Source organism: Natrix helvetica, assembly GCF_964273705.1.
Source record: "Natrix helvetica genome assembly, chromosome: 2".
NCBI classification, from domain to species: Eukaryota; Metazoa; Chordata; class Lepidosauria; order Squamata; family Natricidae; genus Natrix; species Natrix helvetica.
The window spans coordinates 167523335-167595423 of NC_138552.1; the positions used below are offsets into that span (position 1 = coordinate 167523335).

The window sequence follows — 72089 nt, forward strand, 5'->3', positions numbered from 1 at the left end:
ACAGGGAGTTGGAAGAGTGGGTGGCTACCTGCACTCCGTGCCAGGAATCCAGACCAGCTCCCCCAGAGGTGCCGGCTAAGGAGTGGGAGCGCCCTCAGGCACCCTGGTCTAGGGTACACATTGACTTTGCAGGCACCGTTCATGGCCAAACGTTCCTCATAGTTGTGGACGCATATTCGAAATGGTTAGAGGTAGCCCTGATGACCTCTACCACGGCAGAGGCGGTCATCAAGGTGCTATGGAGACTTTTCTCCACGCACGGCCTGCCCGATGTCTTGGTCTCAGACAATGGGCCCCAATTCACGGCCATGCAATTCGAGACCTACTTAGCTAGCCAGGGAATTCGGCATGCCCTGGTCGCGCCATTCCACCCGGCTTCCAATGGTCAGGCGGAGAGAATGGTGTAATCGGCTAAAGAGGCCCTCACCAGAATGGGCCCGGGTGATTGGCAAACACGGGTTGATCACTATTTACTAATCCAACATATCATGCCAAGCGCCACCACCGGGAGAAGCCCCTTTGAGCTTCTCATGGGTCGCCGACTAAGGTCCAACTTAGACCGGCTACACTCAAACTACTCTGCCACAGCGCCCCCAGACTCCACAAGCAAGATTCGGAACTTTAGCGTAGGGAATTCAGTATACGCCCACAACTATGTTGGGGGAACTCTGTGGATTCCTGCTATGGTGATAGGCATCACTGGGCCTCGCTCTTATCTATTAGAGCTAGAGGATGGTAGAAATTGGAGGAGGCATATTGACCAGCTCCATGGTCGCCTCTCCCACTCCAATCTTAGAGCACCAGACGAAATTCCGAAACAAAGCAGCCAAGGCCCTACCCAAAAGGAGCAATCATTCACTCCTTCGTTTGCTGCGTATGCCTCTTCGTAACTTTTCGTCTATCTCTACATCCTATATGTGGGTTTAAAGCCCCATAAATATGATTTTTTTCTTTTGGTTACATATAGACGACATGGTCTAAAATTTGGGTTTATATTTATGATTGTTACCATTGCTATATGTAGGTTGCATAATATTTCTGATTGTCTTTTTTCCTTATTGCATTGTGTTTAATGCAATTTATGGAAGTTAGGAGATATGCTGCTAAGAACCATTCATGACTGGAGCACCTTGTAAACTCAATCCTAGATAGATGATAGATAGATAGATAGATAGATAGATAGATAGATAGATAGATAGATGATAGATAGATAGATAGATAGATAGATAGATAGATAGATAGATAGATAGATAGATAAATTCATATGGACACATACCCCAAACATTCCAATTTCTGTTTAGAAACACTCCATCTCTGTGATACTCATATTTAAAAATGAACCTTTTTTCCTTTGTACTAGATCATCCTTTTCTTTTCCCGATTCCTCTTCCTTTCTATAAAGTATGAGCATCTTTGGAAGTCCTCCTGAAAATCCTATGCAATCAGAACCACAGGATTGCAATAATATCGCTATGTGAAACTGTTAAACATGTTTAGTGCACCATTTTTAAAAATAATGTTCCAATAGGCTCAGAAAAAATATAAATCATTGGCAAATCCATTTATCGAAACTTTATGTAAACATTATCTCTACTATTTGTTTCCATTATTATTTAGTATTTGACATTTTTATTTTCTGCATATTGAAGCTTACAAAACTAAAATATTTAATAAACATTGCATAGATTTTTGGATTATTAATTGGCAGTTAGATCAAACGTTAATTGTTTATTACAATTAATACAGAGAATCAATTAAATAATGAATTTACTTATGTCTGAAAGGTATAAATTAAAAAACAGGAACATGAAGATATCCTCCAAACTAAATTTACATAATTACACAAATATTTCACCATCACAGGAGGTGAATTAATTTGTCGCTATATGAGAAATATTTTATTTATTTATAAAAAATTGTATTTATCCCTGCACTCCTCATCTTATAAAAATGACTCTGGACAGTGCAGAACAGTACACAATATATACGTACATACATAGTTACATACATACCCACATATATTCAGTATTAAAAATTATAAAAACCACAAGAACAAGAGAAGATAATGCTAACCCAGTGACATAGTCAACATTCCATAATTAACAGCAATAGAGTTCAGTTCACTTTTGGAAGGAGAAAATTCCATAAGGCAGGCACCGCAAAATAGAAGTCCCACTCCCTGGAACCCATCAAGTATGTAGCAGACAGGATCCACAGAATGCTGTTTCTGCCATATTTGTTGGAAGAGGCAAATATAATTAAATAGACATAGTCCCTCTAATAACTCAGATAACAATAAATTTAATTTATTGTTGAAAAGGAATAATGTAAGAATTCAGCAAAGGTGAATAAAAAATTAACTATGAGTTCCACTGGACTACATTTAGTATTCTTTTGAGCAAATAAATAAATAAATAAAATTTTAATTAAAATGATGCAACAGTAGTTGTCTCTAATGAGACAACACTAGTTGTCTCTAATATAGAAGTTTTACAGAAATTTCCAAGCAATAAAAATTAGGATATAAACCATGGAAGCTCCAAAACAGGTTTTATAGCTGTTGAAAATAGATATACGCTATATTACAAAAGTACATATAAGATTTATTATAAATGACAATTCATTTGAATATCAAATTATTTCAAGTATATGAATAGATGTTCATAAACTCACAGGACAGTGTTTATATAAGCAAAACAAGTGTTTTTTTTTTAATTTTTAAAACATATATGTTTAAACAGATACATTTTTCAGGATAAATTTTACTACTTTTTTACATTTACAGGTAGTCCTTGTGTTATGACTATTCATTCAGCAACTGTTCAAAGTTGCAATGGCGCTAACAAATGGTACTTATGATAGGTCCTCATGGTTCTGGCTGACAGTCATGTGATCACAATTTGTGACATTCCCTCTAGGGTACCCACAAACAATGTTAATGGGGAAGCCGACGGTAAAACAGAAGTCACATCAAGCACTTGCTTAGTGACTCGTGTTGTCACCACTTTAATGATGGCAACAAGGAATGTTGAAATTGCTGTTGCTAAGTGATGCGATATGGTCAGGTGATTTCATGCTTTTTGACCCTGTTATTTAGTTGTGACAATTCTGGTCATAATAACTCTTGTAAGCCAAGAACTGCCTATATAGAGATAGCTACATCAAACACATATATTAAATCATATAGGAGCTGCAGTTTATGACTTTCAATTCAGTATGCATATCTGCTACCACAAAATGAGGAAGAGCCAGCACTGTCTGCAGAATCCAGCACTTTAATAAAAATAGGGAAATCTTTATATTGTTGCAATACACATTCTGTCCGTTTAGTACCTGCAAACAATGAATGTACAAAAGAGGTACATACCATAAACCTCTGCAACACTATTTTCTTCATTTGCCTCTTCCCCTTGCAGATATGGATTCATATGTCATGACTTTTAGAAGCTAAGACTAGACAACCAATGATCTCCTGGGTCATCCTTTCAGAGATATTTTCTAACCTAAACAGAAAAAGAATGATCAAAGGTGGGCAAAAAAGCAAAGGGAGCAGAAGTTACTTCCTTCTAGTTTCCTTGTGGGAAGCTGGCAGAGATTTTCAGAAACCTTCCTTCCTTTTGTCCCTCCTTTCTCCTGACTTTCTTTCCTCCATGTCATTCTGTCATTACTTCCCTTTCCTTCTTAGTAGGCAGGTAATGGGCAGCTGCTGGGTAGGGGGAAGAAACAAGGGATTGTGCAAGTGGCTGGGAAACTGTCACGGAGTGTTCAAAATAAGCATCACATGACCACCACAGTGGCAACCTGGCAGCAGTGAAGCTGCCACAACTTGGCTAAATATGTGTCAATGAAATGCATAAAATAAAATAAAAACAAAGAAAAAGCCAATGTTTCAAAGTTCCTCTGATTAAGGGGAGGGAAAGAGAAATGGCTAATATTAAACTATTGCATTAAATAGAAAATAGAGAGAAGAGTATAAGATGCCATCAAAGGCAGAGGGCAGAGACTAAGAAAATGGGTGTACCTCAAAGAGCACATTTCAGACAATTTGAACAGGGATGTTTTTGTTAGATAGAATTAAGTAAGCAAACCAGACTTCCCTGCTTCTAGCTACAAAGGCGAAAAACAATACTGTACTTTCAATGCACAGCTAGAAAACTCAGGAGGAGGTCACCTTCCCAGCAAATTACAGGTGGATTGAGGACAATGGAATTCATTCCTCACAAATTCCTCATCCATTCAGTTCTTGTAAAATAGTAGGTGGCTCATTCTCATGCTGGGTCACGTATGGAACTGTGTCCTAAGTTACGACAGAGAAAGATAATGTCTGCATTAGGTGTTTTCCCTGGAAGACTAAAAAAAATATTTAAACATCAGGAGAAATATTAATTTTTATTAGTACTACAAAGTTTACTTAGATCTTTAATTGCTTTATTACTTAATAGAAAGGCAAATAAGGTTACAGCCCTAACTTGGGGGAAGTCAACAGAGATATATTAGTAGGATATTTATACAGTGTGAAATTCTATGTAGTCTTGCAAGAAACATTTTTATATTGGATTGGTATTTTGTTCACACTGATGATATTAAAGCATTATCATGGTGACATGGATATGCATGATTACTTGTAATACCCTTCTATACATTGAGCACACTTATCAACGAAGGTAACGAAATGAGAACAGATAGCAAAGAAAAATAGAGCTAGTTAACTATTTTTTACAGTCTTTTTCAACAAAAAAAGTAAATGTTCCACCACAAAGTTGTGAAGAACAGGATAAAAAGATACGTTTGAAACTTGAAATTGGTAAGAGAAAAACAAAGCCAGATAATGCAATCTTTACTTTAAAGAAATTCAAAAATACAGAACTAGAATGAATTACATTCTAAAGTACTGAAAGAATTAATTGGTGGTCTGACCAAACCATTTTGTCTGAGAAATCCTGGAGAATTGGTAAAGGGACAGAGAGAGGAAGGGAAAAAATGCTGTCCTTATCTTTAAAGAAGATATGTGGAGGAAGAACATCCGGGGAGGAACACCCAGCAAATTACACACCAGTCAGCTTAATACTGAAATCTAGGAAGATTCCAGAGCACTTAATAATTGATTTGTAAGCACTTTGAAAACAATACAGAAAGGAACAGAAGTCAGCATGGCTTTGTCAATGTATCATAAAGCCTTGCTGGGATGTCTTACAGAAGACCTGCTGTCTCTTGCTTTAGAAGGCAGGGCATAGAATAACAGATTTAATTTACAGCAGTACAGATTCCAAAGGAATGTCAGAAAATACTTTCTAACAGCAAGAAGAGTTTGTTAGTGAAATGTCACTCAGAGACACGGTGAGCTCCTATTCATTGAATGCATGGAAGTAGAGACTGGACAACCATTTTTATGAAATGCTTTGACATGGATTCCTGTATTCCTGTATAAGCGACCAGTTGTATTTGATGGTCAAAATGGCCTCTTCAACTCTTATATTTGCTTAGAAATAAACTCCATTGACATCTTGAATATCAATTTCACATAAAATGTGTAATATTGCAGATGTGCCATATGAAAAGTGACTATGAAAAGACAAATAGATTCTGTTTTGGAAGATTAATGATGAAAGGGTAATTAAATAGGTATTATTTATCACAATGTTTATCACATATGCTTTTTTTAAAAAATGAGCTGAGCTAGATCCAGAATTTGTCACCGCAAAATTAAAGTGGTTTTTCCATCCATGAAGGAATAAGCCGATGAAATAGTTCATGCTGCATTTTTTGGTGTTTCCATATCTGTTTTGAAAGATAAGAGGATCTTCCAACCACTGAAGCAGATTATATTGGTAACCCAAAAAAGGAGAAAATCATCTATCACCTTTTAGTCAGCAGGAATATTCTAGGTGTAACACTGCTTTGATATCATTCCTTCTAGTGGAACAAGAGAAAAAAATCAGAATCTGACATTTAACAATGAGAATCAACAGGTATTCTGAAATGAGCTTTAAAAAAAATGAAACAAGCATTAATTATGTACACTTAATTTGAAACAAGTGATTTGTTTCATATTAGTTTGCAAAAAATGCTGTATAATAATCCAGGATTAATTTATCGTAATTAAGAAATTTTATTATGTTTCTTATTTCTAATGTTAAAGTTATCTTATATGCCACTTTTACATTTATTGTAACCAAAATTTGTTTTATTTTTATTATCTCACCTTTCCAGCTTTTAGATACAAAGCTTCAAAGCAGGAGTTCCACAATGACAAATATAACTAGTCCTTGACTTATAAGAGTTTGTTTAGTGACCGTTTGAAGTTACAATGGCACTGAAAAAAGTGTCTTATGAGCATTTTTCACACTTTTGACCGTTGTAGCACCCCCATGGGTGATTTATATTTATATGAAACATGGGTATCACAGGGTAGATAAAAACTCAGTGTTCCAGTTTCTAGTTTGGTTCAATCCAAGTTACTGCTTTTGCTTTGATTTTCTATATATCACAAACAAACAGAAAGTATATGTCAATGGTGACCAAAGAGATAACTGGTAAACCATTGAAAAAATAATGTATGATGGGTTTTCCCACATGATAAGCCATACATTAGGCATGAACCACAAGCTGAGTACACACCACAACACACCAAGCCTGAAATTATAAAATACATTGACTGAGTTCACACAGCACATTGATATTTAACGTGCACAAGTATTTTTAATAGAATCTAACACCAGATGACTGATTATTTTGTATGGAGACAAAAACTCTCATTGAGGCCAATGCCAGTTTTTGAACTAAACCAAAAGCAGAGTGTTGTTCAAACTCATTTTTTCCTATGAATTTTTTCGTAGCCCACATGATTTCCATTTTTAAAAAAATCTATGCATATATTTGGTCCGAACTGGTGGGTAGCTAATTATAACATATAACAAAGACCTTGGAACCAGAAAAAAAATCATTTTTACAATATTTACATCAGAATTGGAAAACATCTATTTATTTATTTATTGGTTTATCAAACAAAGATAGCAGGTATAAGTATGAACATGGACATGAACAAAGGAAATGAATACAAATAAATGGGGACAATAGGACAGGGATGGTAGGCATGCTGGAGCGCTTATGCACACTCCCTTTATGGACCTCTTAGGAATGTGGTGAGGTCCACGGTAGACAGTTTAAGGTTGAAGCTGTGAGGGCTTGAGGATGTAACAACGGAGTCAGGTAGAGCATTCCAGTTTTTAACCAGCCAAGTCATAAAAAAAATGAAGAACTGAATTATAGGAATTGAGGGAATCTACAATGTGTTGTTTAAACTGAAGTGCAAATTCCCTGAAACACCTTGATTGGTTTTTCCAGAGTGTTTTGGGATTGGTTTTCTAACCTGTCACTACTATAAAATCTATCACACTTTGAACACACTTTGAAGAGCAATAAGTACATCCTCCTAAACTTATTCCATCTCAATTATTCACTTTAGGTTATGTCACTCCAAAGGAATCAATTCACAATTGGAACAAATTTACACTGCTCATCACAAATCTTTTTCAATAAAGGCTCCAGTTTCTATGATGACCTTCCATTTACATAATTTCCAACTCAACGGGATGCTTATCATTTTCACTCCATTGCTTTTTCCTAGATGTTATTTTAGCTACTTAGGAGGAATGCTAAAGCAAGTCACTATTTCTCCACTTATTTGTAATATGAAGAACTTACACGGTTTCGGAAATAATGTACTTGATTCGCCACAAACAGGCTAAACGATCACATAACACACCCATATTATTAACATAACTAGAATTACTGTGTGGGTACTCTTTTATAATGATGTGCAACACAACTACTGTCCTATATTTTTTTTTTAAAAAAAATCCTGTATGCAAGCCATCTGAACAGCTCAAAATATACATATATGCCAGAACTTGTTTTGGAAGCTGAAGTTTAATCGTTCTCATTAAAAAAATATGAGGTAACACTCTTTATATGCCACAGGGCTCCCCCACCCCCCAGTACTATATCTTGATGAGATAAAGCGCTGGTTATTTGAGGGCCACGTTCCTCAAGGTTTTTTTTTTTAATTCAAGATAATAAGCCTTTGAAGAAAGAGCTGGACTCTTGTTCCTGAGATTAGCTGACTTTCTAGTGATACCCGTCCTGCCTCTTTTGAAATGCACCTTTTGAGAATTCACCACCCGGTTGTCGCACGCCTGCGATTCCAAGGAGAAGTTGGGGATTCGCTTTAAGGCTGGATCGCTCTACCCGTTTAATTTACGTCCCTTTTCGGGGACTTTTCACGTCCCTGAGCCTCCCTTCACTGGAAAGACTCGGCGAGGCAAATATTTCCATATAAAACTGGGAGCGTAAAACCGACCTAGAGAGGTGAGGCGCCTGACTGCTTCTTGAAGCCGCGGCAGCAACGGGCTTCCCTCTCCAGCCCTTCCCAGGAATTCACCGGGAGGAGAAACTCTTTCGGGCCAGGCAGCATCGCACGTAAGTCAACGCCCCCCCCTCCCCGGTTCGTCCTTCAGCACCCCCAGAGCGGCGGTAGCGGTGGAAGGAAGACGTGCCCTACAGGGTCCCTCAGAAAGCGTCCCTCGCTGCCCCCCCCCTCCGTTTTGCTGGCCGGCCAGAGGGAGCAGCAGCAGCCCGTCGGCTGCTTCCAGCGGTCCCACGCTCGGCCCAGCAGGGGGCGCTCCAGCCGAGAAGCGAGAGGTGCGGAGAGGGGGGGGGGGGAGAAGGCCGCCGTGACGAGCTCTCCTATTCCAGCTCGAGCTCCGGGAAAGCGGGAGCGGCGGCGAGGGCAGTCGCGAGCCCGGCACCCAGGGAGACTCTCTCTCCCCCCTCCCCCGGCACTCTCTCCGGGATGCCGCACTGGCCGCGGAGCGTCGCCCGCGGGGCATAACTCCCTGCCAGCCCTCACGGCGCACGCCGCCTCTGGTCGTTGGTGGCGGCGGCTCATACTCGCTTTCCCAACACACGGGCCGCTCGGCCGGGAAAGCGGGAGTGGAGGGGGGAGAGAGAGAGAGCCGGCGTCGGATGTTCGCGTTACGCCACACCGGTGCTGTGTTTGAGGCCTGGACTCGTCTTCGAGGGGGAAGCCAGCGAGCAGATCCGGAAGAGGTGAGGTGGAGACGGGCAAGGTGGGTGCCGGTCCCGGCGAGCGGGCAAGCCGGTTTTTCTGCCGCTCTCTCTCTTTCGGGTGGGTTGGCGGGGCCCGGGTGGGAAACCCGAAGCGAAAGGCTTGTTATTGCTGAGGGAAGAGGGCCGCCCCTTTACTTTTGCGCGAAGGCAGAAGCAGCCTGAGGAAACACATCGGGGGGCTTCACCAAGGGGGTCCCCAAAACGTTAGAAAAAACGAATAAAAAAACAATGATCTTGGCTTTCGAGTGGAAAGTCAGAAGTCAAGCCTGGTGGTTCAGTCTAGCCGGGTCGATTCGTGGCGTTTTTCTCAAACTAAGGAAGGAAAGCTGACGTTTCTCTCTCTGTGTATGTGTTTCGTTTCGTTTCTGGCTGTATTTTATTTGTAAATCTCAAGAAAAAGATCCTAAGGAAAACCCTCCCGTATTTCCCCTTCACCCTCCCTTCACCCTGTGCGTACGAACTCGAGAGTCCCGAAAGGTCCTTTTGGCTTCTTGCCCTCTTTGAAATAGTTTCCTCTCGTTTCTGTGTAGTTCAAGCTGAGGCAGCCGAGGTTGCCCGTGAATTTCCAGCTTTTCCACCGCCTTAGAAAACCTGATTATTTCTAACCAAAAAGCTCTTTCCCTTTGATTTCGCGGGGTTTCGGGGTTGTTTCTGTTCTGCGGTTATTGGTGCGTTTGGTTCTCTGCTTATTTTGAAAGCTGGAATAGAAGGAAAAGACCTCTCCTGCCTAATTTCATTATGCTATGTAACCAGATGTAACTTTGGTAATTTGCTTTCTAGGGATATCTGCTTTTTTTTTTCCCCGGACTATAGAAATATAGATTCTTCACATTCCTAGGATAATAGTGTGACCTGGTTTAACTCTGCTAAAGCCACCTAATACCTTATAAAAACAGTTCTTTTACTGGCTTTTAGGTACTGTATCTTAAATATAAGAGTGTGTCCTAACATATAAGACTGTGTTATTTTATATCTACTTGATTGAGTTATTTATTATTATCATCATTTGTTTGATCTACCAAAGCATATAATTTATTTATTTAGAAGATTTATATGGCTTCCCAACTCGTGGTGGATCCTGGCGGCTTACAGATAACTTCCTACGGTATGACCTTAAAGTGCCATTCTCATGATACATAAATAATTAAATTAATTTAAACCTTTTACCATTTTTCTTCAATGTATTGGTTACATTAATTGACAATGACCTCAAAAGGATCCTTAGAAATGACCTCCCTACAATTGTGGTATTTGCTACCTGTTTTCTTACATACATACATACATACATACATACATACATACATACATACATACATACATTAATGAACTATAACTGGTTTTATAGTGGTTTTGAATGAAGTTTCCTTACCTCAAATTAAAATGTATTTACTCAATTAAAAGTTCTAAGCAAAGATTCGTTGTGGATGTAACTGTTGTAAAGTAATGAAGTGGATCTCTCTCTCACACACACACACACCACACACACAGAGAATGTTTTCAGAGAGATGGCTGTGTTGCATCAGTTTTATTCTAGCATAAGTTTTTGTTGAACATTTTTTCTTCCTAACATATTCCTGCAAATACAAGATCCTTATTCATTTCAAGGTTTCACAGTGGTACACAATTGTTGCACATACTTTTTTGACAATATAATCTACTTAATTTTGATATAAGTCATTATTATATCTACTTCACTATATAGTGTAAGTTGTAAGTTTATGAATGACCATCAAATCAGAATTGTAAACAGGGCTAGGAACTGATTTCCATCCACTGCTTAGACTTGTGGCTTTGTTCATCCAAACGAATAGGCTATTAATGATGCCTATTATTGGTGACATACTGAAAGATCTTAGACAGCACTTAGAAAAATCTGCACATTGACAAAGTTTCCATCTGTCAATTGCAAAAGGCCACCTTGCTTGGATCCCCACATATATTATGCTGATCTGTTACGACATCCTAGGTTCTTGGGAAAAACATGATGTGTATGAACACCAACACCAGTTAAAGAAGTGGCATCTGTGACTTCACGTTGTCTTGAACAGTAATTTATTTTCTTAGCGTATGGCATGTGTTAGCCAGGAATCACCGAGGCAGCTGACTGCCTCTGTGAAAGGATTTTTTTCAGGCAGTGTTATCTTTACCCACTGGACGCCTGAATGCCGGTAGGCAATCGGGAGGCTCCTTTCTTGTCCCTTCCACGGCTTATTCGCTCACGGGAATTAAACCACCGAGCTACCAACCTCAGCGGTGCACAGGTCCAGCGTTTTACCACATGAACCATATAATATAATAGTAATATATTAAATTTATATGCCATACTTATTGCTTTCAGGTCACTGCTTAGAATAAAGAAAAAGCAAACCATGATCTGATATTATAAGCCAACCATAATACCTTATAAGAAATGACTTCCAACTTCATCACAACAAGCAAAAATAATTTTAGTAAAAAAGAAATATAGTAAAAAAAATATTTTAAAATACAGTAAATTATCTCACATCTTTAAACAAATCCTTAAAGCCTCTTTGTTCAGTCATAATAAGGAAAATTCCATTAAGGATTATCAGAAATAACAACATAGCTGTTTTAACTTTGATCAAATAAATGTTATATTTCTTTAACTTATAACAATCTTGATTTTTAATATGGCCAGTGTAGCACATTTTCCCATATCATTCTTGTAGCTTGTCATTTTTAAAACCACTTTCAATTCAGTCTCAGTCTTATTCTTCTTCCATAATCTTTTAAACTATCTACTATGGAAAACATCCTTAAAATTTACTTCAAGATCTATTTTTCAGAAATCTCTGTCAATATATCCAATGTTAAGGACAATTTTAGTCCATTCTTTATGACTAAATCAAATTTGATTGTTCTTTAATTGTAATCTTTAATTCCTTGTAGTTCCCTCTAGTGTTCAGCCTTTAAAGTCTCTTTTTAAAATTTTAACTACAGCATTTCCCCAGAGGAAAAATTCTTGTAACTAATTTCAAATCCTGTTTCAAATTTACTTTTTTTCCTTTTTATGAACTTAAATCATAACTTTGTTTTTAGTTGCATCAAATGATCCAGCCAAAATTTAAGACCAGAAAAATAAATTTCCATGTAGGGAAGTATTTAGTTGAACATAGAGAGTTGAAGAAACTGCTGAGAATTTTTTACATTAACTAAATTCTCCAACATAAAACATTAAAATAATAAAGGTTAAGATTATTAATATTTCATTAATTTCATTAATCATTAAAATTGACTTAAAATGAACAAACATGGCAAGAGAGGGAGCAATATACACACAGGATGGAGGCGGTATCTTATCTCAGTCCATTAATTACCTTCAGTATGATATGTTCCTATCAAAAGTCCCAGGCCATTTGGCCAAGCCAGATTTCCAGGCTCTTGGAAGTTCAACAACACGCTACGTGAGGAGGCACAATGTTCCAGAGGGCAGGAACAATGGCAGAAAAAAACGCTTCTCTGCCAGCCAAATTTTCTTGACTGCCGGGGTCCTTCAGTATGCTATTCCACCTGTCCAATGTAGGTGGGGTGGGCCAGTTCATTGGGAAAGACAGTTATTTAGGTTATCTGGATCCACGCCATAAAGGGCTTTAAAGGTAATAACCACACCTTGAATTGAAGCTGGAAGGAAACTGGCAACTAGTGCAGCTTGTGCAACAGCAATGCAACATCACCCTAGTAGTCCTAAGAACTGTCCTTGCAGCTGCATTCTGTACTAGTTATAGCTTTCCAAATCTTCAAAAGTACCCTCATGTAGAGAGTGCTGCATAGTCCATAATATATAAAAACATCAGAAATTCTATTAACCCTTCTCTTGTAAAACATCCATTTCTTTTTGGACTACCATCAGGATGTATAGATCTCAGAGGGACCTCATTCCAGAGAGCAGGTCCTACCACAGAGAAGGATACTTTCTCCCTTCTGAAAGATGTCACTGTTTAATCAAGGGGACCAGAGCACACCCACTGTGCCAGATCATATTGGCCAGACAAACTTTGAGGAAAATTCCTGGGCCTAGTTAGTTCCAAAAACCACAACCACTCAGTTTTGGTAGGATTGAGGTGTTTTTCCTGACCTTCCTTAGGAAAAGCACAGTAATTTTTCTGGGGTTTGCGGCCTATGGTGAATAGCCGTAAAGATGGCTCTTCCCCTTGAGTAAAGCTGACCAAGCACCGTCAAATGCTTGTCCCAGGTACTATTTCTCATTGCTAGAAGTGACCTCACAAACTAGAGATTGTATGGACTGCCTGTTTGGGTCCTGTAGCATGCCTCTAAATCGAGGTCCCCAACCTCCGGTCTATGGACCAGTGCCAGCAACTGGACTGCGCAAATAATCAAAGTCTCATCTATGGGATGCAGGAAGTATGCAAAACCATACCCCCTCAGTTTCTTCATAGAACTGATTTCTGGGGCCTAAAATGTTGGGGCCCATGGCTCTAAATGTCAGGGGATCTTTGAGTGACAGTGCTAATGTCATAGTCCAAAAAATAGGTACAGCTAGAAGCATAAAAAGAAAATTGGAAATGCATATTAAACTTTTCTTAATTAAATAGTTGATGTGATTATTGTTGATTTATTAAACAATTTACTGCTCAATAATTTAACAATTATTACATTAAGAATTACAGGAACTTGGTAACTTATAAAAGGCCTTTGGGAATTATATAAAAGATTTTCAGGAATTGCATGTAGCCATAGGCCTCAGTTTTGTGTGTGTGTGTGTGTATTCATAGATTTTCACGGGTGTAGATATGCTGGTCTTGTATTCGGGTCTTTTCCATGTAAGATTGAGATTATCTTGGCAACATTTCGGCGAGGTCTCACTCGCCATCTTCAGGCTGGGTTTTGGGCTTAAAGCGTGGTTGGAGCTGCCTTCTTTCTATAAATCTTGGTGGGTGGGTGTGGAGTGCTGGCTTTGTTTCAGTAAGTGGAATGATTGGTTGTGTGGTTGTATCAAGATTGGTAGATTGGTGCTGATTGATGCTGGCTGTGTGTCCGTTGTTTCGTGTTGTAACGGCCTGGTGGGGCTCGTTTGTTGATTAGGGCTGGTTTCCATATGTCTGGTAGGTGGGAGGTATCGTCATGTTTATTCATGTTGGGGTGTTTCTCTATTTCGATAGCTTCCATAATTATTCTCTTGATGAAGTGTTCAGTTTTGGAGATTAACCTGGTTCCTTCAAAATTAATTTCATGTCCTGTAGCTTTAAGGTGCTGGAAAAGAGAGGAACTTTTGTCTGACTGCGTTCTTGTGTTCTGCGATGTGTGCATTTATTCTCCTGTTCGTTTGTCCTATGTATGTTGCAGGGCAGATTTTGCATGGGGATTCACATAGTTGGCCAAGGCTATCAAATTCTATATCAGACTGTAAACTATCAAAATATGGAGTCTGGATAACCTAATATAGTTCTTTTCAGATTTAATAAGTAAATAGCTGGTTATATTTTAAATCAACCATGTGAAGATTCTAATGCTTTTTGTTCATTTATTCCTGATTCACATATCATAATATTTGGTTTGGGATTTTTTTGTTTACTAATAGCCATTATCTCTCTAATTGAATGAGATGTTCCTGTTTGGAAACATAATTATTTTTCAGTTCTGAACATTTACAACACAAATATTTGCACAATGACCCTATACCCCTTGATCCTTATGTGAGAATTTATAGCAGTAGCTATTGTATTTTGGTATCAGATCAGAATTGTACAAGGAGTGGTATTCTCTGTGAGTCTCTATGGAAGCAAAAGCTGGTCTTTGAAGAAGCAGAATACAAAGGGACTTGAGGCTTTTGAATTTTGTTGTTGGGGAAGATCCTAAGGATACCATAGGATCCACAAAAGCAAACAAATGTAGTAGGAAGAATGAGATTTTATAGCATAGCTAGTTTAATGCTTGTGTGTATGATTTGACTGTCCTATTATATGGAACTGAGACTGCCTTCCACACAGCTATATTTCAAAGAAGGTATAATGCTACTAGGCTCATTCTGAAGTAAATTTTAGACGGAGTTTGATATCACTTTGGGGGCAGGATTGTACATATATTTTAGCTCTTTACGTGATATAAATCTGTCAGAATGGTGCAAGCCTCTTGCAGGAGCCTAAGTATTTCTTTGTATCCTGCTTTGCTACGATACCCGTTAAGCTGTTTAGCTTTCAGAAGCAATGACAGTACAGGTAATCTGAAACTTACCACCTTTTCTTTAGCAACTGTTCATAGTTACAACAGTGCTGAGAAAAAGTGATCATCTCAGTGTCCCAGCAGCCACATGATTGTGATTCAGGTGCTTGGCAATTCTCATGCATTTGAAGCAGTTGTAACATTCTAGGGTCACTTGATTGCCTTTTGCAAAGGCTTCCAACAAGCAAAGTCAATGGGGAGGTCAGCAGGGAAAATCGCAGGCAATCAAATGAAATTTCACTTAATGACCATGGTGATTTAGTTAACAGCTACGGGAAAATGATCGTAAAATTGGGTGCAGTCAAGCTCATTTAATGACCATACCATTTAACAACAAAATTTTCAGCGCCTATTGTGGTTGCAAATCAAGGATTACACTTGTATTCAAATAAAAAGACTGAGTACATAGATCCTAGGAATGGCTTGTTTCAACTCACAGAGAAGGAGATTCTTTCATTATATACACTACCACATAAAACCTGGGGAAATTGCATTCTATTTATAATAAAGAACATTAAATGTAGACATCTCATTCAATTAATATGTATTCTGGAATAAAACAAATTAATGATTTTGCCTCTATAACTGTAAAAATATAAGCATGATACGTCATACACTGTGCACCACACTTCAAATATAGTTTAGCACATTTGAAAAATTAAATATTTTCTAACAGAAATACCTCTTTCTACTTATTTTCATATGTAGTAAATATTTGGATAAGGACAAATCTATATGGTTATGTTTTACTATTTTAAATGTATTTTATATTCCTGCTGCTCAATTAATGCTATATTATTTCAAACACCACTTTTTAGTCTTTATTCTTTACATTCCTTGATTGTCTTTATTTTTTTAATAGTAGAGTCTTTATATTTACAGTTCTAATTTTATTTTTTTGTTCAGATTTTTTTTATTTTATCTACCTAGTCCGAACATTTAAATGCATGCAGCATTTATTTTAGATACTTGACACACAGTGGTGGAAAGGTTTCCTGCATATAGGGTTCCTGTCAGTTAGGGTCTAACAATCTAGAAAGGAACTAAATTAAAATATTTTTTACATAATAATACATTAGCACAATTACACTGTGATTAATTTTACCGGTTCATAGATGTGAATGAGAATTATGTAGTTATATGGCAAGTAATAAAAACAACTTTTAGGATAACTTCTTTGAGACCAGTCATATTTTTCATCATCAAAATTTATTGAATGGGAAAAAGGACCAACCTGTTTTCTATCTATGATCCTATGTGTTGTCACTGGGAAGAAGAGAGATCGTTTTTTATTCTTTTATATTGGGTTTTTATAGTTTGTAAGCCTCCCAGAATCCTCAAGAGTGAATGGGCAACCATATAAATCTTCTAAATAAATAAATTAAACCAAATGACAGATGACTTCACCTTAACACTAACTGCAGCAATTTATTTTGCAGTGCAGAAGCAAATTTGGTGTGTGTATTGAAATAAAGAGGGTTATTTAGAAAGCACTAGACATCCTGTTTGTCACAACTATAAGTTAGATCTTTGCTTGTTAGCTTTTTGTTGTTGTTAGCACTCTTGGAATGGTACAGTAAAGCAATATTTGTATCACTGCTCTCCAGTGGAGACTGCAGAATGCTGTATAAATCATAAAATTAGTTGTATCAAATATTTATATACCACCTTTCAGTTTTCAGAAAAGCAGTTTATACCATTAATATTTACAACTTAAAAATCACTTTCTATGCCTTCTTTTTTCCATACTCACAAATACCCCAACATAGCTTCTTCTTATTAAATATATGGAATATTATTTAATAAATTCCAAGAATTCTATCTGAAAGCACTATAGAATTATTCTCTAAAGCCATACAATTATTTTGTTTTCAATAGGGACATGATTAGCGTATGATGTGACCCAGTCATTCATTTCTTAAAAACCCTGAAACTGCTGCATTAGTATGCTGATATTGGAGAAGTTGAAGGAGAAAAATGTTTGCCTTAAAGTTGGTCATTTTGCTCTTTACCTCCCCCTTAAAGACTAAAGAATTCCCACTCTACTCCGTGACCTCTTGCCACCAGCAGCCCCAGGTGGAGCACAAAGATTATATTATCCCTATGCTAGAAAAAAGGTTATTTATCCGTGTCTTGCTCTCTGCTTATCTTAATTAGTGAGGCAATCCTTGCAAATGCTAGTTGCTTTTCTCTCCTAATGAACTCAAAATGTACCTTAAATATCTTATTGTGCATTTACTAATTGAAAAACAGAATATGGATGTTCTAAATAAATTTAAATAGTGCAACAATTAAAATGCTCAGATTATATTCCAAAATGACTCTCTTGTAAGTTTGTTAACAGTTACAATACTGTTTCTCTTACAGATGAAAATATTTTTTTTCCTTGAGAAAGTACAATATGAAAAGAATCAGTTGCATGGAATTCATAGAATACATACAGTAGTGGTGGTTTCCTAATTTTTTTACTACCGGTTCGGGCGCATGCGCAGAAACATCCGGTGGGTGGGCGGAGCCTCCTGCTGCCACTACCGGTTCACCTGATCCAGGCCGAACCAGGAGCATAAGTATATAACAGAGATGCATTTTCTTTGTGACAAGGGAACAGAAACTAGCCTAAACCAATTTAGTAGTTGCACGTTGCTCTAAATCATAGGATGTTGAACAGTCAACATATAAATGAACTTAAGATTTAGATAAATAAAAGGCTATAATAAAGATACATCATTAAAACATATTTTAATATAATAGATTTTTAATTTTCTCTAAAATTAAGTATCACTATTTCCATAGATTATTTTTTCTTCCAGCATTTAATCACAATACAATTATGTAGTTTTTACAAAATATTCCAGACTTGTTGGTTTCATTTCAAATGTTATTTTTTAGGCATTCACTTTCAAAGTAAAGATGACACTTTCCCTCTGCCAGCGTTGTCGGAAGACTTTTCCATGGTCATGAGGCCAGCATGATTATACACCGAGGCACATGGAATACTGTTAATATTTTGTTTTATTCTGATGAAAAACTCAAATAGATTGGATTTAAATGGGACTTAGATATTCCATAATTTGCTTTCTTTTCCATGCAGAGTAAGCAGAATGGTTTTGATTGCAAAAATGAGGAACTTGAAGACTGCTTGTTGCCTTCATTAAAATGGATTATTTATTATTAGAGGTAAAGATGAAGCTTATTCATTTAGAAATACTGTAAATGCATACTTGTAAGATTTCTTGTGTTAAATCTCATTCTTACCATATTGTAAAAAAAAGTTAGAAAATCTATACCCTGTTTCCCTGAAAATAAGACCTCCTCAGATAATAAGCCCAATCGGGCTTTTGAGCGCATGTGTTAAAATAAGCCCTCCCTGAAAATATTGCAACACAGAAACAGCCATGAAGTGACCACGCTTGCCGCCTCCTGCACCTCAAAAATAATAAGACCTTCCTGAAAATAAGGCCAAGCGCTTATTTCGGGGGTCAAATGAAAATAAGACCCTGTCTTATTTTTTGAGAGACATGGTATTAACTACCAAGGTGATGAATTTATGAAGGAGACAATGTTCTGTCTTCTTGTTGGATCTTTAACACTTTATACTAGTTGAACGGAATTAAACAAAATATTAAGTATTGTAAGGAGGAGTAAATATTGTGTTATTGAGCAAAGGGAATTGCAGATATACATTTGATTAGACTGATTACTAACAAAGGCTTAAAGCTTGACACTACCACTCTGATACTGTACTTCTGAACATGACCAAATATGCTTGGTCTTTACTGGATTATGCTTTGAGAAGTATTTCTTTATAACTTTATTTTTTATTCTATGCATTTTTGGATACAACAGTGTCTGACTGACCCTACTTTGGCTGTAATGCGATTGACATTGCATTGTTTGAATTATTGGAAAGGATTATATCAAATGCTCATTAGTAAGCAAAAAAAAGTGTGCTTTGGGTTGCTATGTTAATTGACAGCACTCTTGATTCAGTTTATTTTAAAGCATAATAAGCAAAAGGCCAGTGTCCACTTTGGACATTATGTTAAATTATGTTGTAAGATCATATACAATATGAGTAATAGAGAGCCTTGAACTTACACACTTTCCCCTGGCTCAGTCAAAAAGAACTTAAGATAGTTTTGGTTTATTAACAAGCCAGAATTATAACTCATTGGCTAATGGTTTGTTCGAACAAAACATAGTTTAAGTAAAAGATCCTTCTTAGTTTGGATGTGATGAAAAATTCTGGAAATACTTCCATTTTCAAATTGATCAATCTTTTCATCATAACTACACTAAAATAAGAGAGGAGATGAAGATCCAAAAGGTAGATGATATCCTGATTGCTAAATTGGGTTTTACTGCTACATCCAAAATAGGTTAAAATAAGCAATCCTCATTATCTGCATTCAGAAAATCAGAGCACTCATCAAGTGATGTACAAGTTAAACATTTTTTGCTAACATTGCTAAATTACTTTTCTGCAGATATTTGCTTATTCAGCATAATTGTATTTAGAAGCTCTGCCTCACATGAAAGCTAAAACCTACAGGTGTTGTATGCATGACAGTTTTCTTCTGCAGACATTCACAGAAATGTCAACAGAAGAAAGATGTTTTTTGGTGGGGTGTCTAGTGTTTCTGTGGCACTAGTTTTCAAACCACCCTAATAGGGTCCTTGCTGTGAAATTGCAACTTCCTTTTAAAGTTTGTATATCTGTCACTAAAAAGAAATAGAATGCATTTTCTTTGCTACAGAATCTAATACAGCAGACTTTGCTATTTTAAGAATAATTAAAAATTGAACACAAATTTTTGTAACCAAATTCATTAAATTTGCCACTTAAAATAAAGAGATATTTTATTTCACCTGCTTCCTTCTCACCTCTGTAACATTAAAAAGTCATTCTAAAATGGATGTTAAGCTTAAGAATTTAGGTTTTTTATTGCAAAAAACAGCTATTGAATTAGTACAAAATCATGTTTATGAGTGATATATATGAGTATGAAAGTCACTTATGAGTCATATCAATTGTCTTCTTTTCTTTCTTTTTAGTAATTTAAGTTCCTTGCAACTGTACTATAGCTCCTCCATCTACATAAAAATGAGTGAAGTACAGGCAATGGTAGAATTCTCTGTGGAGCTCCACAAATTTTATAATGTGGATTTGTTTCAAAGAGGGTGAGTTATTTTTCCTACCATACAATAAATGCTATAAATTCAGATATGACTGCAAAAGTCTTTGTATAGAGATATTTATTGCGTGTTTAATATATACTGTATCTTGAGATTAAAAAGTACTTGAGGTATGGAACTTACCCTGATAAATATTGCTTATCTTATATAAGAAAAGCTAAGTAGTTTGAATCATCTTTTTGAATTGATAGATAAGAGAGCAATAAAAAGTATATTAACATGTGACATTTGTAACTTTAAATCTATGAGGATTTTAAATTACAATGATAAGGAACATAAACACACCTTATTATTTAGGTTTCTGTGACATTTATAAATATAAATCTAATAAAGTTGTGGCTTAGAGTTTTCTCAAAAGCCTTTAAAGGTTTTTGTTTATGGTTTCTATTGTTTATGGTACAGCAGTTTTGTGATCAGTATCTTCATTCCTGATCTCATTTGTGTGCATGTTGCTATACTTTTTCATGTCCCAAAGAAAGGAATTTCTTTATGGCTGTTGTTTTCTTGCAAAATGAAGTAAATATTCATTACATCACACTAAAGCATTGAAAGTTAACATATTTACATGTCCTTTCCTTGTGTTTGAATGCAGAAATTTCCATGTTAAAATTTATTAGATTCTAAAGATGACTTAGACTCAGTTTAGTGTCATGGTTAAAAGTACTAGACTAGGAATAGGGAAATTTAAATTCTAATCCTTTCTCAACAATAAAGGAAGGTGAATGACTTTGAACCAGTTAATCTCTTTAAGCAAAGGAAGAATGTATTAGCAGACCAGTTCTGAAAATGTTACCAATAGCACTTGGATGCCCAGAAGCAAGGGTTGATATTAAGGACAAAACTACAACATAGAAGAATTGCTATATATAGTAAATATATATATATTCCTATTTTCGCTTTGCTTTCAAAATTACAACCTACCTAAAGGAGGGAACTTATGACCTGGACCTGAAATTCTGTGAACTTGTGACTGCACTTTGTGTGCTTGGCAACATAGTTGCATTTGCAGCATCCCATAGTCACATGACTGAGTTTTATGACACTTTTACTTTTGGTTTTTGGCAAAATTGTGCCATAATGAACAGTGGTTCACTTAACGCGCATGGCATTTTCAGCAGCAATCTCTATATTCTCCATGTGTAAATTGTTGACTTTTGTAATTTTTGCTTTTATTTTTATACTTTCTATAAATCTTATTGAAAACCATATTAGTATAAAGTTGTGGTAAAGTGTTTAAAAAGTGAACATCATAAGCAGAATAATTCTAGAAATATCCTTTCTTTCTTGTAGATTCTATCAAATTCGTGCATCTATGAAAATTCCTCCAAGAATACCGCACAAAATTGAAGCAAGCTTATTACGTGCAACTAGTAAATATAAATATTTTATTAGTATTTAAGCCTTAGTATTACTGTTTAATAGTACTTTTATTAAAAAGTTATCAGCTTATTATTGTTACATTATATATTAAATATTTTTAGTGAGTTGATCTTAATATTTATGAAAAATCTGAGCATATATACATTTTAAGGCTTCTGAAGAAATGGGGGAAAATAGAGAAAAACAGTCAAAATTGTATTTCATTTATTTTTTTTGTAGTTGTCTATTGTGAAATTGTTTAGAAGATTGATTAGATTTTATTAAAAATTTATAAACCTCAAAGGAGTTTTACAATTATATGAAAGAACTTTGAATTCAAAATGTTTATATATGTTTTAGACTTTACAAAATTGTTTCATCCACAGTATTCCATTCTGGTAATATTTTAAACTTACTGATTAGTAAGTTTGAACAACCTTTTTTGATGTCAAAACAGTAAACCATTTTAAATTTGGAACATTTTGAATTGAAAATACTTTGTGTGTTTCTAGGATTTCTCTTCAGACCAAATCAAAAATACTAATATATTGCTGAATTTAACAATGGTTTAAGAAATTTCTAAAAATATTGTGGCTACTTGCCATGCTAGTGGCATACATTCACACATTAACTTAAACAATGGTTGCATTGATTTTAAAGGTATATTCTCGTTCTGCTACACTTTCCTTTTATTAATGTTACTGGTTACTGACATCATTGACTTTATGTATTCTTTGGACTTTTATTCTGGGAAATGGAATTAATTTACAAATATTAAATAAATATGAGGTTAACTAAGCATTCTGTTCCTTAATGCATCAATGCGTTTTATGTTTTTTAATAGCTGTATATTAACTATATTATATGATAATTGTGGTGATTTTCCCGGCTACCCATGAAAGAGACTGGACACAAGGATTGTCCTTGGGATGAGTAGCCCCGGGCAAAGCCCGGCACACCCTATTTATTCAAATACACAAGAAAGTCTAAAGCACCAAAAGATAATTAGTTACACGTAAAAGTACACATAAGGAGTTAATTATCACCATTCAAAGAATCAAGGTTCCTTACAGACAATCCACATATCCTGTCAGACATGAGTACGTGACCAAGAGCACAGCCAATTCAATCCCACAGATAATGATAAAGAATTTATTACAATATATCTAGTTGTTTGGAAAAAAAGTCTTTAAAAATGTCAGTTATCAGAATAGCTATAAATTTTGAGCCATGATAAATACTTGCCAATTTTCTTGTTTCAGGTGCTGATCTTGCCTTCCCAGCTTCTGTGCATGACAATGTAATCTGCAGTAAAACATTTCAGATTCTCTACAAAAATGAAGAGGTCTGTGTGAATGATGCAATGATCTTCAAAATTAAAATGCTGTTGGATGAAAGAAAGGTAACACTGGCATCTGCTTAACTAATAGTGGGTGGGTGGGTGGGTAGGTAGGTAGGTAAGTAGGTAGATGATATAGTTCTGTATGGGTGACTGCCATATAATGTAAGAAAAATCCTGGTAAATGAAGACTAATCTATTCCAAAATTCTGTGTACGTCAGTAGACAACCAAACCATTCAAGAAGCTCAGAGTCATTAGAAGAGTGGGAAGAAGGCAAATATTTCAAATCGATAAATAAGCAGTTCAGTGCTGTTTTTGTGCAAAGACGCAAACCTAGATACTACAGAAATTGGGATGCCCTGATAATATCATCCTACCCAACATGGTGTGTGTGTGTGTGTAAGCATAGTTTGGGGAATAGACAATAGTTTATAGTTCACCAGAATATCAAAATCTTGCTGGATCTTTTCAGTTATTTATCAAATTTAATGAAAAATAATAAGATTAGGATAAGAAATGTGAATTGTTTTTCCACTTTAGAATTTAATTTATTTTCAAGGTTCCTAAGGCAAAGACATTTTAGTCTCTTATTCATAGGTACTATGTGAACTAGTAAGGAACGTGGTGGCTCAATGGCTAAGACACTGAGCTTGTCGATCAGAAAAGTTGACAGTTCAGCAGTTTGAATCCCTAGTGCCGCGTAATGGAGTGAGCTCCCGTTACTTGTCCCAGCTTCTGCCAACCTAGCAGTTCGAAAGCATGTAAAAATGCAAGTAGAAAAATAGGGACCACCTTGGTGGGAAGATAACAGTGCTCTGTGCGTCTTTGGTGTTTAGTCGTGCCAGCCACATGACCACGGACCATGTCTTTGGACTATGCTGGCTCTTTGGCTTTGAAACGGAGATGAGCACTGCCCCCTAGAGTTGGGAATGACTAGCACATATGTGTGAGGGGAACCTTTACCTTATGTGAACTAGTGTAGAGACTATTTTCCTAAATGATAACAGAGGAATGTCCAAATGGTTAAATTTGACCTTCTCTCTGATTCTAAGCATACATGTAGCCCTTCATTTATAACCACAATTGGTATCAGAGTTTTGAAAACAAAGCAATGCAATCAAAGTGAGGTGTCAAATGACTGCACCATTTAGCGAGCACAATGTGGACAATCCCCGTTGCCATTGTTAAGTGATTTTTACTGCTTGCTAGATGAGTACCTATCTCAATCCAAACCATAACAAGCTTGATCCCTCTCAGCTCCAAGCATTAGAAAAGGCAGGGATTACCTCCAACCCCCCACCCACCTACTTCCTCCCCATTTATACCCTTTTGACCCCCTGTAAACACTGCTTTTCGGAAAAAAGTCCTACCTCGTGGTAATAACTGGAAAATTATAAATGGCCCTAAATGCAGACAAGTTGCCAAGTGCCTGAAATACAGTGCTTTGGGGGTGGGGGCTATCCATTGGAAATTCAGACCACATCATAGGTATCTTTGGGGAGGGGGGGATTCAACATAACTTTGGTCACTAAGCAACAAGACCTGTCAAGGTCTACCTATATAGTTAATAAAAAACTTCATTGATATAAATAGCATAGGTAATCGTGTTCTCTTTTTATGGTTAAGTAGGAATGTTTGGCTGTGACACAGACACATTTGTGGGGAATATGCATCTATTATTTTTTAACTTTGGAAACCTGAAAAGGCAAGATCCAAAAGTGCAAATTGGCCTGTAGAGCATGGCTTCCCAGCTATTTGCTGTATCCATTCCTTTCATTATCTCTGGAGAATATTTTACCTTTGTAATCACAGCTCTGTGAGAAGAATTGGGATATTTGGTACATGTCATTTCAGATCCAGTTATCAAGATAATTGTTCGTCTGCCCTTCATTTTTTCTTTTGTATTCTCGATTGTTTATCCAATGGGCTGAATTACCTGCCAGTATTGTCGATTTGATACTATCAGCATGGAATGAGAATGACTGGTCCCATGCCATGCATCTTGGTTGTAAATGATTTATGTTCCCTGGCAAATCAGCAAAAAAGAAAAAAAGTCCTGGATTACTGAAGCAGAGCAGCATATTACATATATATATATGTATATATATAACTTTAAAATACATAGGTCTATTTTGTACAAATAATAGTGAATTTACTGTCCAGTATTTTATTCACTCAATATTTTAAATTGCACCAGTAATTAAAAAGCATTGTTGTTTCGCTTTCTATCTGCTGCATTGTTGTGCATAGTAACATCTTGTAATAAAGTATTTTAATTTATTGTAAACAATTTTGTAACTATATTTGAGCAAATGAAAATAAATATATAAATATTGTGTCTTTTAACACGAGTATGCATGGCAAATCATAGTTTGTGTTACTTATTTAATTTTCCTAGATTGAAGAGTCTCTTAATGAAATGAATTTCCTACTGTCTTTAGATCTGCACTTCACAGATACAGATTATTCGTAAGTTCACAGCTCAGTTACATATTTGTCTTGCCTCACGAAATATGGCCTTGGGCGTATTATAGGGGGAGGGCTTATTGTTTTGGGGTTGCCGGGCAGCTGCTCCCTTGCGAGCGGGCTCCCGAAGAGCCGAGCAAAGCCTCAGGGGCGAAGCAGCCATGAGGTGACCACGCTCATGAGCAACCACTCAGCAAACCCCCTCTCCAGCCTGGCAGAGTGCCATTCACTGACCTAGGAGGTATTCCTAAGACACCAAGGCATGTGGCGCTCTGCCTGTCCCCAGCTCCTGCGGCTTGGCACATTAGGGATACCCCCTAGGTCAGTGCATGGAGTTCTGCCCAGCTGGAGAAGGGGGTTGCGCAAGTGCCTCTTCTGCACCCAGCAAGCATACTTCCCAGCGTCAACATGCCCTGGCCAAGGTCTCCCTGCAGGGCCAGGGTGCCGCCGCCGCTTTTGCCGCCGCCGCACTCTGAGCTTAACTTCTCCGGCTTCCAAACTCCAAAACTCGGCTGCCGAGTCTTCCAGCAGTGGCCGCTCTAGGAGTGCGCTCTATGGTTGAGGGCTGGCTGCTGGACAGAGATTCTTCCGGACAGAGAGTCTTCCAGTAGCCAGCCCACAACCATAGAGCGCACTCCTAGAGCAGCCCCTGCTGGAAGACTCAGCAGCCGAGTTTTGGAGTTTGGAAGCCGGAGAAGAAGTTATGCTTGGAGCGCAGTGGCGGCGGCGGCGCCCTGGCCCTGCAGGGAGAGCTAGGCAGGGCATAGTGAGGGGTGGAACAGGCGCTCGCACAATCCCCCTCTCCAGCCGGGCAGAGCTCCATGAACTGACCTAGGGGGTATCCCTAATGTGCTAAGCCGCGGGAGCTGGGGGCGGGCAGAGCGCCACGTGCCTTGGCACCTTTAGGGATGCCCTATAGGTCAGTGAATGGCGCTCTGCCCGGCTGGAGAGGGGGTTTGCCAGGCGGCTGCTCCTGAGCGTGATCACCTCATGGCTGCTTTGCCCCTGAGGCTGTGCCCGACTCTTCGGGAGCCCGCTTGCAAGGGAGCAGCCACCCAGCAACACCCCCCTCCGGCCAGGTAGAACACCACTCCCCAACCTAGCGGTATCCCAAAGGTGCCAAGCAACGTGAGCGCCTTTCCTCCCCTCCCTGCGTCTTTGCGTCTTTGGGATACCGCTAGTTTATTGAGCGGTGCTCTGCCTGGCCGGAAGGGGGGGCTTATTTTCAGGGGGGGGCTTTTTTTTGCCCACGCGAAAAATGTGGCAAGGCATTAGTTTCAGGACAGGTCGTATTTTCGGGGAAACACGGTATGAAGTCATATTGCTTTTATTGAAGGTAAACTAATGTTATATTTTCTTTACTCTTCCTTCCAATCATTTCATCATTATTGTAAGATCCTCATATTAAACAAATTATCAAATGAGAATGAATACCAAAACTATAGACTTCAGTCTTTTTATTCTTGGATTCTTAATCCTAGTATTAAATTATTTTAAAAATAATTCATGTTGTATACTTGTTCTTTTAAGCTAATAACATACTTTCCCCCCTATTTTTATGCTCTTTTTCATTTAGACCAGAGGACCTGAACACTTTGCAGCTAATTAGCAGCCGAACACTAAAGTTGCATTTTACTTTACACCGAGGCCTTCATCACTACGTTAATGTTATGTTTGATTACTTTCACCTTTCTGTCATCTCTGTTATAGTGCATGCCTCTTTAGTTGCTCTTCATCAGCCATTGATAAGGTAATGACTATAAATGTTTAGTTTTTCAATACTTTAATGTGATGAAATACATTCCTATTTTGTTGGTTTCATTGATAAAACTTCTTGGGCAGGTAATTAGATAGAGTAACTGCCCTACTAAAATTATCAGATTGTTAGATTTTTGTAGAGCCAGAATATTGAAATTATTCAACCTAAACACTAAAAATAATAATTCTAATTATGCTAACTATTATGGGGGGAAAGCATTATAAAAAACAGGATGGCATAATTGTTTCCGTTGTCTGAAATGATGTGTAAATTGATTTCTTTGATGCTTTAGCTAAAAATGGAAAGTTAAAACTTAAACTTTCATTTAATAAGCTTGGTTGATTTATATATAGACATGATTTATGTCTTATTCAGAAATTAGAACTAAATGATCCTCTAAATAAAATCGTCACATCATTTTTTAAAAAATTCTCCCTTCTCTGTCAGTCCCATACACTACAGGTTATTCTGTTTAATAAGGTCTCTTGATTTCCAGGGTGCCATTTTTAAGAACTGGGGAACTGCCCTATGAAAGACTATTTTGACTAACTCTATTATGTTTCTATAACTCTCTTGACAATTTGAAAACTGGGCAAATACTTCTCAAAAGACTGTTTTTCATTTGAATTTCCAAATACTATGTACATATTTTGGACAGAGTACATTACTGGTGCCTGTCAAACATCAGTTCTTAATAGCTTTAGCTAGCACAGTCATTTGCAGAGTATCATGGTTAATATGAAAGACCCTACTTGCTAGTGTAAATATTTCTCTGGGACAAAAGATACTACCTAAATTGATCATTGTTTGAATATATGATATATTTCTCTTGCATTGAGTGTGTTGCTGCAAACTATTTTTTATCTAATATGAAACTGCTTCTAGTAGAAATATAGACATAAGCTACCTGAAGAAAGTATAGTTCTTTGCAAACAACTGAATGTGAAATTATTCCTAAATTAGCTAGAAAAATTACACAGGCTATGTATGGAGTTATAGCTTGAAACATCTTATTATACTTTTTGTTCAGCTTATTAATTTGTGTTTATCCTACCAACAATACATACTTATGAGCTATGTTTCTGATTGTGTGGCATCCTAAAAGTCCATAGGTACCCTTTGTATTGCTATCCTAGCAGTTTTATTCATTGAAAAGGTTAAATTTGCAGTAAGGCTATGCAAAGCATTTGAAGTAAGTGCTTTGCAAAGTGCATTTGCATGAACAGCACACTTCTGTTTAAAGAATTAAAGAAGTTGCATCATTTGCAAGGTTCATTTAGCTGCTTCAGAGATGTCATCTGCTGCTGGAACAAGAGAGTGCTTGCACAGATAGTGCTTCCACTAGATCATAATGCTGTAGTATTCATTATTCATGAAATGCACTTCCTGTTGTTACATTTCTTAAGTTTGTACAAATTCTTGCTTTTTACTTAACTAAGCACATTTGAAAGAGACCTAATTTTGGACCTACAAGCAAAGGAAAGAAAGCAGAACAAACTTATTTGTTCTCTTAATGAAAAATATGATCAACTTCCTTGGTTTTTTTTTTTTTTAGTCTTGGAATATTTTAATCCTCTAATTTGTTTTTTCTTATACCATTTCAAAATAATAAACATTACAATTGAATTAACTTGTGTATCCTCTCATGTGCAAAAATGCATACTTTTTATTTTGGCAAAAATGGTTTTCTCTACATTGTGATATTCAGATGTTATTTTTTAGATATGCTAGTTGTAACTTTATAATGTCATCATTAGTTTTTCAAAAGTAATTAGCAAAAATAGTTTACATTTAAGCAACTCTTTAGCAATTCATTCATCTATAAACATCTAAAATATTACAGATAGTCCTGAACTTACAACAGTTCATGTAGTGACCATTCAAAATTACAACAGCACTGAAAAAGTGACATGATTGTTTTTCACACTTATGCCCTTTGCAGCATCTGCATGGTCATATGATCAAAATTCAGATGTTTAGCAACCAAATCATATTTATGATTGTTTCAGTGTCTTGGAGTCACCTTTTGGGACCTTCTGACAAACAAAGTCAATAAGGAAGCCAGATTGACTTAACAACTGTGTTACTAACTTAACAGCTGCATTGATTCACTTAACAATTGTTACAAGAAAAGTCATAAAATGGTGCAGCATTCATTAACAATTGTCTTGGTTAGCAACAAAAATTCAGGGCACAATTGTGGTTGTAAGTTGTAAGGACACCTGTATTTACAATAATTTAAATAATGTTTAATTTTATACATTATCATATTCTGTGCAGTATAATGGCCTTATACAATAGTTGCAACAAATACTAAACTATTTTTAATTCTCTACTATTGATTTTTCCTGCACGCTTTGCACTTTCGTATTTGTTTTGATGTTTAATTCTGCCTTCATTTGTTTTTAGCTTTCCTCGCCCTATAAAGAATACTTGGTTAAACCGAAATGCACCAGCGCAGAGCAGGGATTCTGTGATTCCTTCTCTTGAAAGTGTTGTCTTTGGCAACAATTACACCAAGCAATTATCAGCTGATGTAAGATTGGAGTTATTTTGTCTTCTTCATAGATTGAAAAGTACAAACTACAGAATAATTTTCTAAGAAGCAAAACATTACATGGAATAGATATTGACAAATATCTGTTGTATTAAAATATTGCTTACTAGAAATACTGGTCATGATGCTATGAAACAGATATTTTTTTGTTGATTTATTTGAGAAATATATCTTAAAAAGTAATTTTTTTAACAAAAAAATTCAGTGAACTGTAATACTGTATAAGATTTCCAGAATTAGGACATGTTCATAGGAAGCCTTCCTTCGTCCCTCCCTCCCTCTATTCTGGAATGCCTTTAACTTTGGTTGTTCGTGTGTGTATATGTTTGTGGATAGGTGAGGGTGAAAAGCTTATATAAAAAGAATGCCTTGGGTAATATCTTAAGCATTGTCTTTAAACTTGAAATAAAATGTTGATGTTTCCTTATGACTTATGAATTATAAATCCATTTTTAGGGTTGCAGTTTTGTAATAGCAGAACCTTTCTTGAATCATGCTTACAGTCTTCACCATACACTTTGTGCCAGTTTGCTGTTCGCTTTCAAAGGATTACACAGTTATTTTACCAATTTATCAAATGAACTGCCTTCCTGTCACAAATTAGATGCAGGTATGTCAAAATATTTTTCCTTTGATGGCAAAGCCTATAGGCCACTGTACTGCTAAGATATGCCTTAGGATATAGGTAATACAATTAAAAATGCTGCCCATAGAGTTAATTATATAGTTTATTTTTTTATTAAATATTTTGACATTTCTTCAAAATGTGAAATTTACCCTCTTTTCTCATAGAGCACCAACATATTTATACTAAGTAGACTTATATTAATATTGTAATTATACTATATATATATATGTGTGTGTGTGTGTGTATGTGTATGTATGTATGTGTATATGTATATATATATATGTATGTGTATGTATGTATATGTATGTGTATATGTGTGTGTGTGTGTGTATATACACACACACACACACATACATATATAAAATCCTGTACTCCTTAAAATAAACTACAATTATTGCAAAACATTTTATTTCAAATGTATTTGCATTAATAACAAGAATTAAAAGCTGAAACGTCCTACATAATATAATAGGATATACACTTATAAAACAGTTTTCTTTCAAATGAAGGACGTATCCTTCCTTCTGTCATATGATATGGTGATTCAGAATCCTTTAACACTGTATATTGTATACAGTGTGATATAATATTGCATAACTTTAATACTAATACAGGATAAGCCTAGGATTTAGAGACATTGAGATAAATACATAGTCATTATTAAGACTTGTACAGGTAGTTCTAGACTTGCAACCATTTGTTTAATGACCATTCAAAGCTATGGTGATTAAAAAAAAAAGATTTATGACCAGTTCTTATTGCTTATGTCGGTCACAGCATCTCTGCAGTCACAGGATCAAATTTCAGGCCCTTGGTAACTGGCATGTATTTACAATGGTTGTAGCAACCTAGGTCATGTGATCAGCATTTGCTACCTTCACAGGTTTCAGATAAGCAAAGTCAGTGGAGGAAGCTAGATTCGTTTAATAATCATGTGATTTGCTTAGCAACACAGCAAAAGTGCTAAAATTGGGCACAACTGACATCACAACCACATTGCTTAATGACTGAGGTCCTGGTCCCAGTTACAAGACAAGGACTGCCTGTACATTTCTTGTTCATCCCATCTCTCATACAATTCAAGAGTCTGAGTTTGATTGGAAACCGAAAAGTAAAATAGATTCACTTTAACCAGCTATTTAAAAAACAAGGCAGAAGGAGTATCTGATTTTTAACATGATAATCATTGTGTGCTCTCCTTAGCAGTAGCAGCAATAGCAAGTTAGTCATTGTTGATATAATAGTTAAAATGACAAAGACACACCCAGTTGTATTTGCAGTGGTATATGCATCTACAGTATAAGTATATGCATCTACAGTATAAAGCTACTAGTGCTTTTTGCAACATCAGTTATTAAAGATTTAATGCAGTTAACAGAATTAGAAAGTTAGCAGCTGTGTTGAGATTCAATATTATGTACATTTCTGGACAATCTAGTTTACCATGAATGAGCTGCATGCTGGTTAATGCTTGTCTCTGTTTGCTGACATAGCAGCTGGGGTCACACTGTCTTTCCTACTGGCTAAGGGCTACAAATTTATCAATTACTATCTTGAAAAAAAATCAACTTTAAAATAGAGAGTTCTTAATACATTATGCTTTTATTGCTGATATTTCTCTATTTAATATTTTATTTAGATTTTTAGATTTATTTATAAAGTAGATTGAAGCCATATCCCCAGTAAGTCCTAACCATGCTTCTAAATTTCAGTGGTGTGATTTTAAGGAATTTCAGAAATGAGGAAATGCTAGCGTGGCTCCGTATAGTAATTAAACATGTTTATGATGTTTTAGCTAAGAAAATCTACTTTTGCCATTTTGATGTGGAAAATGATACCGAAATCCAAGGACCCAGATATGGACAAAATAATATGGCTTCTATTCTTGGTTAATTTATCTGATCATGCTCCTGGAAGGGTTAGCATGTACAGAGTATTATATTTACAACAGGTGTATACATAGATGTAAAGGCTGATCACAACAAACTAGTAATCTCCATAAAACTAGTTTCATATGCAATAGCATATAAACATATAGCTAAAATCTGTTATTGTACATTAAGACTCCAGCAATTATCCACAGACAGTTGAATCTGACATGGAAAAATATTTCAGAGAGAACATGGAAACATACTATATTTATCAGTACCTTCTTCAAAAAGCCACACGTTTTCCTGGATTTACACTGCAGCCACCTCATCCTACAAAAATGTTTATTTTAGTTGAGGAATCAAGATTTAATCAAATCCTTATATTCTGTGGTCATCTACATAACAAAGGCATGGCTTTAAGCTGTCAACAAATGCAGTAGCATGCACCTATTTTCTCTGAAGCACTTTTTCCACTGAAGATGCAAATCCCTTCACCTTCCTAGACTATAAGTTGTTGTCCTCATCTAACATTTCATTAGAATAGCAAAATATACCCCTGAATTGATACATAAATTGGGATATAGCATTTGGTTGTGTTAATAAAATCCTTGTATTCTGTAATGAATTGTCTCTGTGCATTATACACAGTAATACTGTGTAAGGTGATATATTTTGATCATATAGTTGTAAATACATTTATCTAATTTTATGAATTATTTAAGGAAAATATCTAAATATTTTTCTTAAGATTAAAAGTTATGTTTCAATAATAGTTACCCCACAGAAAATTATTTAAATGAACCCACTCTAATCTTTGCAGGAATTAAATGGAACCCATGAGTCAGCCAATTATTGTTTTTTTTAAAGGTTTGGAATTGAAAAGAGGATTTTTCAATACATTATGTTTTATTGCTGGCATTTTCTGTAGATAATATTACATTTTGATTTTTAGGTTCATTTATTCAATATTTTAATTTGGCCTATGCATATGAAAAAAACTTATGTCATGTCTAGGACATTTACTGGGTTGGTGCTGTGTACTAATATTACTAACATGAACTTATAAAACTTATTGCTAAACATACTGAGTTCAAATCAAAGTTGCATGTATGTAAGTTTGGATGAGATACTGGCTTACTTACCTGCAATGTGCATTCAGATTACAAACAGAAAATGAGGTATTTTGAATTATTATCATAAAATAATGGGGTATTTGTTTATACTATCTAGAATTTTGATTCAAATGGGATTCTAACAAAAAGAATCTGAAAACATTGTTTTTAAAATTGCCTTGCATTGTATACTTTTCTTTTTGCCTTCTGTTTTCTTATTTTCTGATGTACATTTTATTTTCATAATTGGCTTTTGGGGGGGGGGGTTCTTCCAAAAAGAGAGAAGTTTTGAACAAATCATGTTCCACCATAATATATTTAAATAAAAATTGTGAGCATTTGAACAATTTTGCATTAACAGATTAAACTTCATACAAATTATAAGCCCAAAGCAGCCATAATGTACATCATCAACTCCAGATCTAGAAATCTACTAAATTCTATTCTTTAATTTTCTTATCTAATTTCACTAATTAGTAGGCAAATTATAAGCTTTCTTATTAACTTTAAAGCTAATAATAATAGTAATAATAATAAGCACAAATGGAAGAGTGTAGTAACTAGTCATGTGTACAATCCCTATAACTAGCCAAGTCCAGCATGCAGGTCCTTTATGAACGTCTTCTCAGAAGAAAATATCTACGAATCCAGGGAGACGCCTATCTAGGTATGTTCTTTCAAAAGTGGGTTATATTTATAACCCATTAGGATTTATTATAGTAAAATTATATTACTGTTTATAAATAATACCTATTATTTCATGTTTACAGAAGTTCAAAGAGCCTTAAACAGTAATTCAACCCAAGGGGCAAAGGATCAATTACTATAATAAATACATTAAATTAAGGCTCTGTCCAGCTTTGTCTGAAGTTACAGTATTGATGAAATAAGATACTTTCACTGGAAGTTCAGTTTCTCCTACCTATTTGTCCTTCTGATAGCAAGCTGTGTAATAATATCTGGTTCTACTTCCAAGCATGAGATAAAATAATAATACAGGCTTATGCTATAAGTGTAAATATTCAATGAGTTGAATTCAGATTCCCCATACATGAAATTCTGATCCCAGGGTGTTCTGGTAAAAAAGAAAAGGACAGGAGGATTTGGAGATAATACTCTCCTAAGCAGCATATGCTAGAAATGTCAAAGGAAAAAATAAAATAAAATAGCCACTACATCCCATTTAGTAGGAGCGTCCATTGAACTGGAATGTCTTCTATCAAAGCAGTACTGATGGCCAAAGCATTTCTGTTCATAAAAAAGATCCAATTCAATATACTCTTTTGGATATTATTTGGAATCCCATAGTTCAGGGGTGGGGAACTGTGGCTCTTTTGCGACTTGTGGACTTCAACTCCCAGAATTCCAGAACCAACATAGCTGCCTCGGGAATTCTGGGAGTTGAAGTCCACAAGTCGCAAAAGAGCCACAGTTCCCCACCCCTGCGCATAGTTGCTTTCAGATCCCTTTTGATTTTGTCAATTTTGTTATGCTGCAGTTGTTGCAATTCTTTTTTCCCCTCATTAATCTACACTCAGTACCCCATAATGACAAAGTGAAAACAGAATTTTAGAAATGTCTGTATATTTATTAAAAAGAAAAAAAACCTGAAATATCACATTGGCATAAATATTCAGAGCCTTTACTTGGTACTTTGTTGAAGCACCTTTGGAAGCAATTACAGCCTCAAGTCTTTTTGGGTATGACACGACAAACTTTTCACACCTAGATTGGGGAATTTTCTGCCATTCTTCCTTGCAAATCCTCTCAAGCTCAGTCAGATTGGATGGCAATCGTTGGTGGAGAGTCATTTTCAGGTCCCCCTCCAGAGATGTTCAATAGAGTTCAAGTCAGGGCTCTGGTTTGTCCACTCTAGGACATTCACAGAGTTGCCCCTAAGCCATTCCTGTGTTTTTTGGTCAGGTGCTTAGAATCATTGTCATGTTAGAAAGTGGCTTTTTTTTGCACATTTTAAACTTCTTAATTAGAAAGTTAAAGGAAGAATATGTCTTTGATTGTCTTAAATTACAGAAAGCCAAAAAACCTTTTAACTGAGTTGTAGTTCTATGTTAGTCTGCTTAGGAACATAATTTTACTTTAAGATACAATCCATTTTGCTGTAAGTGGAAAAAGCACTGCATTTTTGGTATCTGTTTGCCATAAGTTGGAATAATCACTGGGATCAGTATCCTAATTTGTTGTTTAACTGGCTCTAGCTGTTTTAAAAATAAAATAATTACTCAGCAAATTCTTAAATTTGTATCATACGTTCCTTTAGAAATAGCATCTGCAGCAAATTAATGACATCAAAATGACAACACATGCCGTGATGTGAGAACATCATCCAAATACCTTGGCCACATACTTTCATCCTGACATCTAACAAATACATAAATCATATGCATTTACATGTCGATGTCACAGAGATTTCATTATTTTTCCTCATTCTCCTGAAGATGTTGGTGCTCCTTAGCCTAGTTGCCTGCAGGACTTCCTAACATTTTGATATCATCTCCTGTGACTCAGTTGCTGTATCTTGAAGGAATTCACATGCATATTGAAGAAAACATGCAGCTGTAAATCATTAATTCCATATGATTTGTAATATGGATTATGGCTCTGTTGATTCATAGTTTAAAATGAGCCCATTCTTCCATATTTTACATATAATACATGCTCTGTACTTTTGTCTTGAAATTACTACCTTAAAACGTATGTTAATACATAGCATAATTTACAAGTATGGAATATACATGATATGCAAGAAGCTATGAAACTGATCAATGGCAACTTAACAATGCTTGTCTAGGTGCTTACTTAGAAATCAGGATAGGGTAGATTCTAGGTCTGCCTTGGGCATGAAAGCCAGCTGGGTCACTTTGGGCCAGTCATGCTTTTTCAAGAGAAAATAGGAGGCTGGATTATTAGGTATGCTTGCCACCTTGAGTTATATATTAGAAAGGTGGGAGATTAAAAAAAACTAATAGTAAAATGAAAGCAACAACTTAATTGCACTTTTTCTAGCCTTCTTGAACAGACAGATACACAACTGAACCCAGTGAAGAATCAACATGAAAAGCCTGAGAGCAACATAAATATACTTCTCAGGCTATTAGTTAGAAGCTTTTCTCCAAAGTGTAATTTAATGTTCACTTTTCCAATTGGCAACCTAAGAGAAAGTGCACATACGAAAATATAGAGGGATATTACATTACAAACACTAACAACTTCCCCAAGTGAATAATTTAAAATGAAACGAAAGCTACTTATATAGGCAGCAATATCTGATGGCTCTGGCTCACACTAAATGACCTCTTTCCCCCTCTTATCCCACTCAAGTCAATGTCAACAATGTAAACCTGCTCTTGTTGTTTTTGGTTAACGCAGACTCTAAGCTTCATAGCTTGGGGAAATTTACAGAAAACAAGGCAATTATGGGACATCAGAACATTTTGTTCTATGCTTGTGACAAAATTCTGGTTTATTGGAAAATTTGGTATCAGCTCTGGATGGTAAAAGACTTGCTTCAAGTTCAGATCTTTCTGCCCATTCCTGGAACTTAAGAATTGACCGAGTTTGCATAAACACTTAGTTGAGCCTATAAAAGTCTTCATATTCTGGGCCAAAACAAAGGAATGCTACATTTCAGATAAATGAAGGGTGAATGCTAACTTTATTCTGTTCCAACTAGGGTCTCATGTCAAACTCCCAATATTTATCAGTTAGAGGCACTTTTAGCTGAATGCAGTGGTGGTACCTTCAATAGAAAAGTATCCTATGCAGACCATTACCTTATCCTCAAATTATACTCTGGATCTGTAGAAGAATCTCCAAAGCATTTTTGACAAGGAAATGCTAATAAAATACCTTCCATGTTGCAATTTTAATTGATTTATAAAAACCTTTGTTTCAAAGTTTAAAAAACTACCCTAGGAAAACTTGCTCAGTTTTTGGAAAGTTATTTCACATCTTTTTTTTAAAAAAATCAAAGTTTATGCTGTTACATCTTTTTGTATCTTAATATTGTTCTTTATTTTCTCATGAAATGAGAAATGTTCTTTATTTTCTCATGAAACATTACCAATTCAGCCCTTATGAAAATTTCAAAGACTTTTAAGGAAGTAAATGCTTCAAATTCATAGACATGTCCAAAATACTTTTAAATAACATCCTAGTTTAAAGACATTTTTATGAATACATTTTTAAAAAAATTCTATGTAAACTAATGTAGGGGTTGTGTGGAATGATGTAAGTTTTAAAATAAGAGTCTTCAAATCAAGCTTGATTCCCAGTGATTTCAAGAATTGATTTGCAATTCCCAATACTGCCTATAACCTTGGTATTTCCAGGAGCTTTTCCATCCAGATAGTAACCATATCTAGCCCTGTATAGTTTCTTAGATCAGCTAAATTTGGTTATTGGTCTTTGCCCTCCAACTCTAAAATAGGTCATCTTAATCCTACTTAATAATTTTAAAAGATAGTTGTGAGAATGTTTGGTTAGAAAAAGATTTAAGCTATATTTCGTTTGAGAACAAATACATCTGCAGTATAATTAATCTGAAAAATGCTCTAATACAGGTGTGTCAAACTCAAGACCCGGGCACCGGATCTGGCCTGCAGGGAGCTTAGAACTGACCCGCAGGGCCACCCTGGAAACAGCCCATTTTCACTGGCAGAGCTCTCGGACCAACACAGGCACCCCTGACACGAATGACGTATAGCTGGCCACCCCCACTTGGCCTCTCAAGGTCAAACACAACGCTGATGCGGCCCTCAGTGAAATAGTTTGACACCCCTGCTCTAATAGATTTAAATTGATAGACATTTTTATCAATGAGGCTAATGAATTAGTTTAAAAACCTTAGCAATTAACTTTAAATATATGAAAACACTTTACAATTTCCGTATTTTTTCATTTGGTTCAGTCACTTAGGAGTTTTGATTTATGAGTGTAACAATTTGTGACCAGAAATCCGGTCTCAATTGCGATAATGTCAAGGACTAGCTGTAAGAGATTTTTATTCTGAATAAATTTAATTTAATAGCTTCTATCTTGAGTTACATGAACAGAATGGGTTCCAGCAGAGACAATTGCTGACCAAAGTGGAACAACAACTTTTGCCAATTCCTTCTCCATATGTCAAACTACTGACTACATAGTTTAAGGCAGCCATCTTAAGAGAGAAGGAACACATTTTCAGGGGGGACGGGGGGGAAGGAGAATCCCAGAAAATGACAACCTGCTCCTTTATTATATCAAGGGCATATGATAAATGGAATTCCAAAATAATGTTTGTTAAACTTTTCCATTAGCCTCTATGTATATTCCTAATTCCCCAACCCAGTTTCTGACATTTTTAAAATACAACCACCCTATTTAGATTTTCAGTACACATTCTTCTGAACTTGTTTTTCTAGTGATGATTTTCATGAGCTCATGATTGTATCAATCTTAATAAAATTTCAACATTTCATCTTAATGCATTGTACAGTGTTGCCTTTTAAAATATATAATCAGAAGAGGTCTAAAGGAAAAATCTGTTATTATCATATGTGTTTAATATATGAAAAGCATAATTAGTGAAAATATTGCAGAAAGAAGGGCCCTAAATAAAATGGCTTAAGTCACTTTAGGAATTATTAGATTTCATATGGTATTTAATAATAATAATAATAATAATAAATTTAAATTTATTAGCCGCTCCCTTTCCAGACAGGACTCGGGGCGGCGTACAATGGAGTATAAAACAAAAACATGTATACAAACACATAAACCTACATATATACAGGACATAACATGCACGGAGGAGGTAACAAATTACATCACATTAGACAATTAAAAGTCACCATTAAAATACCCCAATTGTAAAAACACAATTTAAAATTTAAAAATTTAAAAAATTTAAAAGAACTGTCAGGAGGAATAAGAAAAAATTTACGGTTGAGCCAGGCCAGATAATTGAAAGAGGTGGGTCTTCAACTGTACACGGAAGGAGCGGAGATCGGAAGTAGTCCTGATGTCACGGGGGAGGTCATTCCATAGGGCTGGGCCCATCACAGAGAAGGCTCTGCTCCTGGGTGTCGCCCCCCGACACTGTTTGGCGGACGGCACCCGAAGAAGTCCCTCTCTGTGTGAGCGGATTGGTCGTAGGGATGTATGGGGCAGGATGCGATCCTGCATGTAGCTAGGTCAAAAATATTTATAATATTTTTAAACTGTCAAAATAATTCCTTGTTTTTTATATCTTTAATGCATTCAAATATGGTGTAGCTTGTAATTTACATATTATTTAGAATTTAGGAATATTAATTTTACATACACTGGTCTTTTCAGAGAACGTAGATGTAGATGTAGAAGCACGCCTTTTGGAACTCTGTGAAGAAATAAAGGTATTGTCCTCTAATCAACATATGTCCAGCTTCACTGAGCATTAGGAAAAAAAGAGTGTTCAAAACAAAATATCAGCAATAGTGGAAAAAAGGAAAAGGCAAATTCTAAAAGTAAAAGTACAACATTATAATGCATTTTACAAACCTAGTCAATCATCTCTGATAGGGTATTTAGAGAAGCACTAAATTTACTGAAGAGAACACTTAAAATTATTAAAGGAACAGAACTCTTTTTGAAGAAAGATGATAATGTGTTACGGACTGATTAATGTAATAAAAAAGATAATGGTATCCAATTAACAACTTCTACCAATTGTAGAGTGGCACATAGAAGAGAGAATGGAAAATGTCTATGTGCTGGGGAGGTAGCTTGTTTGTCTGTGTACAGATGATATGATGGCAATCATAAGATCTAAAAGGGGATTCAGAACTTTTTCAGAGATTATTCCTAAGTGGAAGTGTAAATTCAAACTCAATGTCATTGGAATCCATGAGCAAACAATGTTGAGGAAGGGTTATTGGCTCCTTGCCCATTCTCTTGGATTTCAGAAGCCTCATCTGATTAGCCACTGTTGTTAATGAATTCCTAAATGCAGTCTCATTCACAGATGGTTCTTAATGTAGAAATTACCTGAGATGTTGAAAGTATATATTGTAATTCAAACAAAAATAGAAGTTAATTCTATTTAAAAAAAATTCAGTGTGGCCACTTAGAAAAAGAATTATTTTAAGTTTTTCAGATAATAGCCATTCTACTTCTAGGATTATAGGCTTGTTGGTTTCTATTGGTGCAGAAAATGGAAAATCCTGATGAACTGGCAGAACTTATAAACATGAATCTTGCACAGCTGTGCTCTCTCTTGATGGCTTTATGGGGACAATTTCTGGAATCTGTTAACTTCCAAGAAGATGTCATTGCACTATTATCACAAGAGCATCATATAATGCGTGTATGTATTTATCTTTTGTGTTACAATTCATAAAAGTAAAACCATATATTTTTAGTTCTAGTAAAAAATATAAAAATCTGGATAATATTGGAACTAAGTATTGATCAAGTTAAATTAAATGCTTTAACATTTCCTCAGTTATCCTACAGATTTTTTTTTAATTTGTAGATCTTTATTAAATGTAAATGAATTCTAGTGGCATCTGAGTCAGCTACTTCGACTAAGCAGTGAATTGCACTATAAACTTTGTGCACAATAGATGAATAATGAATTTTAACTGCTACAAAAGGAGACAGGATAAAAAGCAGTTGAGGTAGACTAAACATGTATTAGGATAACGGAATAGCTAAATTAATATGCATTTAAGTCAGGGACTGGGAATAGAAATATAAGCTGATGTTCAATAAATCAGTATCAGATGCATAGAAAGTCCCATGGAGAAGTTTGTATTTATTATATATGGATATCTATGATGTTTCGAAATGTACTGAGGGTTAGCATGTTGCATTTGGATGACTAAGAATAATGGATAACATTTTGTTAAATAAAACTAGCACATTTACTATGAATAAACTTTTCAGACTGGAGACATTGAGTAGAATGTGTAGCCTTTAAGTGTAAACCAATGGGTTTTTACCCATTACATATATCTTTGCTTGACAATAAAGAAAAAAGATAACAGCCAAATATTGATTTTTTAAAAATCCCTATGATTTTATACATAAGTATTACTATATAAGCTTAAGCATTGTAGATATCTGATTTTTTTTTAAAATTAATTAACCACCATTATTTTAAAATGATGATACAAGTACACTTTGTATATTTTTTTGGAAAAATAAAGCAAATTCAAAACATATGATCTCAAAACATTTTAGGTACGCAGATTTTCGGAAGCTTTTTTTTGTTTTGAACATCCTCGGGACGCAGCCCTTGCCTATCAAGAGCTTCAGTAAGTAACTTTAAAAAGAAACAATTGAATCAGAATTCATAAACTTCTTGTCTTTATGTTCTGTATTGATTTAAATTATCTAAGCCATTAATTCAAAAAGTGTACCCACCAAGAAATACATGAGTGACACTATGTTTAAGTGCTGCCATTTCTGTTGGTGATGCAGATAGATTTCCTTCATAAAATGTAATACCATTGTATACATGTATAAAGTATATACATGTTTAAATGTAATACAGTTGAATATGATTTCCATAAGTAACGCAAAATATTGGATTTTGAGTACATTAATACAGCTACATTTTAATTGCACTGTAACTTACACGTTTACTTTTTGTGATTACTTTAACATAAATGGTATCTTTCAGTGCCCAGAGTTACCTTCAGATGTGTACTGCAATAAAAAGCACTTCCTTCTGTAGTTCTCTCCCACCTCTCCCAATTGAATGCAGTGAATTAGATGGAGATCTGAATTCCTTACCTATAATCTTTGAAGATCGGTATCTAGATTCTGTCACTGAAGGTAAGTCAAAAATATTGGAATTAACTTTGCTAGAATTAAATAAAATTGTGACTTTATATCTTGCAAGATTCTTATTGAAAGCAAGGATTGAATACATTTTATAAATTGAAACTAAGCAAGACCAGAATAAATTAATGCAACAATAAAGGCATATTGTCTTAAGATTGGGAGTTATTTGAGTAATTGTATATAGCATTGAGAGGGAGAAGGTAGACATCTAAAATCTTAATGACATTTGAAAATTTTGTAACGTGCCACATAACATTTCCCTTGCTTTATTTTATAACCTGATATCAGGGTGTTTGCTAAAGATCTATAATTCCAAAGTACCTTGTATATTTTATGTATAAGGAATTCTGGGTTCATTCCATTGCATCTAGATAAAATCAGAAAAGCTTTCTGCTTTTGGTTATATATACTAATACCATTCTAATATGATGATGAAGTTATGAGCAGTCAGGCTTTATCTCAAAGACACCTTACGGTATCCTTAATATAAAAGAATTGCTTCTTTAATATATATTTGAAATCTTTACCATAATATAGTAAAATGTTTTTTGCTATTAGTTTCATGAGCTTATTCTAATTTTTTTTTTAATATTTTGTCTCTTAATAAAAAGACGTGGATGTTCCCTGGCTAACTATTCAGCCGAAGTCTGATTCCAAGAAACCAGATAAACAAGATACTGAAGAAAATTTCACAACTACCTTTTTGAGTCCAGAGATGAAAAATAAACATTTGATAGCCTCAGAAAGTGAAAAGCAGTTAACAAAGTCTACAAAAGGAAAATATGAAGATATCAATAAGTCCAAAGTTAAGGTCACCAAATTAATAAAAACAATTAAACCTGAAAATCCCAAAAAAGTAGTAAAACAAAATTCTAAAGATTCTGTTGTCCTAGTAGGCTATAAATGTTTGAAAAGTGCAGCAGCAGAGGAAATTGCCCAGTGTTTTGAAGGAACTTCTTCATACAATGAGAAAGAAGGACTGGATGTTACTCTTGCTGAACATGCCTGTGATTCAAAAATCTCCCTACAACTAGTTGGTCAGAAAGATTTTAAAGTTGAACAAAAAATTATTAAACTACAAGGGAATGAGGAAAGCCTGCATACTTCTGTCACCTCTCCCTATGCAGATTCAGTCAGTTTGAGTAAATTTTGTACCTCCCAGACTGGAATTGATGACAGTCATGAGGATATCAGTTTGACATCCAGAACTGTTGCTGACAATTATGTTACTTCTTCCGCAGTTACAAAAATAGAAGTGAAACCATACTGTAGGAAATCACATGGGGGAGATAAAGTGTTTGTTCGAATTGGATCAGGGACAGAAGATTTACCAGGGGAAGCATTAGCAGAACTTACATTTGAAGGTTCAGAATCAGAAAAGAGATCTAAATCAGAAGAGGAACTAACACTTGAAACGAAAGTTGTGCAAGAAACAGATTTCCAACATGCTGAGGATTCTTTGACCAGGGTCACAGCTACTCAATCAACAAAAGAAATTCCCACTACAGTTTTAAGTGGAGAGACACTTAAATTGCCTGATGTTAATAATACCTATGCATCATCTAGGTTCTCGGATTCTGGTGTAGAAAGTGAACCAAGTTCTTTTGCAATGCACCCAAGTGCAGATATAGCTTTTGAAACTCCTCAAGGCCAAAGTACATGCAACAGTGAAAAAGCATTTCCTCAACTTGTCCAAAAACCAGATGTCATGATTAAAGCTCTGACGGAAAGTCACTGTACTGAGAGCACAAGTGAAATACAATCTTCTCTGACATCTATAAATTCTCTCCCTTCTGATGACGATCTTTCCCCTGAGGAAAATTCCAAGATATCCGTTTTACACGAATGTCAATTAAGGGACAGTAAAACAGTATTAGACTTGGGAGCAATTGATTTGACAAAATGTGATGATGTTGATGAGCCTGATATTTTGCCACCTCACTGTATAACGTATTTTGAACAATCAGACAATGAAACTACATGTTTGCCTTCCTTGACCACAAAAATCAAGCATCCTCAACAGCTAGTTTGTAATGAACATACATCTACAGCTATGAACGTTCATGGCCCACAATTCAGTTTAGACAATACATGTAAAGATGCCCAAGGTTTAGAGAAAGACTTTTACACTGTAGAAAAATCAAGTGAAATTCCTTCAGGAGTTGTTTATCCAGGAAATGCCTGTATTGTTTCAGGTTCTGTAAGTTCCTGTGCTGATAGTGCGAGAAAAACAAGTGAAAGGAATATTGATGAAATGTTAGAGCAAAAAGAAATGACTGATAAGTTATTAATTACAAAAAATCAAAATCTTACAAACTTGAATGTCCCCTCGTCAGAAGGTAGTACTGATATATTAAAACAAGGACTTGTTGAAAACTACTTTGGCTATCAGAATAGTACAGAGATTTCCAATGTGCATTCTGTTGACAGCAGCAATCTTGTTAGCCCTCAAAGGGGAACCTTATGTTTTGCTTCCCCACAGGAGGAGGAAGAGGAGGATCAAGATCAAAGCAATGTGGAAAATGGTTATTTTGAGGAAGCAGTAGATGATCTTTTGTACAAAACTATGAATGATTGTCTTGACAACTTTGATTTAACAAGTGAAAGAGGTTTAAGAATAGAAAGTTTGTCTAATGAACTGTTGGGAAATGAGACAAATACAGCTCCATTATGCAAGCCAGATAGTTTGATTTTTCCTCCAGGCTTGAAAGGATATCCAAGTAGCAATTTATGGTCCACACATGATAAATCCAGTTCTTTTTCCAAGCAGTCCAGCACCTCATCCTGTAGTGCAATTTTATCTGTTCCCTGGTATGAATATTCTACCAAACCACAAATGCTAGCGTAAGTGGATCTTTTATTGTTTGTTTTGATGTCCTGTAGTTGATGTTTTGATTTTGATTTGTAAGGTTCCATGAGCCTGAATGGAGTTGATAACACATATATCCATCTACTGACTCAGTCAATCAATACTTTAAAAAATGGGCCCAGAAGATATTTTAAGACAAAGATGCACATTTTTGAATTGCAATTAAGAAATAGAAATTGCATATTGTTTCTGATAGTTGTTACTTTCTTCATTTTGGTGAAGAATTAGGATTATTTATTAAAATAGTAAGCATTTTCCTGTATGTTCATAAGAACTATGACTGAAGCACCCTACTTTCAAAACTGGGAAAGCAGAATTTAGCTAGAGTTTACCAGTTTAGTAGATAGAATTAGAATATACTAAAATCACAATCTTAAGCATTTCCTAGAATAACCTATATATTTTATTGTATGCAGATAACGTAAGCATTCTTTTAAAAAATGTACTTGTGTGTGTATAAAGGAAGATTGAATTCTTGTTTTTAAATGGCTGAAGTTGTTTTCAGTTACTAAGATTAGTTACTGGGTTTGCAGTTTTTCCCAATTATGGGTAAAACTGGATGGCTGGTAAGATACATATGAATATCTTATTTTGAAATTGTATACTTGGTTTATGCTAGAAATGAAATAGGGAAATTGGGATGGCCTGACAGGGAGCCAGCACAGATGAAGGTGAAGAAATACAGTGCATGCAAAAAGATTGGTAGGTTATTGTTATTGTTGTTATGATGGTGGTGATTTAATCTTCAATTCAATTCACAGTCTGGGACTGGTAAAAACATAACAGTTCAAGTCCTAACCCAGGACCTAAGAGCTGTTAAGGTAATGTCCAAGTATATGGGCAGTTCTGAGTAAGGTGGGGTTTTTTGTTTTTTGTTTTGTTTGCAAAGTCAGAATATTCAGGTCTGATAAGTTCAAAATTTCCATGTATCTAGGCAACCTTTGGGTATAGCTCCAAGGGCTCCTATTAATATTGGTATAACCATTGATTTCTTCCAATACAATTATTGTTGTTGTTGTTGTTGTTATTATTATTATTTGCACAGTCATCTAGATGCTCAGATTGGATTTGGAATTTTTATCCACCTATTTAGTCCTTTTCATCTCTTTGTTTTGTTTGATGGTGTTACTTTATTAAACATAGAAAACTGAGCACAGAAAGAGACCTAGTGGTCCATCAAATCTGTCTTGAGTTTTTTTCTTTTCTTTTTAATTTATGTTTTTATTTATTTTTATTTATTTTATTTTTATTCAGATACACGTAAATAATTGTTATTTATTTGTGTCTGAATTTATAAAAAATAGTACCTGGACTTCAGGAAGAATTTATTCTTAAATTTTACTTTATTAAAGCAGACCTGCTGATCCGATGAAATTTCTGATGTGTTGACTCAATATACTTGATGTTGTAGTCCCAACATATTTGAAGGTCTGTAAGCTGGAAGAGAGCTTTAAATTTGTAAATTTCTACAAGTAGATAGCTGCTTCAGTATATTGCAATATAAATAAATGTCTGTGACCTGAAAATACAGCTAAATTGCTAAGAAGGTTGTGTTCAGGTACAACAGGTTGATGTTCAGTAATCTTGTGAAGGTACTAAATATTTTATTAACTACAGCAGAATGCTTTTGCAAATGTTATTATCTGAAACACACGTAACTGGAAAATGTAGATGGTGATTCAGGACATAAATTCTCTGTATAAATTTTTCAGAGAATAAGATCTATGGGTTTTACTTAGGAATCTATGATACTGGTTTCCAGTCAACTGCATTTAATTAATACATGAAAGTTAAACATCTATAACTTTCTTATTTTAATTTCTATGCTGAATGATAAAAAAAACATCTATTAATTACAGATTTCTTCATGCTAAAGAAGAATTGAAGCAACTTCAGCTTCCTGGATTCATGTACAGTGATGTTTCCAGTCTAGCATCTTCCATGCCTTATTTCAGTACAGAAGAAGAAAATTCGGAAGATGGAATACATCTCATTATCTGTGTGCATGGCCTAGATGGTATGCTGTGGCAGCTGATAATAAATTAGTAAATAGTTGATATGCTGGATTTCAAATTTAGTTTAAATATGAGAACATTTAGTCTGTATAGTACAAAATATAAGTAAATCCCTAATTAACAGTAATTAAACCAAAATGCTAATTTGAAAACAGTCAAATTAACATTTCCATCTAGTTATTGCTAATTAGGAAACTGTTTGATATTATCCTTGCATTGCATAAAATACCAAGTTTTTTTTTTTAAATGAACACATGCAGTTATCCAAATTTCTTGTTCTCAGCATGATGCTTAATGTAGTAAATCATCTAGATAATAAAACAAGGCAGCTGCCCAAATGTTTATGGAAAGTTATTGTCATAAAATATTGTTAAATTGCATTGTGCATGATCTATTTTAGGTGCCATTTAGGTCCCTTAAATATTTAGTTGAATAGGAAACTGTGATACAAATCAGATAAATGAGCAAAGGACTAATAAGTTTAGCTTTCAAGTGTTTTTAAATGTATATTTGTGCTATAAGCAATTAACTGAAACAAACCACAGTGTTCAATTCCTTTAAAATGGACCATTTACCCTTTTTGGAGGAAAGGATACTTTTTGGTAAGGAGCTTATTAAATCTCTGAATTAAAAGACAATATTTCTGTTTTAAATATATAAACAAATAGAAAATATTGCCTTTTAATTCATAGAATTGTAATGTGAGTCTTAGACTAAATGAACTTCAATTAACATTTCTACAGTATTACACATCATTATTTTAATTTAAATGTGTTATTTCTGCCAAGTAAATCTTTCTAATATCTGAAATTTTCCTTTATTTTAGGTAATAGTGCAGATTTAAGATTAGTAAAAACGTACATTGAACTTGGTCTTCCGGGAGGTCGTATAGATTTTCTGATGTCTGAGAGAAATCAGGTAGTAGCACCCAAGAATTACTGATTAATTTATAATACCTCATCTAGGGATATCTTAATTAAATTAATGTATATGTGAATCTTGCTGGATGACCTCTCCCAGTGATCTCATACAGATATTAGAGTCCTGAGGTACCCCACATTAAAAGGTTCTATTCCCATTCCCTATTGCAATGAACAAAGTTTGACTAATATTATGGTTTGTGTAGTTACACATGCTACGTCTTCCAGGCTTCAGTCTTTTAAAGCAGTTATGGTTCTGCTGTATATAGTGGTTTAGTTTGGTTCTATTCAGTTCCACTCTACTCTACTTTGGTATTACCTGGTGCCAGATCAGCTCTGGGTGGCTCACAATATTAGAATAAAATATTAAAAGATAGTAATAGATAATGAAACAAGGGACATAACAAGCAGGAATTAACAGAATGGCAATCCAAACAACTCTCATCAAAATACAATGAATGCTTCTAACATGGGGGGTCAGGGTGTGTGTGTGTCTGTCCATTTCCCAAGGCCAGGGAAAGAAGCAAACTCTTTTAGGCTTTATGAAATGGGGTCATGGTGGGAGCTGTCATGATGAAAGGACATTTTGTCTTACGGTTGTTTTGTTCTGTCTACTCTAAGGCTTTCTTGGGAATTACTGCTATTACTTTTTATTGTTCTTTTCTATATTCATGTAATTTGCTAAGGATTCATGCTTATCACAAAACAGTTTTGTATAAGAACCCTGAATTTTTTCCCCACAGAATGACACATTTGCTGATTTTGATTCAATGACAGATCGCCTTTTGGATGAAATAATCCAGTATATTCAAATTTACAATCTAACAATTTCAAAAATCAGGTAATTAATTTTGTTGTAGAATAAATAATGTCAGCTTGAAATGTAACCATAATTGTGGATTTTTTAAAAAACTGAACTCTGATTAACAAATGTTATCAAATAACTAAATAGTAAATACATGAAGCATTGAAAATATATATACAGGTAGTCCTCGACTTTTTTTTAACGGAACTGAAAAAAAGTGACTCATGAACATTTTTCACCCTTACGACCATTGCAGCATGTCCATGGTCACTTGATCAGAATTTGGATGCTTGGCATCTGACTCATATTTATGACAGTTGCAATGACCTGATCACCTTTTGTGACCTGATAAGAAAAGTCAATGATGAAACCAGATACGCTTAACAGTGGCGTTATTAACTTAACAACTTCAGTGATTCACTTAACAACTGGGGCAAGAAAGGTTATAAAATGGGAAAAACTCTCTTAACATCTGTCCTGCTTAGCAGCAGAAATTTTGCCTCAGTTGTGGTCATAAGTTGAGGACTACCTGTAGAAAATATAAAAAGTTTACCAAATGATAGAGGCAGGTATTACATGCATACAAATTTACTATATACTTAAAATATTACCATATTATACATAAGTAATGAAAGAAACTACAAAATTGATCCAAATTTGACAGAATTATAATTCTTGCCTCTGATGTTTTATTAAACTTTGATGTTTTTTTCTATTGAAGCAAGTGAAGAGGTCTTTTTAATCCACTTCTCAATTTTATGTTACCTTGAGTTTTCAAGTATTTGGCCATTATTATTTTAGTTGCTAATAATTGTGGATTTTCTGAGAATAAATAAAAAGCATTGAGCAGAAATTATTATACTAGCAGTTATCCAGTGGCTTGTATATACATCTTTAAAAAATACACCTGGATTGCAATTAAGAAGGTGTCCAAAACATTTTGAGTTTTTTCCAGGGTACCCAAAGTGGCCAACTTCAAAATACTTGGAATGTGGCTTGCAGAGGGCAATATTTTTACCTCAGAATGTTATGAATACTGCACTGCTGGCCCACCAAGCACTGGAGACCTTGTCCCTCTATCAGTGGATTCCTCATGGCTTTGGGCAACCTGTGTACAACTCATTGGGTGGCCTGCTTGGCTATTGGGAGGCTCTGAAAAGGTGTTTCAGGAGTGAAATCAAAATGTTAGGGCCCTTAGATATGCCATCTTTTTTTATTTTATCCTGGATTAAACGATGCACTAGGATTTTGCTTATTTACAAAAATGGGGCCTGCTTGTTAAACTAGATTTCATTCCTTAATATGTCAATATTAAATTTTTATTTCAAAATGTGGGACTAAAATTTCTAAATACATAAAGATCAATTGAAATCAGGGCACATTCTAAAAAGGGGGGGAAATCATTTTGTACCCTTCAGTAAAGCTATTAACATTCATGAATACCAAAGGAAGCTTCATGTGTCTGAAAATTAAATGTGTTGAACAGGGATAGACAGTTTCTATGTCACCTACAACTTATTGCTCTAGTGCCTTCCCAAACAAAGTTCCATAATTTGTAATGGAAACTACAGAAGTGAAGTAGAGGAATGACAGAGATAAATAGAGTATTGTGGAATGTTTGGAAAGCAGTGATAGCAAAAAAATGCTCTGCATTTTTATTCATATCCCCTCATTGATGGTGATTTTAGTAAGCATAATGAAAACCCTTTCATAAATTGCATGATTGTTTTATGCATGTGCAGAAAGCATCACATTTGCAGTATTGCAAAACAAAATTAAGAGCTAGTTTGGTACAATGGTTAAGGCACCAGGCTAGAAACAGGGAGATTGTGAGTTGTAGTCCCACCTTAGGCACAAAGGCAGCTGGGTGACCTTGGGTCAGCCATTTTCTCTCAGCCCTAGAAAGGAGACAGTGGCAAACAATTATTGAAAAACCTTGCCAAGAAGACAGTTGCTTCCAAGATTTGGACACAGTAAAATGGAAGAAAAACAAACAGTTAAAGTTCAAGTTTTAAGTTGATAATGTATTAAAAAATATTTTTCCAAATCTTACACTCTTTTTTATCTTTTTTTATTCAGTTTTATTGGACATTCACTGGGTAATTTAATAATCCGTTCAGTACTCACAAGACCTAGGTTTAGGTATTACCTCAATAAACTTTATACCTTCCTCTCTCTGTCTGGACCACATCTTGGTACGCTCTACAACAGCAGTGCTCTTGTTAATACAGGTAAAAAAAACCTAGATTTGATGTCCACTTTAAAGTCTCAGAACTATTAAAAAGGGTGGCTTATTTTAATCTTTTTAAACAGTGTAATGATGTTCTTTAAACTCAAAGTTTGAGCAAGTATTTCTAGTCTCCATTAAAATGCACAGGATGCTTTACTATTTAAATAATCAGAGCCGTGTAATGAAGTAGGAAGAAGGAACCAGATATGTTAAAGCACAAGTGCTGTAATTCTCCGCTATTAAGGTCATTGGTTAGGAGTAACATGAATCATTGTTCAAATATCTGGAATCTAATATAGAGATTACCTACCTCTATATTAAATAATCTACAATAATACCGAGTAAAATTAAGTACTCTAAATTAAGGGAGCTAAAACATTTCATTTCAATATTCATGTTTCTGCATCATCTTTGTATGCTAGGTAGGATTTTTATGTTTATATTGTCAGTTTTTAAAATACGTAAGGGAAAAGGCCAATAAAATCAATACAGGTGTATATAAACAGATACAACATAAAGAAAAATGCTAACATTTCTGTGGAGTAAGATTAGTTGGTTAGAAGAAGAAGAAAAGGAACAAAGAATAATTACTTATCGCAAAGGGATCACCAGGATCACATTGCCTTTCCTGAAAGTCACTTTGATTAGTATGTGAAGTAGAGCTTCATTGATTCCCCAAATTTCAGAACAGTTTATATGGGATGAACTGTTTCCTGAGATACTCAGAACCATTGAACACCAACACTTTCTAGGAAGTGTTCAGAATAATTGCCATTCTGTTTTGTCAAAGATGATTTGTTTTTAAGGCTACAGAGTACATCATTTAATCAATTGGCTGAAGAACACAAGACTGATGTACTAAAGAACATTAAAATTGTGTTTAGCATATATACGTTACGTGTGTGTGTGCACACATATACATTCACATTTTATATTCATTCAGTAAGCATTTTGTCTTGACATATATTCATTTGATATGTGTGCTTATAATTTTAATTCTTATATATTAGATAAGCAAATAGAGTAGAACCCCCTTAGTATGTATAGAATGAACACTAATTAGAAAATTATTCAAAGATTTGTATAATTGTGCTCTGTGTATTCACATGTAATATATGCAAAAATATAGGCCTCTGGTTTATGCAGAAGTGGAAGAAGTCAGGATCTTTGTTACAGTTGACCTGTCGAGATCATTCAGACCCCCGGCAAACCTTCTTATACAAACTTAGTAGAAAAGCAGGTAAGTTATATCAACTTCATTGAAAGCATTAACTTTTAATGAAACTTGTTTTCATTTATACATTAGTATATTTTGGAGAAACTGGGGTAGCAAGTGAATATGATACCACTGATCTCAGACATTCAGATTTAAATAGTTTCCCTACAAAATGTCAGAGGTTTTCTGTTAATAATATACTATGTGATGCTGGTTTTTTTTAAAAAAAGCATAATTATGGTATTGATACAAGGACTTACTAGTTTATTTTGAAAATCAAAACCATGTAGCTCAGTTTCACAAACACAGTGGAATATTATTTCTTGCCAAATATTTCCACTGTTAAAATATTAAATGAAAAAGCATGGATGAAACCATAAGATTAAGCCTTGCTACTGTTCTGTAAAATGGTAATAAAATAAATGCTTTTAAGATTAACCAGGCGAGGATTATAGTTTTGACTGCAATCTCAAATTTCACAGAAACTATAAATGAGTCCATTGCTTTAGCAGTACACCCAAAAGTTAAATGAATTCCACTACAACTATCAGTGGAAAGTTAAGAAACTTATTTTACCATTTCACTATAAATTAATTAGTCATAAAATCTATTTTACCATATTTAGTCTTTTTTTTTACAAATATTATGATCATATTTGCATATAGTTATATTTCTGGATCTCTACTTAGCTATATGAATGCAGAATTCTTTAAAGAGCTTTTCTCACAGTTAAAGTTTAACCTTGGTATTGATGAGTGCCAGAAAAGTATAATTTTCCTTTTTTTCCTCTCCTATGTGTGCTTTAGTTTAGTCGTAGAAAGGGAGTAATAGTATCCTAGCATTTGTTACATCCCTAATATCTATTAATCCAAGAGGTTTTGTTGGGGTAGGGCTGAATTTCTCCAAGCTTATAACTGTTGATATGTTTGTGTGTGTTCTTAATATTTATAATTGTTGTCTTTTCACAGGTCTTCAATATTTCAAAAATATAATATTAGTAGGGTCCCTGCAAGATCGTTACGTCCCTTATCATTCTGCCCGTATTGAGATGTGCAAAACAGCTCTGAAGGATAAACAAACAGGTATTAGCTAAAACATAGATATTTGTGAAAATATTCAGGAGAATATGTACTTGAAACTTGAGTAATGTTATTCTAGGGCAACAAGTCTTACTTTTTTTCTTATGAGGGAGAGATCAATTTTAATGAAATGTATGAAGTAGAAATGCACATAGACAGTGTCTGGATTATATACGATGAAAACTCCTATAAAACCTACACGTTAGATGGCACCCTGTTGGCATGTGTACATTTTATTTATATATATTCTTTATATGGTGGCAATTTTGCAATAGCAATTATGACCAGCTAAACACAAATTAAAAAAGCAAATACAATAATTGCATACTTGCTTCTGTAGCATTTTTTTTTTTTTTTGCTAAGTCAGGCCTTGTACATCTGGGGGCTGCCTGTATTTAAAAAGCCAGTGCTTTCAGAGTTCATTTAATGAAAAACAATGTGAACGGCCCCTCAAAAAACCTTTTTAAAAATCTAGCTGATTTTTTAAAAAGAAAAGTTGGTTTGGTCAACAAAATATTTTTGTTTTTATCATTATTTTCTCAAATATCATTAATACTGTTTTTTAAATGCTCTCATATTTGTTTGCATGGACATTGTAGTTAGGACTAAAAACTAACAGATAAGCAATCTATCATCTTGGTCCATTAAAAACAGTAAATTTCAAAATAATTTTGTCGCAATATTTTGTAAATTTGCCATTAATGAACCCAAAATTATAAAATAGCTGTCAATGTTAATCTTATTTGGAGCAGCCATCATATTTCTTTGCCTTGGAAGTTATTTTATGCTTAAAATAATAGTTATTTTAAAAGCATCAGTGGTCTTTCTTTATGTATACATGTATAAATCTGCCTTCTCTACAACACTTCTTAGGTGCTTGCTCAACTCCTGAAGCCCTGCTTGCTGTCCTTTGACTGAAATGGAGCAAGTATTTGGCAGCTTTTGAGATTTTTACTATGGCACCTTATAGGGTTTCCTTTTTAGGGACACTCTTAACTTCTCTGCCAGTACAAACAGGGCTTTTAAAGCTAAAGGAAGTACCGTATTTTTCGGAGTATAACACGCAGCTTTTTCCCTCAAAAAAGTGGCTGAAAATCTGAGTGCATCTTATGCACTGAATACAGCATTTTTTGCCTCCTGAAGCCCCACCCCTTCATCAAAATGGCCGTGCAGAGCCTGTATAAGGCTTTCAGAGAGTTCCTGGAGGCTGGGGAGGGCAGAAATGAGTGAAAAACAGGCCCCTTTTTGCTCAATTTTGCCCCCCCCCCCCACAGCCACCAGGAGTACTCTATAAGCTTCCTAAAGGCTATGCATGCAACTTTTTTGACAAAAAACGGGGCATTTTTTTTCTCATTTTGGGGGGAGGGGAGCACCCCCCAAGGAGTACTCTGCAAGCCCCCTAAAAGCTATTCATGCCTTTTTTTGAAAAACAAAAATGGGCCCGTTTTCTCAAAAAACAGGCCTTTTTTGGGAGGTTTGCAGAGTGCAAAAACCTTTTTTAAAAAATATTTCCTCTTCAAAACCTTGGTGCGTCTTATACTCCGAAAAATACGATAGTTCATATAGTTGTTGGCTAATTATAGTCTGAGACTTTTTTGCTTGGAGTATTACAAATGGATTTCAACTTGTAACACTTTAAACATGGTATTTGCTCTACTAATTGCATGGTAGAAAGGAAATAGACAGTGCTTACTTAAGTAAGTAATGCGGGTTCTTCTTTTACAGGACCAATATATGCTGAAATGATCCAGAATATGCTTCTGCCTGTTCTTCAAAGCAAGGACTGCAATTTAATTCGATACAATGTGCATTGTGCACTGCCAAACACAGCTGATTCTCTGATAGGAAGAGCTGCACACATTGCTGTTTTGGATTCAGACATATTTTTGGAAAAGTTTTTTCTAGTTGCTGCCCTAAAATATTTCCAGTAGGAATAAAAACATTGTAACAGACTTGGTTATTACCTCATTAACAGATAAATAATGTGTGATATTAAACTGTAGTTACTGCGGTATTTTAAAAGATATTTATACTTTTGTATATGGAAGATAATTTATATCATCCATGTGAAGAGCTTTTTTAACATCAACTTTACTTTCTAGGTATGTGGCTGTGCAATATTTTTTAATATTTTTTTTCTATTTTTCTTATTTTGGGTACCTAATTATTTCAGAACAGATTTAAGCACAGTTATGTGCAATTGATGGATTTAGACTGCAAATGTTATATGACTACATTTTTATGTGTCTTTAGATGCCAAAAACTCTAAATTTCAATGTCTAAGAAGGTATTAATTTGATAGATCTCTTTAGAACTCTAAAAAGCTGAACTGGAAAACAAACTGCTGGCTGCTAAAATAACTATAAGTATATAGGTTTGTTCAAGACCACTCTTTTGAGTCACCTGTTGGTTACGTCACTACATTCAAGCTGAACTACTTTCTAGAGAAGCATTATTGAATATACTCTGCCTGTGGAAACTACATTTTTCTACTGATCTCAATAGGACATTAGTTTACATTTTCACCTTTATTACTGGAACATTAGTTTTCATAAGCAAGCAATTAAGGATTTTTGAATGTTGAAATGTGAGCTGCCTTCAAGTGGAGTTTTGCAAAATTTAATAAAATTGCTCTTTATATTGGTTCAGTTCTTCAGTGAACCTTTTACATGGGACTTCCTTGTATGTACATTTTTAAAAAAGTAAATATAAATTTCTGCAACACTTTTATGAATGTAAATTTTTGAATATTAAAATTTATTGACAAATTATTGTAAATAGAAATCAGTTGCATCTTGAAATGGAAAAAAGTGCTAATTTTTTGTGATAACTAGTTTTTTTTTAAACTATCCAAGAATGCTAAAAGTCTTACTGAGGTTGAAAAATAGTGAGTTCAATATTCATCCCTTTTCACCTTTTTTCAGGCAGAATGCTTTTAAAAGGGAAAAAATCTTGTCATTATGCAATTGTAACGAACAGTTTTTCAGAGAATACAGTTTTGTAGTATATCTAATGCATGTTTATTTTCTAACATTGTGTTATTGCATCTTGTGTTAATAAACTAAAAAAAATGTATTAGAGAAAGCAAGATTTTGCTTTTTCCACATCCTGTGGATAATATATAACCTCACATAGAGCTTGATAACAGATTGAATATCACTTAATTTGACAGGCTTTCACTGCAAACTGTCCATATGTGCTACTGGTTTAAAATCTTGCATTTTCTAATTTGAATAGTGTTTAAGAGTAATTTAATTATGTGGATGTGCAATGGTTTGCAATCGTGTTTTATTGAATTTTACCGAGCAAGGCTTAGAAATAATTACTGCTACTGGGCCATTTCACCGATTGTACTAATAGCCCAATCTGGTTATTTCTCAGAAGAAAATCCCTATGAGTTTTAAAGGAATCAGTTTTTGAGTACCAATACAACAATTTTATGAGTGACAATATTTACTAACAAACATAGATTCACAGAAATACCTAGTTTTTATGCAATATATAAATAATTCTAAGATTGCAATATTTTTACTGCTTGTAAAACACCAATTCTCATTTTGAAAACATACTAAAAAAAGACTAATCAGGCTTTGGCCTAGTTAATATATAAGAATGGAAAAGTAATTTAGAAGCAGTGGAAAGGTCTTAATAGTGTATGTTAATGAATTGTTGATTTTTTTTCCTGTTTGCATTCTTGAAACTAAAAGCAAAGAGAAAGAAGGTGAATCAATGATTGACTCATATTCATTTTTTTCCATTTTATTGTTAACTTTAAATTGATAGATTGGTTAATAGTGAGTGTACAGCTGTAATTGAAAATTTTATTTGTCATGTTTCAAAAGATTAACAATCTGTCAATGTTTTAATATGCCTGCAGCTATTATTGTTTATGACTTGCGACAGAAAAACAAATTTAATTTAATTGAAACAATATAGCATGCCGCTTACAAACTATTATATAAACATGAATACTCTCTGCACTTAACTTTCTAATTAAGTAAGGTAGTTCAAAACTTCCCATTTTCCCTGTAGCTCAGTAAATCTGAAATTTGACTTAAGTATTTGCCTAACCACGGCTATAAGAAATTGTCCAACATTTTTTCAGACTGTGAAATAGCTTGAATTAGTGTTATTATTGGTTTTTATTAATTCTAGAAATACATCAGTTTCAGAAATGCCAGCTGGTTTGGAAAGAAATGATAAAGCTTGTAATGTAATTTATGCTATGTGCCTGGTGGATCATGATTAACAGCATCCATAGCAAAGTGGATTAATCCCAAATCACAGCATAAATATAGGTAGTAGTCAATTTACAACACACTTGGAATCAGAATTTCCATTGCTAAACAAAACAGTTGTTAAATTGAGTCGCATCTGATTTTACAACCTTTTTCGTCGTGGTTAAGTGAATCATTGCAGTTAAGTGAATCATGTGGTGGTTAAGCAAATCCAGCTCCCAATTGACTTTGCTGTCAGGAGATAGCTAGGAAGGTGGCAAATGGCAATTATGTGACCCCAGGATGCTGCAATCATTGTAAATACATGCCAGTTGCCAAGTGCCCAAATTTTGATCACATGACCGTGGAAATGCGGCAGTGGTTGTAAGTATAAGGACTGGTTCTAAGACTGTTTTAAGTGCCATTGTAACTCTGAATTGCTAAGGTTGTTACCGTAGATACCTTTATGTACTTGGATCCCTGATTGATGCAACTTGGGTTGCTACGATTGATGTCCTGTCCTGCTCTTGGATTTAGTAGGTTTTTTTTAATGAAAAATAATTTAGATAGGGTAATACAGTTGCATCTACTATTAAAATATTTTAAAATATTTGTATGGGTTTTAAAAATTAATTTAAAAAATTAAAATTAAATATTTTTTTAAACCTTGTTTAAAAAATTAAATTTAAAACATGTGTTTGGACAGATGCACTATGGTGTCCAAACTGAAAATACTTTATATAAAATGCCATGTTTCAAATCTATTTTTGGATTCAGTAAATAGGGAAAGTGAAAGAAAGAACTCCAGTAGTTGCAATCTGAATAATCTCCCATGGTTACTATTAATTTTTTATAAGTGTTCAACTTGGTTCACTGTTACCATTGGATTGTAATCAGGGTTTTTTGTACTTGATTTATGTAGCTTGAATGATCAAACTTAATTAATATTCCATTGACACTTCAATTATATTTTCAAGCCAAATGCAATCACGTCAGGCTCCTTTCAGCAATTGTTATGGATTTCTAACTTTATTTCTGCTGTTTCAGTCTGAGCTATTATTCATCCACCTGTTTCCTTTCTTAGAATTTTTTTAACCTGTCTTCTTTCTTGTAAAACTAAGGGTTATTCCAATTTCGGTGTATTTAAGTACAATGACAATAAAGATTATACTTATACTTATTCACAAAACCATCAGCAGAAAAAGTCTCAAAGTTTAGGGAATATATTTCTGTAGTCCATGCAGGAGACCTAGGCATTTATTTAAATAAGATGCTGTTTTATAAGTTCTGATAGGAACCTAAGTCTTAGTCCTGCTATAGATCATGTTTCTATATACTAGTAATTTTATTATAGTCCAGCATTACAAATAAGCAAAATGAAATGAAATGAAAAAGACAAGATATTTAATAATGTGATGGTGGATTGCGCAGTCTGCCTAATTTTTTGGACACGGTAACAAAATTTGGCTACATTGAAAAAGACTACATTGGACTGATCCAATAACAGCAATTGTACACGCAAGTGATTGGTGTTTCCATGATATTTTATCAGGTGAGGTGTTATGAGATGGGTCCTTGAGTCTTTATAAAAAGTACAGTACATTAGGACATGAGCTGTAGAATAAAACATAGCAGCACTAGACTGCTGTTCCAGAGTTTCTTTTTAAAAGTCTCTTGGCTTCAACTCCATTGACTGGAACTCAAAGTATCAGATTTCCATCTGCAAATTGGTAAAGAAGATTCTTCTCAAAACCAAATCCTATCTTGGTAAATCTGATGGCCAGGCCACTGAATCAACGTTTCCACAACTCTAAACTTGTTTCCCATAACGATGGTTCATGCATGCATGCTTTTAATAGTACAAAATCTGCAATTTTAGGAACAAACATGCTAGCATTTGTGCTGTTTTAAATACTAGGAGCCCCAAATCTTTGCTTTCCTCCATTCCACCAGGGTTTCAAGAAATGGTCCCTAAAGACTGGCTTCTTTCCAAAACAAAAGCTGCAATGCACTGAAGGCCAGTTGTTATGCAGTTAGGTCCCCCAGATTTAATATCTCGTGTTTTCTGGCAGGACTGACAAAAAATATAGCCATATGTATGTTTGCTTAGGTTTTGCATGTGTAAATTCAGGAATTCAGCAAATGGCATTTTTGCATTTCTGAGCCAAAATAGTGTGTTAAGGGTGATGCCACACAAGTGCTTAGATGAAAAACCTCGAGAGAATCCGAGGTCGCTGATAAATGATTAGAACCTTTTTTTAAAAAAAAAAAACATCCTTAAAGAAAATCATTACAAAACCGATCTATAGTGTTGCGAAAAAGAGCGCATCAAGGTATCTATGCAGCCACTAGGAGCCAAAGTAGACTTCCAAGAGGCTTAACCGCCTAATTCGCTCATGTAGAACCTACTCCTATTGATCAAAGTCACGTCCCAAGAGAAAGTGGTTTCCCATGTAGTTCCAATATAGTTTGCAGAGGTTGTCAAAAATAGGAAAGGGCGTCGCTAAAAAGAATACTGTACTACTAGTAGTTGCTTACTTAGACCGTATGGGGTGTTGCAGGGATCGATCGCGATCCAACGCCGCTTTACCCCTGGCGAAAAATTCACGCCGGGTCCCACGATTCAGTCTACGTGGCTTCGTCTAAAACCGAGCAGGCTCCCGTCTCCTCCTCCTCTGTATATACTCTAAATAAAACGCAACGTTCCACGACAAAAGCTGCAAAGAGCCCCGAAACGCAGTTCCGTCCTCCACCGGGAGGCCAGAGGAAAAGAAGCGGGCGAGGGGTGGGGTTTCCTTGACAAGCACCGCCCACTTCGCTGGGGCATTGGAGGCGCGCAGAGGCGCGGCAAGGCTGGGAGGGGACCCGGGTCTTTGGCAGGAAATGGCTCTGCGGCTATCGCTCCGGCAGGGCCGCTCTTTCGCTTCCGCCGGCGGACAAGCCAGTAAGCGGGGAGCGGAGTTTGGCGGCCGGGCTGGGGAGGAGGTTGAGTATGGGGGGGGGGGGGGTGGCGGTAGGTCAACCCCGAGTATTTCTTAAAGGGGCAGCTCACCCTCACCCCGGCACCTTGTTCGCTCGGATCACTCATAAAAGGGGACAGCGTGGTTTCTTTGACGTTATTTCTCTCCTTTGGCTGAAGTCTCCGTTTCTGTCCTTCGTTTGCCCAGTACAGATAGTCCTCAACTTACGACCACAGTGGAGCCCAAAATTCATGATACTAAGTGAGAACTTTGTTAAGTGAGGTTTGCCCCATTTTACAACCTTTTCTTGCCACGTGTGTTAAGTGAAACCTTGCAGTTCTTAAATTAGTAACTATTAAAACGAGTAACTATTAGTATACTATTTTTAGTGAACCATCACTAAATGAACTGTTGTAAGTCGAAGACTACCTGTACTTCGGAGTAGTGTTAAGTCCCAGGTATTTAATAGGACTTATTCTGAGGTACATGGATAGATACAACCTCTTCCACTATTTTTGCTTCTCTATCTTGGAGCGGGTAAGCTTTTCAGGATTTTCAGATTCATTTCTTGTAAGTAGCTACACAAGAATGTCTTCCTCTCCCAATAAAATGCTAATGTTTGTTCTGTTGTAAGTTGTTCAGAGTCACTTGGATAGTGAGATGTGTGGTACCTAAATTTAATAAATAATAAATATTTGCTACCCACCTTTGTTCCACCAGGCCGGTCGAAGGGTTGTTCTGTAAATTACACACACACACACACACACACACGTTGACTCTGGGCAGTTGATAGGTAACCAAGGAAAATCGTACATATAAATGCTTCTTTTTGGAAGAAAAATGTATTATGTGTAGTGGAGCAGAATTCTGAACATGCTGTTCAATTTAAGCATACCACGTGGATCATTGTATGGGATTCTCACCTGCAAATCATGATACCATATAGGATTTCTGTCATACTAAAGATCTTCAAATCTGGAGTAGTTTCCATTTGTAATTAGCGCTACCAGGATTTGAAAACAGTAATTACAGCAGTTGCCCGGCTCCAAATGCGGTCTTGTAAAGCTGCACAAAAAAGAGAGGCACTTCACAGGAGATCACAATGAAAATCTTACTATATTTACTGTATAGAGAGGTTGGTCGCAGATTATCATTAATGCGATCCTGTGCATTCTCATATAGCACTTTCTTAAGTGCACATCCAGTTTCTGACTCTGGGCCTCTTCCTTCTTAAATTGGTCTCTGGCACAAACAGGAACCTGTCCATAAGTATTCTGTATGCATCCATATTTACACTTTTCTTACATGATAACTATCTTTGGTTTTGCCCATTTCCATGGGCCATTCAAAATCTAGGCCTTCTATAACATACATCTTATGTTTATATGTAACAGGCTCAGCTTTTCTGCATAGCAGAAGTAATACCTTTAGTGCACAACGAAGTAGTGAACCCACCAAGCAACCACTTAAGAAGCCAGTAACACCAGTAGGTCGTTTTGATACACCAGAAGAATCCAATGTAGAAAAGGAGTCACTAGAAAGTAAGTGCGGGTGTGTAAAATATAAATATAATAAATGGTGTTAAAACATGTATAGTCTTGATAAGCTATAAATATCTTCAGGGAAGTAGTAAAGGAAATTAATCCATAGAATTATGTCTAGAAGATTGTTTAATGTTCTTGAAAAAGATGTTGAGGGAAAAATTGAAAATATTTCTGCCCCATTGATTCTCCATTTACGTTTTTCATGTTTATGAACTCTGAGCCAATTTTTTTCTTTTATGTCCGTCTCTTCAGAAAATATAATTCCTACATCATGTCTTATTAAATCTTTAGTTACTTTACACTTTTTCTTTGGTTTTCCAAATACCTTTTATTCTTTAAATATGAATGTAAGCTAAATATTTTGTGATATATGATGTTTTAGACAATATACCATTAACTTTGAGTTTTTCAAAGTTTTTCATTTCAAAGAAACTACATATGTATGACATGAAGCTACAGGAAGGTAGCTTCATATGTACTTAAATCACTTAGCATAATTCCATTTTCTAATATAATTTACTTTAAAAAATGCTGTTCTACTGCAGTACAAAAAATATGCTTTTTAAAAATCTCTGACCCTTGAGTCATGGTCAAATGTGCCATACAAGTATGGTGTCACAAGATATTAGGAATGAACATAATATATTCATAAAGTGTACACATTATTTTTCAGTGTGCTTGTCATCTGCTACCCATGGATACTTCTTTCCATTACACGTTGTCCTAAAAAAAGTTGTAATTAAGTAATTGCATAACATGGGAACCATTCCCAAAGTGGTATTCCCAAATGCTATTGCTTGTAGAACTTCCTATAAATTTATAATATCCAGTCACGCTGAAACTAAAAGCCAACAGGTGTGTCAGTGTGGGTCGGTGTATTCATATTCATTGAGCTCAAGGCAGGCAACATACATAATATTCCTGCATTGTTTCCCTCAACAATAAGAGGAGGTGGGTTGGACTGAAGAGAGTGACAGGCCGAAAGCAACCCAGCTGGCTTTTATGCCTAAGAGAAGCCTCAAACCCTTATAATGCCAAACTACTATGTCATTTGAGTTCTACTTGGGTGTATCATGGTCAATGTTCCCTCTAAGGTGCGCGGCTGCGCGGCCGTGCACGTGGCAAGAAAACACCGCGCAGCAGTTTTCAACTGCCGCGCAGTGATTTCTACTGCCACAGGCTCCGGAAGCTGGGGAGGTCCTTTGCAGGCAGCTAGAATGGGCTGCCCGCAAAAGACCTCCCTGGACTTGCTTTGAGGAGCACGGGGCGACTGAGGGTAGTTGTGAAGCCTCAAAGCCCCCGCTGCCACCGGAAGAACTGCTGCCACCTCCTCCTCCTCTAACAGCACTGCCGGATTTGGCACCCGGCGCTGCGGCTGAGTTAAAACCGCCAAAGCTCCAGCCGGCATCCCTGTGCATGGCAGCGCCGCCTCCCCTTCGCTCGGAGCACCTGAGCTCAGCGCCGCGTTACCCCTGCCCCCTCCTCCTCCTCCACCGTGCTTTTGAGGAGCCATGAGGCTGCAGGAGCCAGTAGGAAGGCGAGGGGGGGGAGCAGGGGGGAAAAAAGCCTCATGGCTCTTCAAAAGCACGGCGGAGGAGGAGGGGGCAGGGGTAACGCAGCGCTGAGCTCAGGTGCAAATGTGGTGGTGTTGTTGGCGGAGGAGGAGGTAGCAGCTCGTCGGCATCTTCAGCAGCAGCCCTGCCCCCAGTGAAAAAAGCTGAAGATGGAGCAGATCCATGCAGATGACGTCGCTGCAACATGACTGGTGGAGGAATTCTGGGAGTTGAAGTCCACAAGTCTTAAAGCTGTCAGGTTTGAAGACCTCTGCATTTTTTTCCTAAAGAGTTAGGGGTGGAAGGGTCTTGTAATTTGACAGCTTTAAGACTTCCATGCTTCAAATGCCAGAGTTCCTGAGCCAACAGGACTGGAGGAGGAATTCTGGGAATTGAAGTCCACAAGTCTTAAAAGCTGTCAAGTTTGAACACCCCTGGGTTTTTTTTCCTAAAGGGTTAGGGGTGCAAAGGTCTTGTAACTTGACAGCTTTAAGACTTGCACACTTCAAATGCCAGAGTTTCTGAGCCAACATGACTGGAGGAGGAATTCTGGGAGTTGAAGTCCACAAGTCTTAAAGCTGTCAGGTTTGAAGACCCCTGGGGGTTTTTTTCCCTAAAAGGTTAGGGGTGCAAGGGTCTTGTAACTTGACAGCTTTAAGAGTTGCGTGCTTCAAATGCCAGAGTTTCTGAGCCAACATTTTGGTTGCTAAGAAGTAGCGTTGTTAAGTGATACTGATATTATATAACACTTTGAATTAAGCGGGTACCTTGAAGAAACATAAATTTGAGTTTCAAATAATACTGATTTCGTTGTTGTCTTAGGTGACATCTGTGAAAAAAATTCAGGTGCTCAGGCATGAAAATGTGCTGCTCAAACACTATACTTTTCTGCTCACATTGAAAAAAAATTAGAGGGAACATTGATCATGGTAGTTTTAATCCCATTGATAAAGCTAGAACAAGTAGACCGTCCATTAATTTGGCTTATATAATAAATAAGGCTGTATAAAATCTGACTTCCGGTTTTGCAAAAATGATCTTTCTATGATATAAATTTGTATTTTCTACCTTATTCTGGAGTATTATGGCATTCCTTTCAAATTCTCGCGGTGGTGTAATGCTTACTTTATTACTGGTGGCAGGCAAAAATTCTTTTTCCCCCTCTGCTCTGGATTCTCCCTGCGTGGCCCTATGTTTCACTTTGAAGAAAGCCAATATAAAGATTTCTCATGGATATACAGGTAGTCCTCAACTTAACAGCAGTTCGTATAGTGACCAAAGTTACAATGGCACTGGAAAATAGTGACTTATGACTGTTTTTCACACTTACGATCATTCTAGCATCCCCATGGTCATATGATCAAAATTCAGACACTTGGCAACTGACTCATATTTGTGATGGCTGCAGTGCCCTAGGGTCAAGTTTATCACCTTTTGCTATCTCTGTCAAACAAAGCCACATTCACTTGACAAATGTGTTACTAACTTAACAACTGTAGTGACTCACTTAACAACGGTGGTAAGAAAGGTAGTCAAATGGAGCAAAACTCACTTAAATGTTTTGCTTTGCAAAAGAAATTTTGGACTCAATTGTGGTCATAAGTTGAGGACTATCTGTAAGTAAAACATGGAAACCTGGGAAGCAGCAAATACACCAAAGAGATTATTGTATAGTATCAGACAGGATATTCACAACTACACTTTGGCTATCCCAGAACTTTGAAAATGCAAGAATAGCAATAGCACAGATTTATATATCGCGTCACAGTGTTTTACAGCCCTGCCTAAGCGATTTACAGAGTCAGCCTGTTGCCCCCACTAATCTGGGTCTTCGTTTTATCCGACCTCAGAAGGAGGGAAGGCTGAGTCAACCTGGAGCCAGTGAGAATTGAACTGCCGAACTGCAGTCAGCTGGCAGTCTGCAGAACTAGCCTGCAGTACTGCATTCTGACCACTGTGCCACCACGGTTCATAAAATCTGTATGCATAAAAACATTGACAAAATTCTTTGAAAATCAGATTCTCTTTCATCAAATTGACTGAGAACTAGCAGACAGAAATACTGAATAATTTTTGCCATTGTGCTGGTAATGAACAGAGTGCTAAAAATAAGAAAAAAATATCCAATTCAACATGGATGATATTTGAATGCATCTGCTATTCATTATGATGTTTGCATATTTTCTCCTCTTTTTCCTATTTTTTTTAGAATTTCCCAATGATATCAATCCAACAACAAAAGAGAAGGGTGGTCCCAGAGGCCCTGAACCAACTCGTTATGGAGACTGGGAACGAAAAGGACGCTGCATTGATTTTTAACTTTTTTTTTTTTTGAAAATGACATTTGAGTGAAAATAAAACAAAAAGGGAGGGGGGGAGAGAAACCACTTTACCTACATAAACCAAAATCTTCGTATTTATCTGTAACAAAATGTATTTGCAGTATTTAATTAGAGTCTCTGTGGATGTTTATTGTTAAATCTAGTGAAATTGTATTTTAATAAACTAATGTGGATAGGTTCTCCTCTGTTGATTTGGGTGATGCTACGGCATTATTAAGAAAAGATGTAAAGCTTTGCATGAGAAAGTCTAGTAAAACTAGCGTTTACTTTATAGGTTTTCAAAGTGAGTATTTTGATATTTTGGTGAAGTTTCACGACGGTGATAAGAATGCAATAAGATTTTATTACTGTTGCAATATTAAACATACTTATTGAAAAAAAAATGTTGCATTTATTTTTCTAATGGAATTTATTTCACTTTCAAATAACACTTTTATATTGGATTTAAAATGACAAGAACAGTTCATTAATCAGAGTTTGCAAAATATCCTCAGACTTTATTACATACAGGCCAAAGTATGGCAGAGCAAGGGACTTCTAATATTCTTTAATTTCTATATAAAGTAATGAAGCAAGTAATTTTTCCACACATATGAACATAATTTAATCATGACGAAGAACTGCTGAACCTTTAACTGTAAAATGTACTAAAATTAGCACACTGTTTAGGCCATTTATCTATATTTAAACCAAATACACAAAATAATTCCTAATGCAAGAAGATTGTTAATTGTTATTATTAGGTTTATGCATTTTTCTTTTTAGAAATGTGATAAACCTGTGAAAGGGACTTTTTTATTCCGATCTATTTCATTTATTGTTCCTCTGCACTTAATAAATTGTTTATCCATATCTTTACAAAAAGTGGCAATCTTGATTATGCTATCATTTATCTGTCTGATCAGCTACTTTTATTTAAATGAAGGTTTCCTTATAAAACTATTAGCTTATTTATAAATAGCTAGAAATGTGAATTCTCAAGTGGAAGCACATTCAGGTTTTCTGAATATGAATGTATTTCATTTGTATCTACAGTCCTTTAAAACATAGCATATTAATATAGATACAAATGTCCATATAAACCTACTGTGTTGAAATAATTCTAGTGACAATGGGTACTTTGTTTTGAATATTCAAAACAATTTCTCCAATTTAACTTCTTTTTTATATGGTTGGGTAAATATTTCATGTTAGGAAATCTTGAGATTGGGTAGGATCATATTCCTGTAGCCTAGTTTTTTCCCCTAGTATTGACTATAAAATAACTATACATCTTCCATGTTTTCTCTTCTTAAGGTTGTTTAGATTTTAATTTATATACATGACCACATGATACAGGTTTAATTAAAGTTCTGTCACTTTATAAACAAAGTTAAAATTGATGATAGAAAAGATATAAATAGAAGTATGTTTTCTTTTTGCTATAGTGATGAAATGGAAAATGAAAGTCAATGCAAATAACTTTTATTTCTACTGAGTAGCTATTTTGTATTATGGTAAATAAAACTTCATCTGTCACAAATATATAATATAACTTGCTCGGTATCTGATTATGTACTTCATAACCACAACTGAAAACAAAAAAATACATTTTTGCCCTTCACAAAAAATGCAATAAATATTATTTGTGATGCATCATACTGTATTCAATATAATAGAGATTTACTAAGATAAAATGTGTTCTGTGATAATGAAGCATTTATGCTTAAAGTATTAAAGAGGAAAATAATACCTCCAACCTGATGTTAAAAGTACACTATTTGAGTGAAAAGACAACGTGGATCTGGATAGAATATATTTGTCTATGTGGCATAATTGAATTGGTTTATTTTGTACTACAAGTAGTCCTCACTTACTTGTGATTGAGAATTGTTTTGCTAAGTGATGAGGTCATAAGGTGCAACATCATGTGACCTTGGTGACTTACGATGGTGATTTCCAGTTGCTGTGATTACGTGAATCCCATATGGTTGCAGCGTTACATGGTCATGTGATCCATGTTTATGACCTCCTGCCAGCTTCCCCATTGATTTTGTTTATCAGAAGCCAGCAGTGAAGGTCAGAAGTGGTGATCACCCGGTTATGGGATGCCGGATTGTCATAATTGCGAGGCGGTTGCTGGGTACCCAAATCTCAACCACATGATGTGAGGATGCTACAACAGCCATAACTACAAGAATGGGTCATAAGTACCTTTTGATCAGAACTGTTGTAACTTTGGTCACTGAATGAAAGTTAAGTGAAGACTACTTACATATGTTTTGAAAAGACAGAGACCTTCCCTAATTTATAATATTACCCTAATAAAGCTACAATGATTGGATCCTTACTCTTGCTCTAGTCCTTCCTGGGTTTTATTCTCTACAACCAAGAGCAGAGAAGGTTTAGTTTTTCCAGTGGGGGAGAGGGAGTGGTCACACGTGGGTATTCTCAAAGCCTGATTGGTCCAAAGACTGAGAGTAAAGTTCTTAAATACTCATTCCTTCCATTCCTTCCCAGTTTCCTCTCAGCCTCTTGGTCCAATCAGTTGAGAATTGTGTGTAGGTAGGAAATAATTTGGAAATAGCTTCATTTTCTTCTTATTTAATCTGGTTTCGGATTTGGCTAATTGAGCATTTTAAAATACTCTTAAATTCTAAATTTGCAGCTGCGGCCCAAGGGACAGTTATTCTGCCTCGGGGCGGTTGGGGAGGACCCTGTGGGGGCAGCTATCCTTCCCTCCGTGGGCCTTAGCCTGACCCCCGGGATTGCGGGGGGGCCAGCTGCAGGCCTTACATTGTGCCCTTCCTCAGGGCCGGGAGAAGCGGTGGCGGCACCACGAGGCACATGCGGGCTGCCGGAAAAGCCGCGGCTTGATCAGGCGGCTTTTGCACACTGACGAGCGCTTTAAGAGGCGATTGAGAGAGGTGCGAGGGGGGAGTGTGCACAGTTTGCCGCGAGGCCCCCAGCGCCACGAGGCTTCTTTACGTTTGGAAGGCCAGGAGAGCCGGAACACGCGATTTTGGCCCTCCTTGGCCTCACGCTAGTTCCGCCGGCCATTTTGGACGGGCCACGTGCACACGGCCTTGGTCGGCCTACTGAGCCATTGGAAGGCCGGGACAGAGGCCTCGAACCTAGCTGGCTCCCATTGCCACTCCAGGCTCCGGTGGGGCCTACAGTGGCCTGAATTCCTGAGACTCCCACTCATCTGGACACATGTGTAAGACTATGGAGGAGGGCTCGGAGATTCCCCAGGGCCAGGCGGAAGGCCCGGCTAGGGGGGAGGAGGACCTGGGGCAAGGGCTTCGACCCGGGGATCCCTCAGTCAGGCCTGTTGTGCCTCAGCGCAACTCTAGAGCTCCCACCAGGGACGAGGCCAGGAGGCACAAGGCCCTGGAAAAGACCTTCCCCAGGGCCGAGAGGCAGGCCAGGTCTGCAGGGCCTACTGCTGCCAACAGATCGAGATTGCCTATCAGGCCTCCCTCAGAGCAATCCTCTCCTCAGGGATTCAGTCCCTCCTCCACTTCAGTCTCCCCAGTCAGGTCCCGCAGCTATTCTATGAGAAGGGGGTCTCCCTCTCCCTCCCCTTCAGCCTCTCCAGGTTCTGCAAGGGGGGGTCAGGCTGATCCATTGGAAGGGACGTCCAAGGGGCATTACGCCTCACGCAGGCTGGCGCCTTAGGGTTCTGGTGATCTTTATGGCAACATGGAGGACTTGGAGCGTCTTCCCGAAGGCCTTAAAAGGCTTATTTCTGCAGCCATTTCTCGGGGCATTGCCCAGCGGGACAGGTCTTCCCATTCTGCTAGGTCCCAAGGGGGAACGGGCCGGCACCAGTATAGGGCCTCATCCCCTTCCATGGTTAGCGAGGTCTCGGTCATGGGGGAAGAAAATCTCCAGGATATGGGTTTCTCAGAAGACGAGGATGCGAACCAGCCCGATCCTCCTTCCTCCTCAGGTCTCTTTCCTCCGGCCATGTTCAAGGTCCTTCTGAACAAGGCGAGGAAGACCACCAAGATGGGGACAGGGGATCCCACGGTTCCCCCACTTAGGGACCCGGATATGGCCATGTTTTCGAACACGGCCACGAACAAGGAGGAGATTCCAGCCCCTCCTTTGTTCATGGAGGTCCTGACCAACCAGTGGTCTCACCCTTCTAATTTTTCTAACCCTGGGAGTAATGACTGCCGCTTCTACAATGTAGAGCAAACCTTTGCGCAGGACATCCAATTGCCCTCCATTGACACCCCGGTGGCTACTCTGGTCTCATCTTCCCCGGTGGTGTCCGGGGATGCGGTGGATAAGTTGAAGCCCGAGGATAAGCGGGCAGAGCTTAGGAAAAATTTTAATGCCACTGCATGGGCCATTAAGTCTGCAGCTGCGGCCTCATATTTCAACCGTGCTATGGTCATGTGGCTCCGCCAGCTCCAGGATCGCATCCCAATCCAGGACGAGCAGTTACATCAGGACCTGACAAAAATTATTGCAGCTTCCCAATTTTCCGCTGATGCAACTTTAGACTCTGTGAAGTTTGCATCCAGCGCCTTGGCCACCTCTGTCACTTCCCGCTGTCTGTTATGGCTTCGTTACTGGCAGATGGATAACAAGGCCAAGTGGAATCTGGCGGCTGCACCATTCAAGGGTCCTTACCTCTTTGGGGAGGCCCTCGACCCCATTCTTGTTGAGAATAAAGACAAGAAGAAGGTGCTCCCATCCAACGCTAAAAAGCCCGAAGCTCGGTCTCATCCTTACCATAGACAGTCTTATAGGGCCTCTGGGTTTGACCATCAACAACGCTTCTCTTCCTTCAGGTCCGACAGACAGCTTTCTCAGCCGCCCTATCAGGACCGGAATAGGTTCCAACATCAGTCCCGGCGGCCCTTTCGAGGGGGCGGCGGTCATCCATACCGTGGAGGGAAGTGACTCGAACCCGAGTCGTCCCATAGGCGGCCGCCTATCCCTCTATGCGGATCGTTGGGATGACATCACATCGGACGCTTGGGTCAGGTCCACAGTTCGTCAGGGTCTCAGGTTAGAGTTTCTCTCCACCCCACCCCACCCTGAATTCCTTCAGGTCGTTCCCTCTGTCTCGGAGTCTGGAGCACCACCGCCTGATGGATCAAGCGGTCAAACACTTTCTCGACATTCAGGCAGTGGAGTCAGTTCCCCAGCTGGAACGTGGACTGGACCACTACTCCAACCTGTTTGTGGTTCCAAAGAGCTCGGGGGGCTGGAGGGCGATTCTGGACCTCAAACACCTAAATCGCTTCTTAGTGTACAGACGGTTCAAAATGTCTTCCCTCAAATCTATCCTTCAGGGCATCCGAAAAGGGGACTTCTTGGCATCGGTAGACCTCACGGAGACCTACCTTCACATTCCAATCTTCCCAGCTCACTGCAGGTTCCTGAGGTTCTCCCACAGGGACCACCATTACCAATACAGGGCTCTTCCGTTTGGGCTGGATTCGGCTCCCCGCACTTTCACAAAGGTACTAGCTGCACTGGCGGCCTACCTCCGGGCCATCCCATTACAGCTTCAATGTTACCTGGACGATATCCTAGTTCAGGCGGGATCCCTCCCTCAGGGGGTCACGGATCTTCGCCTTACCATTCGGAGTCTCCAGTCCCTGGGGTTTTCGGTCAACTTTCCCAAGAGCCATCTGTCCCCTTCCACGCGCATTCTTCATCTGGGGACAGTCATAGACTCCGTTTCAGGGGTGGTCCGTCTGTCTCGGGATTGACAGACCAGCCTACAACAGCTAACAGGAAAGGTCATCAGAAGTCGGTTCGTTTCAGTTCTCACTTTGTCACAGTTATTGGGCAAGATGGTGTCTTGCATAGGGATAGTTCCATGGGCCAGACTTCACCTCCAGCCCCTCCAGTGGGAACTCATTCTGTTCCAGAGGGGGCGGATGAGC

General features: G+C 36.5%; 2 protein-coding genes across 5 annotated transcripts; both read left to right on the forward strand.

The window, feature by feature from the left end:
* The first annotated feature begins 8158 nt into the window (after positions 1–8158).
* Positions 8159–57445, forward strand: FAM135A (family with sequence similarity 135 member A). 4 transcript variants are annotated; one of them, XM_081944115.1, is made up of 22 exons: positions 8159–8478; positions 18422–18507; positions 20386–20511; positions 21817–21896; positions 23148–23287; positions 25625–25695; positions 27269–27442; positions 29861–29987; positions 30465–30618; positions 34209–34286; positions 39956–40011; positions 40806–40961; positions 41840–41913; positions 42282–42436; positions 43057–45289; positions 47174–47331; positions 48156–48250; positions 48993–49090; positions 51134–51285; positions 52414–52524; positions 53469–53582; positions 55305–57445. In XM_081944115.1, exons 3-22 carry the CDS (start codon positions 20435–20437, stop codon positions 55508–55510), a joined length of 4509 nt encoding a protein of 1502 aa, XP_081800241.1. In that variant the 5' UTR covers positions 8159–8478; positions 18422–18507; positions 20386–20434; the 3' UTR covers positions 55511–57445. The 4 variants fall into 4 exon arrangements, with proteins under 4 accessions (XP_081800241.1, XP_081800239.1, XP_081800242.1 ...); XM_081944113.1 differs by lacking the exon at positions 8159–8478 and adding an exon at positions 8703–9128; XM_081944116.1 differs by lacking the exon at positions 8159–8478 and adding an exon at positions 8703–9128 and having other exon boundaries at positions 48156–48247.
* Positions 57446–60624: 3179 nt separating this feature from the next.
* SDHAF4 (succinate dehydrogenase complex assembly factor 4) lies at positions 60625–66578 on the forward strand. The gene is made up of 3 exons (XM_081942008.1): positions 60625–60740; positions 62151–62297; positions 66063–66578. Exons 1-3 carry the CDS (start codon positions 60680–60682, stop codon positions 66170–66172), a joined length of 318 nt encoding a protein of 105 aa, XP_081798134.1. The 5' UTR covers positions 60625–60679; the 3' UTR covers positions 66173–66578.
* Positions 66579–72089: the final 5511 nt, after the last annotated feature.

Excerpts from the sequence above, each read along its gene's own strand:
- FAM135A (XM_081944115.1), top strand. The coding sequence starts at position 20,435 with ATGAGTGAAGTACAGGCAATGGTAGAATTCTCTGTGGAGCTCCACAAA. Across the intron at positions 29,988-30,464 it reads CCAAGCAATTATCAGCTGAT|GGTTGCAGTTTTGTAATAGC; the intron begins GTAAGATTGGAG and ends ATCCATTTTTAG. Across the intron at positions 40,962-41,839 it reads AAGAGCATCATATAATGCGT|GTACGCAGATTTTCGGAAGC; the intron begins GTATGTATTTAT and ends AAAACATTTTAG.
- SDHAF4 (XM_081942008.1), top strand. The coding sequence starts at position 60,680 with ATGGCTCTGCGGCTATCGCTCCGGCAGGGCCGCTCTTTCGCTTCCGCC. Across the intron at positions 60,741-62,150 it reads TTCCGCCGGCGGACAAGCCA|GCTCAGCTTTTCTGCATAGC; the intron begins GTAAGCGGGGAG and ends TATATGTAACAG. Across the intron at positions 62,298-66,062 it reads AGAAAAGGAGTCACTAGAAA|AATTTCCCAATGATATCAAT; the intron begins GTAAGTGCGGGT and ends TATTTTTTTTAG.